Consider the following 72,089-nt stretch of genomic DNA (forward strand, 5'->3'; position numbering starts at 1 on the left):
TATGCCTTTCTATAGCTCTGATTTTTCTTATCTCACTTCACGAGAATATAACTATTAGCAATTAAAAGCAATTTATAAGAAAATGCAATTATTCTTCAGTAAAGTGTGTTGGGGGGGAAACAATTACAGGGCTTCAAAGTCATCTTGTAAGAAATGATTGTTAGTCGTGCTTTTCCTAAGTTAATTCAGCACATCTTATTTTTGTTTGACAGCAAAATGTACCAACATTTTTCTTGTATTACTGATGACGGGAATGAGACCACCCCATTCCATCTCCCAAAGGCCACTGTCTCCCTCAGCCTTGTTGTCACTCTACACACTGCATGCTGAAGGAGAAAGAACTAAAAAAGCATTCAGGAAGTGGGGCTGCCTGTATTGCTGAGTTCTCATTTGTGGTTTTCTTTTCTTTTGTATTTTGAGATCATTTTGACCACTGTTTTACCACCGAAGCTTAGAAACTATTTGGTTTTCTATAAATTAAGATTGCTTAGCTCTTCTCAAATATTCTTTGGGAGTGATCTTAAAGTCATTTCTAATTGAAATGTTCAACATGAAATTTGTTTAGTTGTCCACATGGGGACGTGTGCAAGCTGTAAGCATTCACCACACTTTGACATGGACCAAGACACAGACCTAGAGGGTGTCAGCTCTGCACACAAAGGCTGCGGTGCTCCCTCCAGGGGGACCAGGTGGCTCAGACAATGGGGCTGATCACAACTTAATCAGCTCTCCCCCTTTTTTTCTCATCATTTTTGTGACTTTCAAACTCAAGTGTGTTTGCCTGTGGACAGATCACTTCTGCTAGTTATTTTGGAATAGAAACAGCTTTAGAAATATGTTTCTACTTCTAGTTTCTAGAAATAACATTGTTAAATGTAGGTGTAGCAGGAGAAAATATGGCTGACTGAGGATCAGTTTTGCAGGTAAAGTTGTCCCTTCGCATTCCCAGGGTACTCACTGGTCCCAGTACCCCCTTTGGATACCAAAACCCAAGGATGCTCAAGTCCCTTATTTATGTAAAACAGTGAGTATTTGCATGCTATCTGCCCACATCCTCCACGTACTCTAAATCAGCTCTTGATTACTTGTAATACCATCACAACGTAAATGCTGTGTAAACAGTTGTTATTCTCTATCATTTGGGGATTAACCATGAGAAAATCAATGCCTGTACCTGTTCAGATCAGATGCAACCATTGGAGGTCTAACTACATTTTTGATTTGCGGTTGGTCACATCCACAGATGCAGAGCTGGTGCATACAGAGGGCCAGCTGTGTGAGGAGTGAAGCTACAGGTGAAGACTTATGTTGGTAATTTCTAAAGCAAGCCACCGCCCTTGAGAGTGACTTAAAGCTTTCAACAGTGGCCTACCCTACAAAGGCTGTGTGCTGGCTGATGGTTTCTTTAGTGCTGGGGTGGCTGTGTGACAGGAGGGACTTTCGGTAGAGTGAGGTTGTCACTTCCAGGACTGATGGGATCTCACTCGCCATCTCTTCAAGGGCCTGGGGTGGGCATGGGGGAGGAGCGCTGGCAGTTGGAGTTCAGATGTTTTACCCAATGACCAAGTGCTTTGATCCAGAGACAATTCAAACTCCCAAACTCCTTCTAGATAAAAATAGCCCCAGGAATCCCAAAAGGAGCTAATCGCCTCTTCTTTCACAGAACTACTGAGGGATTTGTCATTGTACAAATTAAGTTTTGAATCCTGTTTTCTACCATCCCAGTTCCTTTATTCTTCCCAGTATATGAGGTGAAATGCAGTCATCACTTGTATTTTTGTCTACTGTGATATTGGTGATAATCTCAATGTTTTGAGAAGAAATTATTAAATATAAGGTTTCTGTTTCTTCCTCTCCAAATAAGGGCTAAACTACCCTGTGCTGTAGTAACTGCTTTACAATACACACGCGTACTGATCCCCCTTATCTCAGCTTTATCTCTTAATGACTTCCTTAACCTAAACCTTTTTTCTTTGTGTACTTTAGACAGGGTCTCACTATGTAGCCCAGGCTGGTCTCATACTTGCAGTCATCCTGCCTCAGCCTCCCAGATGTTGGAATTACAGGAGTGCACCACTATGCCCAGCCTCAACCTAAAACTTTGGCAGCACAGAGCAGGTTTGCTCTGTGTTTGCTAACTTCCCTTCTTAGTGTCCCACCTGTGTCTATCCTTCCCTTTTCCAGTGCATCTGCTTCTCCATTCTCTACATTTCTAGCCTTTCTTCAAATTCTCTTTCCCTCTTGAGGTTGTTTTCATGGGCCCCAACTTCCTTTGACACACTGGTCCACCTTCCGTTTGACAACTACACATTGTCTGGGGTTACTCACCCTCATATATCAAATTGGAGCATGAAATGGACAGCATTAAATGATGTTTTACCTACAAAGGCAGTGATTGCACATGGTTCCATTGATTTTGTGCATCTTCTTACCACAACACAAATTCTGTGTTCCTAGTGTCTAAGGCAGCCTTTATTCTGTGTAGGTGTTTCCTACTAAAAAAGATAGACCCTGACTATTCTTAAGATGGCAAAATAGTAGATAAGCTTTCATTTTAATCTGAAAATGACCCTAATCCACTAATACACTCACTAGGGATGACTTGGGATGTCTGTGATTTCCTTTACAAAAAAATCCTGCTACAGCCTAAAACATAAATATAAAACTTTAAGGTTCTGGAAGTTATGGGTGATTTATAAATATTATAGATTTTTAATAGATTCTGTACTTCAAAAAGATCATTCACAGAATTATCACAACATTCTATATTCAAAAGATTATATTTCATATTTGCTTTATCATTAGCTATGTTAGAAAGAACATTACAACATTGCACTTTAATTATACTGCATGGATTTCTCTGTCTCTTCTTATTGTGGACTTAATTCTATACATGATTACATTACTAACCTTGAGATAACTGAAACCGGATAAGGAAGAATCTTGTGCGAAAATACACATATTTTTAAAGCTAAAAAATTTATAAGATATTTAATGTCAAATTCAGGGCCTTACTGCTTTCTAAAATAAAAATATTCAAAATAGCATGATGATTAGTACACAGAACTAAATATTCTAAGGACAGGATATAATTACACAGTGTAGAAACTTAGGCTAGAAAGTCTGTTGCTTTGATTCTGATTTTATTTATTTATTTTTGCAGTAGTAGGGATCAGACCCAGGGCCTTGCACACACTAGGCCAAGGCACTACCACTGAGCTCCTTTCCTCGGCTATCCAGCCTGTTACTTCGGGGGCACCCACATGGGTAGAATTGGGACTAAGCATAGAAACAAATAAGCATTTCACCATCTGCTTGCTTAGCTTTGTGAATAGGCTGGAGAGGTCTGGATTTCTCTTCCAGTGATTTCACTTCCTAGATAGAGCCACATTTTCCTCAGCTGATGAATCCCATCTTTAGGACTTCACCCCCAATGCATTTATAATATTTTAGAACAAGCCTTTCATTCGTGAAATATCAGAACATACATGACTTCATGAAGCCAGGTAAACATCTATTTGGGGGTGGGGGGGTACATGAATGAACTTTGTATTAGTAAATTCAAATTTGTCACCTGTCATTTGTGAGGCATTAAAAACAAACTCTATAACTTTAGTTTCTCTGTCTTTCTAATCTAGATTTACACTGTGCGATGCAGTAGTCTTGGTAAATACAGGAAGAAGTCCGGCAATTTCCTGATGGCAGTAAGCCTATCGCCAACCTGGAGCCCTTGCATCATCTTGAGGTAGCCTTAGAGTGTGTTTTCAAAGATGAGACCTCTCTTCAAAGATCTGCTTCCTTTATGGTCCCCCAAACACAGTCATCTTCAGCTCTCTTAATCTTGCTTTTCCTTGGTAGAAAACTAGAATACTCTTTCTGTTGGGAAGTAAATAGAGAGCTCAGGATATAAATGAAAAGATTTACATAATAACAGTAACGAAAACTTCAAGGAGGTTGAAAGAGTATTAAAAGGACAATTAAACATTGCTGTTTAAGCAATGATTATTTTAAATGGTTTTATCTGCCAGAAGCTTTATTTTGGGGTAGGTGCCCAACTGTTAGGGCAGAGGACAGTGCCCCCTATGGTTTGCTGAGATAACTGCGCCCTGAGTGTTTCTGGACCCTGGGGTGTCATCCAGGCGACACTTAACTGTCTTGTCCCTCTCCCCTTTTTTAAACCATGTAAATTTCCATTTTTAACTTTCCCCCAAATCTTTAGCATGCACTTCACAGAAATACAAACTTTTAAAAGCCATTGTGCTTATTTTAAGAGATCATGGTGACCACGAACATTCAATGAGTGTGCAGTTTGCTTTCAGGATTTATGAACTCTGCTTGTAGAGAGTGAGTGGGCTTTGTTTTGCGAAAAAAACATGGGGTGCCTTGCTGAGCATATGGGCTAAAGATACTTTCTATGAGAGATTTGTCTTGGTAGAGGCCCTGTTGCAGAGGATTACAAGAACAAACAAGTTTTACTTGCTGATAAGGAAAGACTGCTTAGATTGAGATACTGGCTCGGCTGTGCTATGGTGGGCAAGTAAATCAAGGGTGCTAATAACCCCTGAGTTGTTCTGAGGATTGAATTATACAGTCAATCCTCTATATACATGGGTTCGATATCTACGAATCCAACCAACCATGGATGGAAAATATTCTCTTAAAAATTGCATCTGTACTGAGCATGCACAGATTTTTTTTCTTGTCATTATTATACTTACATGCCTTTGCCATTGCATTGGGTATTCTATGCAATTTAGAGATAATGTAAAGTATATGGGAGGATTTGCACAGGTTATATGAAAATGTGCCATTTTACATACGGGACTTGAGCATTTGAAGATTTCAGACACTAAGGGATGTGTGGATTACTACCATGCCTGGCTCCAGGACAGGCTCTACAGGAAGGTTTGCTACACATGCTGGAATTCAGTACAGTGGTACACCAGGCCCTCCTGACACACTAGCTGCTCTCACAGCAGGATCAGGTTTACTGTTTTAGAACTGCTGCTCATGTCAGAGAACAGCAACCCCAGTGATGGTCACAGATACGCTGTGTGTCATGTTGTCTGCTCTAGGACAGCAGCTCTCAGGCTTGAACACACAGCAGACTCACCTGGAGGGCTTGCTAGATAGCTGGGCCCTCCTCCAGGGTTTCTGACCATGTGGGTATGGGTCCTAAGAATGTGAATTTCTAGTAAGTTCTCAAGTGATGCTGATGTGACTGGTCCAGGGACCACACTTTGGGAACCACTATCTGGAGATGAGGGTTCCAATCTTGGTTGTATGTTAGAAGCACGTGAGGAACTTTTAAGGGGTCCATTGCCAAGGCTCATCAGACCAACTGAATCAGATTCTCTGGGGTAGGCCCAGTACCACTGGGTTTTAGAGCTCCTCAGGTGGTCTCAGTACCACTGCTCTGAGCTGTCCCTGTGCTGCTAAAATGGATGGATTTAAATGCTGCAGTGATTACCTTCTACAGTTTGCAAATGAGGAAACTGAAGCTTGGCGCACTGTCTCTCACTGCAGTGCTTGTTACTAAGCTGATTTCTAAGGTCCCCAACCCAGATCTACTGCATCAGTCCTTGGAAGTAAAGCCCAGGAGTCTGCCTTTTTGTTTGTTTTGGCAGTATTGGGGTTTAAATTCAGGGCCTTGTGCTTGCTGGGCAGGCCCTCTACCACTTAAGCTGTAGCCACAACCCTCTTTGCTTTACTTATTTTTCAGATAGTCTAATGCTTTTGCCCAGGTCAGCCTGGGATCTCAAGCCTCCTATCTTTTCTTTCCAAATAGCTGAGAGTACAAGGTGTGCATCACCGCTCCCTGCTTTTTTTTTTTTTCTTTTGAGATTGGAGTGGGAGGGGTCTCAGTAACTTCTTTTGCTGGGGCTGCATTGGACTTCGATCCTCCTATCTCCACCTCCCGAGGAGCTGGAATTACAGTACAGGCATGTGTCACTGCGCTCAGTCTAGGAATCTGCCTTTTAAGAAACACTTTAGGTAGAGTACCTGCCTAGCAAGCGTGAGGCTCTTGAGTTCAGACCAAGTACTGAAAAATAAAAAGCCCTTTAGGAGTCTCAGATGTACATTTAGGCTTCAGGTCTGAAGACACATAGCCAGTAAGTGGCAGAGTTGCCCTCTTCTGTTTCTGATCTACCTGGCCAGAAAGACTATTATGAAAGAGAAAGGTTTGCATTTGCAGTTTTGTTTTCTGAATTCATTTACTCAAGAAAAGGACTTTATGTATTTACATATTTATGAATATGTACTTATATGTGAGGGATAATTATATATATTATGTATTATGTATTATGTATACACACACACACACACACACACACACACACACACCCCAGACCCTGTGACAGGTGCTGGATCAAATGCCACTTAGAGCTGGGCACCAGTGACTCATGCCTGCAATCCTGGTTACATGGGAGGCTGAGATCAGAAGAATTGCAGTACAGTGTCAGCCCTGGCAAACAATTCAAGAGACCCCCATCTCCAAAATAACCAGAACAAAATGCACTGGAGGTGTGGCTCAAGTGGTAGAGTGCCTGCTTTGCAAGCACAAAGCCCTGAATTCAAACTCCAGTCACCCCTTCCCCAAAAAGACAAATGCTACTTAGAAGTCATCTTTATTTCATTTACCTATGCTGGATTGGACATAGAAAGGAAGGGCTAGCAAGATAGTTAAGAGCACACTTCTGGGGTCAGATTACCTGCCTCCTCCCACCACTGGTTACTGTTCAGCCTTGGGCAAGTCACTTAACTTCTCTGAGCCTGGTTTCCTCAGTGGATTTATAGGTTGTGGGGAGGATGAATGTGTTAACTACATACGCGTGCTTAGAACAGTGCCTCGAAACAATGAGTGTATAATAAATGCTGTCTGTAATGATTTTTTTCTATTGTTGTTATCTGCATAGCAGTACTATATGCATAAAAAGCATTTTAAAACTTAAAAGTTGTCTTTATACAGAGTATACTGCAGAAAATCTGTGAGGTATACCATGCTAGATGTACTAAAATATACAAACTAGTATGAGGATTTCCAAAAACTGTGCAAGGGGAGGGTGGGGGAACAGAATAAAATCACTAAGAAATTGTGTGTCCCCCCTGGAAAGTTTTGCTGTGAAAATTTCTTTTCCCTGACTGGATGCTAACCCCCATCTGTGGAGGCCCTTCAAGGCACCTCCAGTGCATTTTGTTCAGTTAGCCCAATCTGCACAGGCCCGTCTAAGAAACAGAATTCTAGTTTATTCTTGGAAGTAGAACTACTTTGGTTAAAGGAGAGAAAGAGCAAACTTACCAAAATTATAATATATCAATCATATAATTTCAGTCACAGACCTGGCTTTGGAGCACGTGGTATATTTTCCTTTTGCCTTGTTCTGGAACTTCAACCTGCTAAATAGATTAGTAAAATGTCAGCACAGCCAGAGATGCAAGCACATAAGTAATCCATTTAACTAGCACCGTCTCCTCCACAGTAATCCTTTCAGGGTCCCAGGCTGCCAGGGCAGTGCACCTGGTGTCGTGTGCACGCCCCCTTTTCCTTCACCAGGGTCACTGTTACAGAAATCAAGTTCCTAAAAGTGAAGGGAAGCTTCATGTTGAATGCTGGTGGCTGCCTGTGGATCTCTGATTTAACACAGTTTTAAAAGGACTTTGCACAAATGAAACGCACTTTTAAATCCTGAGACAATCCACAAGCTCCAACCCATATGCCAAATCAAAGCCAAATGGGGCTTTGTGTAATCAAAAAGCACCCTGATCAAAGAAAGACTGGTGCCCCCAAGGACCTTTGACACCTGGGGGTCTGAGGATCCCTGGTTTTGGAAAAAAAAAAAAAAAACAAAAACGAAGAATTGAGCTGAAGTCCAAGGTGCTCGATTTGCCTCATGAGCATAGGGGCCTGGCACATCCAGGGAAACTGAGGGTTTTTTTTTTTTTAGCAGTACTGAGGATTGAACCCAAGGCCTTCCCCAGCCCTTGGTTTGTTAAGACTGGCTTTCATTTTGTAGCTAAGCCTGGGTTTGAACTCCGTACATAACCCAAACTGACCTTGAACTTGTGATCATTCCGGAACTATAGGTATGTACTATCACGCCTGACTCTGAGGAGTTTTAAAAGGGACTCATTGAAGTAGCTTCTGAGAGGAGAAGAAGGAGAGGGCAGGGTTACAGCGAATGACTGAAGGGATGTTGGGTTCCCAGGAGCTGCAATGAGGGAGGGAGAATTCTGCAGAGGCTGAGGGGTCGGCTATTACTGGAACCAGGGTAGCAGTAGCCTTCAGTTGTGGGGCGGGAGAGAGTGAAAGGGGGAATATGAGCCCCAGAGACTCAGCAGGGACAGAACTGGAGAAATAAGTACCCAATCTCACTGTTTCCCACCACCCAATCTCCCGGAAGCAAGGTCACAACACACAGTGATCAGTCCCCTGGGCACTAGGTATGAATGTGATGTAGCCAGGGCTGGGGGACAAAGTTCTTAAATTTTTCTTCATGGAAAAGAAAAAGACTATCCGGCAACTATGCATCATGTGCATATCTCAAATAAGACACAGTGTATAGTGCTATAGTCGCAAATGTCCCCATATAATGGCCTTTCTCCCCCAGCACGTAAGCTCCTGACCCCATCCTGGCTTTCCAGCTACCACATGACAAATACAGACATTCATAAATGATGGAATAAAAGGGACACATTAATTATGTTGCTTGTTATTTTTATTACTCGTGAGAATATAGAGTGGGACCTTTCAAAATAAGTGGGAAAAATTACAGACACTGCAAAAGAGCATTCTCTCGTAACTCTGGTTAACTTAATTTTGCTGAAAAATAAATTACTTTGGAGGTATGCATAAGACTTCCTTCAGGTTAGTAATCTAAATAGAAATGTTCATATATTGGAAGCTTCTATTCAATAATTTAAAAGTCAGTTATTAAATTTGGTAAGTGGGAAATTAATGCTCTGATGTCCCATCTGTTTTCTTCTTATTATTTTATAATATTAAATTATAGATTATAGTCTTGTGCTCTGAAGTACAGAACTTTAGGGATAGATTTTCACAATTTTTCTCTCTCCTGTTCTTCCTCTCCCCCTTCCTATGTCAAAATAAATAAAATACAACCCACCACAAATGTTAAGTGATTTCTAATACAATCAGTTTGCTTGACTTACTGCAGTAAGTCTCCAAACGCTCCAGGTACCAGTGGGAACAGAGCTGGGAGAGGAGCACCCCTGCACTTCCCCCATCCACAGTGGCTTCTGCTCATCACTCCACTGATTTCTGCATGGCTACTTCTCCTGAGCTCTCTGGACCTTTGTCCCCACACGGTGCTCAGACCTTTCTGTGGCTGCCCTAGCATGTCTGTGCTTCTCTTACTTCCAGGGCTGGACCTGCTCTCCCAGAGGTCAACGCTCCTGGCACATCAGGTAGCCCATCCTGGGGTCTCCCTCCTCACCACCTCGCAGAAACAGTTGAAAGCATCATTTGTTACTGGTGAGCACCACGCTCCTAGCACTTGGGATGTTGAGGCCAGGAGCTCCTCAGGCTCAAAAAAAGCATCTGTTGCCGTTTGAATAATCTCACCTTGCCCCCGATGAAGAAAGAACAAAGATAAAAAGATAAGAATGCATTTGGCAATGGCAGCTGGGGAGGACTGAGAGGCGGCGAAGGTTCATCAGGAATAGGAAGCCATCTTCTTTACCATCATGAAGAAAACCAGAAGTGAGACCACTCTCAAGAAAAGCGAAGGAAAAATACACAAGCCAGGTATAGATAATTATGAATAATTTCCTCAATTCGGAAAATTACTCACCAGCCTATTCCTGGCATGCCTATCATGTACTTGGATTATGGTTCAATATCCAAAATAATAATAATATACTTTCAGAAACCTTGTAGGAACATATCTATTGCGTAACTTATATGTACTTCCATGCTGGATGTTTTTAAAGTTCTTTACCTCAGGGGTTGTTGGTTGTCTGCCCTGTTATTCATTCTGTCTGCCCTCCTTAGTAACAATACCCAGTTTTATCTGGAGAGACAACATACCCTGTAAAGACTATATTTACCAGCCACCTTGCAGGTTGGTGCAGGCCTGTGATGTGTCTGATTCTTGGCCATTGAGATATAAACAGAAATTCTGTGTAAGACTGCTAAGGCTCCTCCTTAAAGATGGAAGTTATTCTTTATACCTTTCTAATACCTGCTGTGTAGAACATGGATGTAATGGCTGGTGCTCCAGCAGCCATATTGGATGTGAGGTGAAAGCTGCACACTGAAGATGGCACAGTGGAAAGGTCTCTGGTGACATTGCAGAAACCCCAGACTGCTTACCTTTGGGTTTCTTTTACAAGAGAAACACACTTCTATTTTGTGGAAGACATTTGATTTGTGTTGTTTTCTGTGGTATGTAGCTAAACCTAATTCTGATGAATGTACTTTTATTTTTAAGTAAAACAATTCTTTATAATTCTGTTCTAGTTAAAAGCAGCAAATATTAACAGAACTGATTTAGGTTTTTGGGTGGGAACATAGCTTGAAGAAAAAAAAATGATACATTTCCTTTTTCTTCTGGTGTGTGGTTCATATTGCCTTTAAGAATTCAACATGGTATTTTTTGTTGTTGCGGTTGTGTGTTTATGTTATGCTTCACTGCATTTGTTTGACTCAAATTTTAACAGTGTCTTCATAAACAGTTCAAGTCTTACCTTTGATGGCACTGCCTAAAGCTAAGAAGGCCAATTAACTTGAAGTTAGCACTGAATTTCTTCTTGCCTTTATTCCATCTTAATAGGAAAAACCAGTCCTATGTACTCTGCTTCCAGGGGCCAGCTGCTTTGTTGATGAAGCTCATTTTGTTACAATTTCTTCAAGTTCTTGCTCTTGCCTCAGAGACTTTAAGATTATCACAATCTTGGGCTCAGAGCCTGCAAAATAGACCCCTCTGTGTCCTAGGGCATATAGGATTTCTATTAAGTGACATGTGTCAATCTAGACTTTATATGTTTGCCTAGAAAATAATGGAATGTCAAAATCTTACATTCATATGGCTACTTCAAGCCACAAAATGACTTCAGTCCACTTCCCTTTGCAAGGCGATTCAGCACTCCGTGTGAGTTCAAATGGCCTGTTGTCTTTATTTTTTAGCATCCCATTCTACCTAGGCTATTTCTCCAATCTGCTCTTGAAAACCCAATTTTCAAGAGGAAGGGTCTTAACTTTGCTTTCCAAGAACTCAAATCAGTAAAGAAATAGTTTGTGGAAATAAAGGTTGTTAAATATTTGGATAAAGCCATAGGAGAGTATTGACTAACACACTGACGTTGCTAACAGTCACGGCCATAAATGGTAGACCTCAATTGGTGTGCAGATGAAGGAGGCAGTGTGGCTGTCCTCCTAGAGAACTTTAAATGGACTATTACCTTCTTGATTGTCCCGGGCTCTTCAGCTATTCATTTTACAAGTACTTCCTGCACAGTCGAGGGCACTTGTCTCTTTTAAGGAGGCCACTTCAGTTAATTATTTTTCCCTTTCTTCTTTTTTTATAACATGATAACTGAGCCTAACAGGTTCCATCCTGCCTGAGAGGTTGGATTTTATTACTCTTAAAAAGAGCCTCTGCCATTGACTACTCTGTAGTCCATTTTCAATTGTTCGATCACCAAAAGACAGTGAATTTATTTTCCCTGGAAAGATATTTTCAGTTCTAGAAGAAAGAGAAATTAAGTATAAAGCACAATTACTTTCTCAGCAAAAAGCTGTAAAGTTAAGTAAAGATCAATGTTCAACTAAGGACATCGTCTACCCTTTATAAAGCACTAAATTTAAATTGAAACACTAGGGAAAGTGTCTGAATGTTTTCTGTTATATTTTTAAAGAGCAGTATTTTAGTCTGCAAAAGAATTAAGTTTACAAAGCCAATCAAACTACACTATCTTATTTGAGACATGCTTTTATAATGATAAGGCAATAAGAAAAGTTTAAAATCTCTCTCTTTTTTTTTTTTGCTTTACAGTCTGTCCACCAACTCTTTCAGTGAGTTACTAAGCCTTCAATGAATACATGTAGACTAGAAAAATAAAGTTAATTTTACATTGAGAAAAACAATAGATCTGAGAGCGTCTTTCACTCTGTGGTTTTCTTATTTGGCACACAGGAAGATCAAGAGGCTTTGGATTCTTTCTAGAAAAACTCTAGAACTTATTTAAGATTATACCCACTGTATTAAAGATTTCCTCAGGATCCTGACTTTATGACTCACCTTTTATGATCAACTCGAAAGCCTCCATTTAGGGGAAGGCAGAAATAAAATGATACACAGTAGAGAGTTACAGAGCTCTCAGTAATCTAAAGACAACTTCCCTAATTACTCCCTCCTGCCTCACCATTCTGACTACTGTGCACCAGAGAGAGCTCATGGTAGGTATGGATTCCTCCTTGCAGGACCAGCCCTGACTTCAGGGCTGTAAGTTTGGTCTCCAAGTGTTAGTTGAGGTGGGAATTTGAAGAGGAAAATAGACACAGATGAACTGCAGTATACACTCACCATTTCTGAACTCTCAGCAGCTAGCTTTGCCATCTTCTCTGAGATCATCTTTTTCAAGCAGCTACTCAGCAAAAAAGCCTAAGAAATACAGAAAGAAAATTCTCAGCTCAAGAGATCTTTGCTCTCTTCTTTCCCTCCTCATACTACAGAGCAGATTTTGTTTAAAATCCAATAGTACCCTTTCAAGAATTTAGGTTTCTTCTTTAAATTCCATAAATCTGCATAAAATGCAAGTAGCAAGGAAACAAGTTTTTTTGATTACATGGATATATTTAAAGTAAATTTTAAAGACGGATAAAAAATGGCCAGAATCTCATTACTAATCTTTTTCCTCTTAAATTTCCCCCATGTTTTCTATGATTTTGTAACAGACTATGAGCAATAAATAATACAAACTATTTACTACTGTAGTCAGATAAAGTGATGCTGATGAATCCCACATTTAATTGTATAATTATTGAGAGACCTATTTGTTAGGTATAAGTAATAATCCATTTCTTTAAAAGAATATAATTGCACTTTATTACTTTTGCCAAATTTAAAATTTAGTTGTTTCTCTTCACATTCTTATTTTTCCAGTATCTTTAATCACCCACTTGGAAGATGGACAGTGGCTTCTCGCATTACTGGCTCCTTAGTCATCACAGTTAGTTAGATGTTCAGAGCTGCACATCTTTCTATACTGAGCAGTGGCTCCACTGTCCCGTGATCTGCACCCCATGTATGAAATTTAAGGTTTCCCATCATTTCCTCCATTTGCTTCTCTCCCCCAAATCCTTTTTCTTTTGTGTCCTGCTCTTATTTTTGGCTTGTTGTTTCCTCTTTTGGCTCTACTAGAATTTGAGACAACTGAAGCTCCAAGTTCAAGATTCAAGGACCTTGGTACAGGTGTGGGTTCAGGGATGGCCACTTTGCTGGCGGAGATGCTGGAGAGGAGGAGGGAGAGAGAGAGGGAAACTCAAGCCATGGTAGTAGCCAAACTGGAAAGCTCATAGAAGATAGTGCATAGATGGCAGAATTGGACAATGGGCAACCCACAGGTAACATCTCACCACTGGGCAGGGCTGTAGAGCTTGATAGGAGTGAAATTAAATCTGAAGGGCAAAGGAGGGAAGAGAGGAAAAGTGGTTTCCAATAAGGAAAAGAGAAACATGTATTTTGTAAAGCCCTAGCTTTGCTAAGAACTCACCCTGCATATCTGCACAGATATGTAACCTACATACAACCAGAGTATGAAACAGTTAAGCAATAAAACCCTGAGCTAATGCAGCTAGGAAGGACGTTTATAGTCCTAAGATGCGGACTTGATTCCATTTTCCTACGCCATGTACACAATCATGTGGCTTAGGACTTCTAGAGGCCAGGTCAGGCACATTAAATATACAGAACAGAGCTTCTGTTTGAAGAGCCAGCACAGATTTGGGCCTCAATTGTATGTGTTAGGCACATAAGTCATATTTCTGCCTTGGGCATACATCAATGTAACTCACACCCCAAAGGAAGTAAGACCTTACTATGAATCCTTTAAAAGAATGTTTATTGTACCTCTCTGTAGTGGCTTAAACTCATTTGCTACTGTTCAGATTAAAAGACCATTATAAAATTTAACTGCACTCAGCATTCTGAGGAGACGCGTGGGCAAGAGGGGGTGGTTTTACCATCTCTACCTATGTCTCTTTCCTAGCAAACCATCCTATCATTTCCCTAGGGATGTTTCATATTTAAGGTGAACCTAAGACAGTTTTGTGTGTGGGGGGGGGGGGTACTGGAGTGTGAACTCATACTTATGGCTTCAGCTACTATTCCAACACTTTTTGCTGTGGTTATTTTGGAAACAGGGATTTGCTTTTTTGCCTGGACCACAATCCTCTCCCTTTTTATACTTCTTGTTTTCCCATAGTTGGGATGACAGGCACCTGCCACCATGCCTAATTTTTTCTGTTAAAATGGGGTCTCACAAACTTTTTTTCATGGTCTGGTCTGGAATCAGGATCCTCCCAATCCCAGTCTGCAGCATAGTTTGAGATGACAGGTGTACAGTGCCTAGCTATTTGTTGAGATGGGGTTTCAAGAATCCTCCTGGTTTCAGCCTCCCAAGTAGCTAGGATTACAGGTATGAGCGGCTGGTGCCCAACTTAAGAACCATTTCTTTAACCTAGGATTGTTGTTTAGTACTTTGTGTTTTCAGAGGACTTTAACGTCATGATCACAATTGTATATAGAAAGAGCTGAAAGGAGCCTTTGGTTATCTGGAACCAGAATGTCCCATGGAACTTAGCAGGACTCAACTTGAACATAATGTCGGGACAAAGGTTACTTTGATATTCTGATTCCATTTTAGAATACCAGGAGTTTTGGTTCCAATTTGAAACTACTTAAGTTAGTTCAATAAAAAGTTTTTCAATTGGATTTGGTATTTAAAAACTTAGCTTTTTAATTTTTAGGATTCCTACTCCAATTTTAGTGGATATTTTGTTACAAAACAGTCATTGCTTTTTCTTTTTTCTTTTTTTAATTTTATTTTATTCATATGTGCATACATTGTTTGGGTCATTTCTCCCCCTTACCCCCACTCCCTCCCTGCTTTTTCTTCTCAACTAAGAAACCCAGATTTTGTTTGGGATGGTAAGGGCACAGTCCTAGGCAATGTTTGCTTATCCAGGCCAATCATGAATTCTGTTCCTCTTTGCCAGAAGCTTGACTTCCTTGCAGCTAGGAGTGGTCATATGGCCCAGTTCTGGCCAATGAGACAAATGGGAAGTCTACTGGGATGTCTCTGGAGTAAAGTGTTTGCTTTTCCAGATTAAGAGACAGCTTTTTAGACACCTGGAAAAGGCCAAGGGAGTGACAGGGATGCTAAACATCTAGTATCACTTTTCCTATTGAAATTATAAAAACCTATATTGTCTAAGCCAGGAGTCAGCAAACAAATCCAGCCTACTGCCTTTTTTTGTAAGAAGTTTTATTAGAACTCATCCAGGTCCATTTGTTTGTCCATTGTCTATGGTTGCTTTTGACAGAGTTCAGTAGTTGCAACAGAGACAGTATGATCTAAAATATTCAATTCCCTATCTATACCTTTTTTTTTTTTTTTTCAGTGCTGGGGACCGAACTCAGGGCCTTGCACTTGCTAGGCAAGCGCTCTTCCACTGAGTTAAATCCCCAACCCCACCCCTATCTACACCTTTAAGAAAAATTTTATCGACCCCTGGTCTAACCAGTTGGTTGAGTCTCTATTACTTGTAACTGTTATGACTTGGATCTTAAATGACCTCTGAATCTCACAGGTTGAAGGCTTGGAAGCTTTAGGAGGTGGGGGCTAGCAGGAGGAAGTAGGTCATTGGGGGTGTGCCCATAAAGGCCCCTTCATCTTGCCTTTTGTTTCCTACTCAGCATGAAGTGAGCAGCTTTACTCCACCATACACCCCCCATCATAATTTCCTGCCTCACCACAGGCCCAAACTGATGGGACCAAGAGACCATGGACTGAAACCTCCAAAACCATGAGTCAAATAAACCTTTCCTCCTTTAAGCTGATTTATCTCTGGTATTTTATCACAGTGACAGAAAGCTGACTAACACAGTAACTAAGTTCATCTCGAATTGATATGAAGACAATGATGTCCAGTAAAATAGAACAGAAGAAAACAAAAGGAAAGAAAATGTATGATGGTCTGATACCAGTCCAGTGTCCTGCTCTAGTTGGGTTAAAGTTCTGTGCTTTATCACCCCAGCCAGGGAACAGCATATCAGTACAAAGGGCTTTCACACTCTGCACTGACAACTCACCTGTTTGGTGTAAATAACAAACCACTGCCAGTGACTGTCCTCACTGTATTGAAATCTGAGCTCTAAATTCTGGTTGACAGTTTGCTGGGGCCCATCAATATCCAGCAGAGACCCCTACGGAGAAAAAGATACCATGTGATAGGAACTAAAGTGCCTATTAATATTCTGGGCATAATCTCAAAATGGGCGGGCTGGTCCTATCCCCAAGAAGCTATAGGTCTACAGAGGACCACAAAGGAAATCACCACAGTGCAATAGAATGGGAGCCTAGCCCAGGCCAGGAGAGGAAAGGAAGGAAGGAGGCTTCCTGGAGGGAGAGGTATCTGAACAGAAGTAGAAGCTCTCCAAGTTTGAGGGGTGTGTGTGTGTGTGTGTGTTTTCAGTACTGGGGTTTGAATTCAGGTCCTTGTGCTTACTAGATAGGTGCTTTTTTGCTTGAGCCACATCCCCAACCCCCTGTTGTGGTGTTTTTGCTTTTAGAGGGAAAAGTAGGAGAAATAGCAAGTACAAATGCACTGAGGCATGAAGGAGCCTAGCATGTTGGGATACAGTGTGGCTGCAGCATAGGCTGTAAGGCCTAGAAGGGGGATGGGCAAGAGAGGAGGCTTAGAGCAGCAAGTTGAACTGATCCCGAAAGCTTGTTAGGGAACACTTGTGATTTTTTGCTATACAATATCTTTCTCCTAGTAATGGAGCCTCAACTTCCCTTGGGAAAACCATTCCTCTTCCACGGTAGGCTATCTATGTAGGATGTTCATGGAATGAAAAATCAGAGTGCTGCATATGACCCAAGCTTGGACCAACTAGACAAATATTCTCTGGGCCCCTCATCTGATTCAAGTCAAGAGACCCAAGGGACAGTTCCTGGTCCCTGGAAACCCTGAGCACCCATGGTTCCTGGCCTTCTTAGTTCTCTGCTTCTGCTGTCCTCTGATCTGTAGGTCTTCCATCTTCCAATGAGTCCCTGTTTTCCCTGGAGTCATGTGCTGGTTTCTACTGCTTGCCACCAGAAAGCCTTAACCCTTACAGGATTTATGAGCTAAGTCAGGGACTCTAGACGTTGTCTTGAGGATGATGGACCTTCTTTAAGAGATCTCTTAGAAATCTAATAATTAAATTAGGTTGACATCCTAGAAATATTAGTCTGGGAGCATTGGTGTAAAAATGAATTGGGCGATAGCTATTGTCAGACATTAAGCAATAGCTAATACCAGAGAAAGGGAAAATGAAAGAGGCAAGGTCCATGATCACCCCAGTTCCCTCGCTGGAGCAGGTTCTGTGATATAGCACAGGATAGGCCTTGCTGAGCTGGGGTGAAAGAGATAAAAGTTTGAAGAAATTTAGGCTAGAATTTGTGAGCAGAGTACCATGAGTTCCTCTTAAATCTCTGGCTGAGTAGTGATGTGTAAATGTGTGGCATGAAACTCCTGAGACCAGAGAAAGAACCACTGAAAAGCAGAAGCTGAACGGTTTCTGATGCTCACGCACAAGGCTGGAGTGTGTGTTTCCGTCACCAGAGTAGAGATGATTCTGTGCAACAAGTTGGGTAGAGTCCTAAGAAAGGTAGCTAATGAGTAAAAGGCTAAATTAGCCCTAGACCAAAGATTGCCCTGGATCTATCTTACAAAAATTTAGTACAAGCTTCAAAAAAGTAAAACCAAGCATGGTGACACATGCCTATAATCCAAGAACTAGGAAGGCTGAGACCAGAGGATCATGAATTCAAGGCCAGCCAGTGAGAACTTGCTTCAAAAAAAAAAAAGTAATACCAATCCCAAGAAACTTAACTGCACGCTAGAACAAACTCTAATACAATAAAATCCAGCATTCAATAATGTGAAATTCACAATATTTAGCCAACCACCAAATAACATCTGGTGTGCAAAAGAGAAGGAAATGTGATCTGCAAACAGAAAAATCAGTCACTTGAAACACAGCTGGGGCTGGGCATGGTGATGCATGCCTGTAATCCCAGATACTCAGGAGACAGAAGCAGGATGATCATGAGTTAGAAGTCAGCCTGAATAATGTTAGTGAGACTCTATCTCAAAAACAAAATACAAATAGAAGTGGGGGGGGGGGTGTGGTTACATAGTGAGCATGAGGTTCTGGGTTCAAACCCAAGTACAGCAAAAGCAAAACAAAACACAGATCTGGAAGTGACAGAGATGATGGAATTAGTAGATAAAGATATTAAAATGGTTACAGTCACACAAGACTTAGTGATGAGAATATGCTCTCAGAAATAGTTGTTTTGTGCTTCTACAATTACATCATGGAGTGAAATGAGAGAGAAGTCAGAGATAACCTCCCTATTTCTGCTTTGGCATCAGGGGTGGTGTGGAAGTCCCATTTGCCAAGGTAGAGATCACAGAAGGAAGAAGTGCAGGAGGGCGAGAACACACAAGGTTTGAATGCGAGGGAATGGCCAGGTGAGAGCAAAGCCAGGCTCCTTTGGAAGGGCTCTGCTGGGCGGCTTTCTTTTCTTGGGAGTTCTGGGCACTAAGTAAGTGCTCAATAAACAGGAGCTGTTATTGCCATCTGCTATTATTACTCTGGTTTTCCTTCGAGCATTGGGAAACCTGCTGGTGGGGTCGGGGGAGATTGGTGTCTCTTGTTCTGGATGGGAAACCTGTATGGAATATAAACAGGTTGTACCACCAGGTGATGCTTGATGGGCTCAGATGCCTCTCCACTCAGGTGCTGCTCCAAATGGCAAACCCATCTCCCAGCACCAGTTCTGTCATCCAAGAGCAACAGGATTTTCAAATTCCAGCCAGAGACCAAATCATGAGCAAAGCAAGTGTCAGTACTCACAAGGAAAGTGACCTGCCAGCACTTCACCCTGCTCATCTGGAAAACCACTTTCTGGGTCTGGCTGTCAGGCAGGGTGATCCAGCAGCTGACCTCATGATTGCCGACAGAAAGGATGGCCCTGCAGCCTGGTTCTGGGTAGTCACAGGTACAGGGATCCAGCTGCATGCATCCGTAATGCTGGACCTCCTGGGCTAGCTCCAAAAACTGCTCCAAGATGGGGGGAGGGGTCGGAGGAAGCAAAAGACCACTTGACACAGCTTGAAAAGGTCATGGCAGGGACATTCCTGCTCCTTCACCATTGTGTCCCTGCTCCTGGTACAGAGCTCGGTGCCAAAATACTTGGTGAATGAATGAAGAAGAGTGAAGTTAAATAAAAGAAATGAGTAGCTGTGATTCTCTCAGTACATCATAACAGCAATATAAAATGTACTTTCAAAACAACATCCTTTTCTAAAAAAAAAAAAAACTAAGCCGACATCTATGTAGGAGGAAAAGTAGTTTACGTCTTCAGGATGTTTTATATGACAGTGGCCTTAATTGTCAGAGAAAGAGACTTTGGAAACGACAATGGAATGACAGTGGCATCTTTACAAAAGTAAGAAGTTAGAGCACATACGTACTTAGGGTTGGCTGTGGTATGTGCAAATTTGTAAAGACACTCAAAGTAGCAGCAATGATCTACCCATCAAAGTAGAAGCTGTACTGTCAACGTTTACAGACACACAGGGGAACCGAGCTCCAAAACTTCTATGACAAAGCTGAGGTAGAATGCCAAGGGGATAAATACAAAATCATGGTAGCATGTGTCTTTTTCTTTTCTTTCCTGTTTTCTTTTATTTTTTCAGTCCATCAATAAAAATCTCAGCGTCCGAGCTTTGAAGAATTACCTTGTATATCCACGTAAGTATAAACAAATCCTCTAAATTTTGGTTGTGTTTTGTTCAAAATCGGGGTGTAGCTGCCAACACTGGCAAAGTACACAGGATGAAAAGGACAGCATGGTGAAGCTGAGGCCGTTTCTGCTATTAAAACATCTCATCTGCCTGACCCAGGGCCCTGCCTGCCAAACTTTAAAAATGGAAGTTTAGCACCATAGCCTAAGGAATGATGGAGCACACACTTAAAGACAGAGGTCCTGGCTGCAATGCTCCTGGACCTCCACCAGAACCTGTACCAGGCACAGGGCACACAAAGTGAGAATAAATTTGACACAGTCCTGGGCCTCAGGGCTCTCTGCCAATGTGATTTGTGGCAGCAAAAGCTGGAAACAACCTGACTTCCAATAACAGAAGTTGGCAAGCTAAACGATAACACACTGAATACTCTGGAGTCATTAAAAATAACAAGGAGGACCTACATTAATTAACTTGTGATGTAATGTATGTTTTAGAATCTTTCAACAATAAGCTTTTGTTAATTCTAGAAAAATCAATAAATGTATTCTCATTTTTAAAGAGAGCTTCATTTTTAGTGCCTGGTGGGTTTATAAATTATAGAAATGGCTTACCTCTAATATGTTTCTTGAGTTCATGTCCAAGGGACATCTCTTGGTGCCACACTTGACTCACCTTTGTTTGATTGCCTTCCTGCTGGAAAGCCTCTAATTCCTCCCTCTGTGCCTGTGTGGGTTTGGCCCATTCTTGTTCAATGTCCTGCAAGGCCTTAAAGTAACATAAATTGTACAATTAGCCACCATGGAAGAAATGAGCTAATCTGACAAAAACATACTCATGTGTGAATAGACCAAACAAGTTATACAAGGATTTAGCATGTTACAAGTTTCTCTCCCCTCTTCCATCCTCCTCCCACTTCTCCCACACCTCCTTCTTCTTGTTTTGTTTTAAGATTGGATCTTAGTATGTACCCCAGACTGGACCCTAACTTGCAATTCTCTGGCTTTAGCCTCCTGAGTGATGGGATCACAGGTGTGTCCCACCATGCTGGATAGAAATTACTTTTTAAATTAGTGAGTAGGACCCAGGCACTGGTTGCTCACACCTGTAATCCCAACTCCTTAGGAGGCTGACATCAAGAGGATCAAGGTTTGAGGCCAGCCCAGGCAAACAGTTTGTGAGACTCCATCACCAAAATAACCACAACAAAATGGACTAGAGGTGTGGTTCAAGTGGTAGGGTGTCTGATTTGCAAGTGCGAAGCCCTGAGTACAAATGCCAGCCTTTCCCCATAAATAAATAAATTAAATAATCAAACAAAATGAACTGGAGGTGTGGCTCAAGCTGTAGAGCTCTTATTTTGCAAATGAGAAGTACAGAATTCAAACCCCAGTCCAACACCCATCCCCCAAAAAATTAGTGCGTAGGAAAAGATTAGTTGCCATTTGGGGATTTTGGCACCACTTGGCAAAGAAAATAAATTAGCTCTTTCCTTACATGACCTAGTCAAATAACTTCCAGAGAGATTAAAGATTTAACATAAAAACCCAGAAAGCACTAGAAAAATTAAAGATGAGTATGCTTATCTGATCTTGAGGTAGAGACTTTTTTAAAGTATAATAACATCATGAAGGAATAATCATCCATAATTACACAAAAATGCAAGTTTCTGTATATGAAAGCTACGAATAAAATTAAGATGGTGAACTAGGGACAATGACTACATCATCTGTGGCAAAGGGAGAAGATTCTGATTCAGCAATAAGGAAAATGCAGTCATCCTCAGCAGGAAAACAGATGAAAGATATGTATTGGCAACTGCCCAAAAGGAATTCCAAATGACAGATATTCAGCATTCTTAATAATCATATAATTTTTTGTCTCTTAACTTGGCAAAGACTAGCGTACACACAGTCGACAAAGGCGAAGAAACGATGATCCATTTAGGAGTGATGGATTTAACCGGCACAACTTTCTAGAATTTGGCAACACAACTCTAAAAACACCTATCAGAATAATAGGTGTGAGAAAAGTAGATTGATAAAGCTATTACTAGTAATATTTGCAATACTAAACAAATTTCAACTTATAGTGAAAACCACAAAATGTGCCTCTTTTTGTGGGGTATTCCACACCATAGATTAAAGCAACAGTGAATGAAAAACATTCAGGAAAAAACTGCATCTGTAATAAGCACGTACACTTTGTTTCTCATCATTATCCCCTAAACAGTACGTTTTAACAGCCGCCATTTTCTCTTTTTTTTAATTGTTATTGTTTTATTATTCATATGTGCATACAAGGCTTGGGTCATTTCTCCCCTCTGACCCCACCCCCTCCCTTACCACCCACTCCGCCCCCTCCCTCTACCTCCCACCCCCTCGATACCCGGCAGAAACTATTTTGCCCTTATCTCTAATTTTGTTGAAGAGAGAGTATAAGCAATAATAGGAAGGAACAAGGATTTTTGCTGGTTGAGCTATACAGGGAGTTGACTCACATTAATTTCCTGTGCATGGGTGTTACCTTCTAGGTTAATTCTTTTTGATCTCACCTTTTCTCTAGTTCCTGGTCCCCTTTTCCTATTGGCCTCAGTTGCTTTTAAGGTATCTGCTTTAGTTTCTCTGCTTTGAGGGCAACAAATGCTAGCTAATTTTTTAGGTGTCTTACCTATCCTCACCCCTCCCTTGTGTGCTCTCGCTTTTATCATGTGCTCAAAGTCCAATCCCATTGTTGTGTTTGCCCTTGATCTAATGTCCACATATGAGGGAGAACATACGATTTTTGGTCTTTTGGGCCAGGCTAACTTCACTCAGAATGATATTATCCAATTCCATCCACTTACCAGCGAATGATAACATTTCGTTCTTCTTCATGGCTGCATAAAATTCCATTGTGTATGGATAACCACATTTTCTTGATCTATTCATCAGTGGTGGGGCATCTTGGCTGTTTCCATAACTTAACAGCCACCATTTTCAACACATTAGTATCATAAGTAATCTAGAGATCACTTTAAATATACAGGAGGATGTGTGTAAGGCCTTAGCATCCTGGGTTATTGACAGATGTGGTAGGGGGGGGTCCTGGAACAAATCCATGGATACTGAGGGATAACTCTATACTGACTACTGTGTGTCAGGCAGTGGTCTAATTGCTTTAAATTCAATCCTTACAACTACCCTGTGAGGTAGATGCTGTTACAAAATGCTTCAAAATAGGTAACTGAGTTTGTATGTAACCACATACTATGTTACGCTATCATTTAAAATTATATAGACCATTTAACAAGGGGAAATCGGTAAGGTATTTATACATGAAAAGAAAATCAACTTACACACTAAGAATATAGTAACAGACCTCAATTTGTATAAAACAGCAAAAATAAATATAGAACAAAATAGGAGTGGTGGTACATGCCTGTAATCCCAGCTACTCAGGAGGTGGAGACAGAAGACTCACTATGGGGCAAAATCAGTGCAAAACCCTATCTGAAAAACAAACTAAAAAAGCAAAAGGAAGGGCTGGAGGTGTGGTCAAGCAGGTAGAGCACCTGCCTAGCAAGCATGAAGTTCTGAGTTTAAACCCTAGTTCTGCCAAAAATAAAAAGGTCTGAGGGCGTGGCTTAAATTGTAGAGCACTTTCTTAGCTACTGCTGAGCCTTGCATTCAATTCTTCCTCATAAATTAATAAATAACCATATAAAGGAAATGGATATGCAAATAAATGGAATATATATGAAATACACACACCAAGAGAATTAAACAGATTTAGTGTCTGGGATAAAATTTATTTTTTTGTTTTTGGTTCTTTGACAATTGTAAATTTTTTATAAGATGAAAACACATTTTATGGTTTTTTTAAATAGGGACCAAGCATAGTGGCTCCTGGTAATCTTGGCAGAGATTAAGCATGGTAACCTGCAGAGATTAAGCAGGTTGAGGCTCAAGATCAGCCTGGGCAAAATGTTACTGAGACCCCGTCTCAACCAATGAACTGTGCATATCATTCACACCCATTAATCCCAGCTATGAGGGAGGCTATAGCTAGAAGGACTGCAGTCCAAGGCTGGCCCTGGGGGAAAAATGCAAGATCTTACCTGAAAAGTAGTGAGAACAAATCAGGGCTGGAGGCTCAAGTAGCAAAGGGCCTGCCTAGCAAGTGTGGAGCTCTGAGTTCAAACCCCAGTACCACAAAAAAAAAAAAAAAAAAAACCAGAAACTAAAATTGAATAATATATTCTTTGGCCTTCTGTGCTCAGTTTTGAGTAACTGTTCATGAGCAGTTTCCAAACTCCAAATCCCTAATGGGTTCCCCTGCTGTTTACTAATCCCAGCGCAGGTTTCAGCAGCAAAACACAATACAGCCCCCCAGGACACTCATCAGGACAGTTCTGAAGCTAGGATGGCTGCAGCCTACCCTCCCTGCTCCTACACCTGTGTCTGTGCAAGTCCCCTTTCTGTCACCAGCTTCCTCCCCGTGAACCACTCTGGCCCTGCTGAGGCTGCGGTGTGAACTGCGTACCTCTGCAGTGTTTCTTATGACTGAAAAGTGTCTGCTGTGTTCCTCAGTTTGACTGCCAGCCCCTCAAGGGAAGACCTGCTCTATACCTCAGTGTCCCACACACAGTAGGTGCTCAATTCTGGGCCAGTTACCAGGTGCTAATCCACACTTTGGTCTCAAGTAGGACGATGGTGCGTCCTTCAGTGATGCTGAGAGGGCATTCCTTATATCCAAAAGGAGAAAACAAAGCTGAACGCATATATATATATATACATATATATATATATTTTTTTTTTTTGGCAGTACTGGGGGTTTGAACTCAGGACCTCAAATTTGCTCTAACACTTGAGCTGCTCCGCCAGCCCATAAGAGTAGAATTAAAAATTTTTAAAGTTAAATACATTTTTGATATTGCCATTTAGTTTTGGGGGAAGGGATATAGATTTAGAGAGGAGAAAATTTTGTTGAGAACTTCCTTTAGATAGGTTTTCTCATCTGTTTTGGGGGTGGGGAAAAGGGAACAATTATCATTATTTTACAGATGGGCAAATGAAAGTCCAGAGAGGTTGTGATGTCCAAGATGACCAAGCAAGTAAGTGGCAGGAATTAGATTAAGCCCAAGTCTGACCCCTACACCTAACCCTCCTACTCATGCCCAAGCCACTGAGTTCTTACCAGGTAGGTATTTTCCTACCCCAGGCTTTCTCCTGTCACCAACTGTTCTCCAAAGTGAACCTGCACACCATACCAGATCAGAGTCAGCATGAGCACAAAGAACCAAATGCCACCATCTTTCCTGAATTCTACTTGGGGTTAGAGCCCAGTAAGGACAGTTGACACAGGGCAATGATGTCAAGGAGAAGGAGGCAGGGCAATCATGGCAGTCAGTACTGCCCCAAGGTGATGAGTCACCATCGGGGAACCCAGGATGCTCAGCCACTGAGAATTAAATGTCTCACAGCAGAAGTAACTGGTTCTGTTTGGCTTCCATTGAAAAGAGTTGACCCTGAATACAGGTTCACAAGTCAGCACTCCAGTGCATTATATACACAGCACTTCCCTCCAAATTAGCCAGCTAAGGATGGAATCAAGGACAGATTCAGGCTCTAATTAGTGTTATGGTGCCCTGAAGCCTGCCTGATGCAGACTCATGTAAACCTAACTTCAAAACCAAGTCAAGTCACACAAGCCTTGGTATTCATGAGCTTCAATGACACATGCTCCAGTGCCCTGTGCAGCAGGCAGCTTTCTGAGAACTGGGAACATGTGTCTGTCCAAGGAGGGCACTGGCCACTTGGCTCTGGCTGGCTGAAACAGGCATAGGAAGGCCAGGAACATATGTGCAGCACAGCGACTGGGCCATGGGGTATTAGGAGGCTAAAATGATCGGCCCACACTCTCCTCACCAAGGCATAGGCTTGACCTGGCTAGGATGCCTGGAGGAAGGGCACATTTATCTAATTTGCAGAAAATTACTATACAGGCCAGCAGTGGCCCTGCTGAAATGTAGGTCCAGAATTGACCAAATCTGTAATTCTTTTGAGAAAACTCATATAAAATTGTTTTATATGAATCTCTCATTTTGTTAATGTTACTCAAGTTAAAGGAGGAGAAGGACGAAAACAGGCTGTGGGAAGGAAAATAGTTGGCTCCTTTGTTGTCAGCTGGCACATCTGTTTTAGAAAAGTCAAGCAGGTAGCTCTTAATAGTTAATTGCAACAATTCCATTATTTATTAGAACTCTAATTAAGAACTTCTTGTATTAACTTTTTAAAGAGGATTACTACTCACTCATTATGCTAGGTATGCCAGACACAGGAAGAATGGCTTATAGTCTCTGCCCTTGACCTTGAGTCTGGTTTAGGACAAATGTTGGTCAACCTATGTATTAACAGTACTGGGTGAGAGGGATCATAATATAGGATGCAAGCAAAATATGTGGGAGTAGAAAGAGGGGAGGTGTTTTCTATTGGTAGGAGCCAGAGAAGGTTTCCAAAGGAGGCAACAGATTGTGGTCTTGCCTCTTCTGCTGACCTTCATCCCCTCTTTACCTTCTTAGCATTTCCACATGGATTCAGGGAATAATGACAATGACAATGGTTAAGATGATGACATCAACTACAGTTTTTGGAAGACTTTGCCAGGCTCTCACGACTCACACAAGCTCTTATCCTACTGACCTAACTGGGGGTGACTGGAGATGCAGAAAGGACAACAGATAGAAGACAGACATGGAGGAAGTTGGGGCCAGGTGTGCCGGGAACTCAGATGGAGACACACAATAGCCTCATTACTTCCTTTCTCCTTCTCTTCTCTTCTTTTACTTTGCTTCTTTTCTCTATTCTTTAAAACTTTACTTCTTGTTCTATTCTTTAAAGCCTTCTTTTCTGTTCTTTAAAGTCTCAGTCCTTAGACTCGCAGACACACGACAGCAGCCACCAGCAGCATCATCAGCGGCAGCTAAACTTGCAAACAGTCAACCAACAATATCCTCCTTCAGCAAGTCTTTTATACACAGTGGCAAAAAAGGAGGTGGAACCACAGTTCTCAGGGAGGGGCATGACATTGTAACAGGAGAAACCTGCGATCACTATTCTCTGAACATAAACATCTTAGGAAAAGCAGCCGTGCTGCATTTAGCCCTTGCTCTCTTCTGCAGCTGGGGCTGTGCCAAACTCAGCCTGCAGATTATTTGACACAGCTGTGCTAATGTTAAATTCTCATGGACTTCTCATAATCTGCTCCCCACACCAGGAGATGAGCTAAGGCTTGAATAACAGTCTATTAAAGCCCGGAGAAAGCTTAGAGGCTATTAGTTCAACTTCATTGCTTAACAGGGCAGATGGATGGAGTGGTTGGCCCAAGACCACACAGAGGGAGTTCCTGTCGTAGACAAAGCAAAAGACAGAATTCATTTTTGAAACTGTGGCTCAGTGTGCTTTCCATGAAGCCACCTTTCCCCAGCTACTAGCAAAGGAAATCTCAACATCCATTTTTCTCTGGTTTACAACTCCTAATGAAGACAGATAAAAAATCATGTCATGATGCCAGCTGTTCTACTCTCTCATCACGATGAGAACTGAAAACCATACCACAAAGACTATGTTTCCCACAGCAACAACATTGGAATTAGGGGATGCATTTTTCAACCATGGATGTGAGTCAAATAAACCAGACACAACTAACAATGTGCATAGTAGCAAGGATACAAGGGCATTGGACCCCTCAATAAACATTTAAGATGGTAAATTCTACTCCAAGTCATGTAACATGCATGTAAGTACACCAAACAGGATGATGCACAGGTCACAATAAGAAAGGAACTCAAGCTATACATGGCCCATAAAAATGCGACAGTGAACATTTGATATGTGATGCTTTGATTTGTCGCCATAGATTTCGAAGCACTCTGCTTTGTGGAGGTGACTTATTAGTGGTCTCCTAAAACGTCACCTAAAAACGTATGTACTCAGGTTCTTTCCTCGCTCCATTGACCTGAAGCATCACAGTCTACCCACTGACTTGTTTGCTCTCCCCATTGTCCCACAGCGGGCATAATTGTTTCCTTGTCCACTTGAAGAGCTCATTAAACGTAATGACTAACCAGCGTATCTCCTCTCTTCCATTCTACCTCCTGAGTTTATGAAAAGCTGTGAGTGTAGTAACTTAAAATTGTACTAAATAAAAGCCACCCGAAAATATTGTTAAATACCTCTAGTCCACCTTTTAGTCACCCAAGCCTACTTTGTCAGTCCTTTGTCATCATACTCACTGTCTCATCTTTCTGACAATGGGGATGGTACCAACTTTCCTACAGAGTTATTAGTAAGCTTCAATGAAACAACGTACTTAAGATCTCTAAAACAATACCCAACCACCATGCAGCTTGGTGCCCACCCTGTGCTCGGAACAGTTCTAGCTTCTGGGGATACAGCAGTGAGCAAATAAATACTTACTTTCATGGAGAAATCCTAGCAGGGAGAGAAACTGTAAACACAGATGTGCACAGACATTGTCCGCTGGTGGAAATGCTAGGGAGGAAATGAATCAGAACACCGTGATTTGGCCTTGGGTGAGTGAGTTGGAAAGCCTTGGCTGTGTGTGACCAGGGCAAGGATCTGACCTGCCCAGCTACCCACTGCTTGAGAGGAGACCACGGGATGTTCTAGGAACTCCTTGAAAGAAGTTTCCCAGCTTCACTCCTAGCATCGCATGCCAGGCCTGGAAGGATCAGGTCTCTAAAGACATTGACTTTGTGCCAGAAACACTTGGGGCAGCTGGTGAAGCAGGTAGGTGACAGAGATGGGGACTTGGGGTATACCAGAGGCCACAAGGTGGCAACAGCAGAGCATTAAATACACTCAGGAGCACAGGCCTTCTGAGCATCAGGCCCAATGCAGCTGCCCAAGCCATGTGCTGGGGAAGCCAGCCCCAGAGCAGGAAAGCTGCCCGCTGGCTCAGGGAGAAGCCAGTTATGCTAGAGTGAGTTAGGTTCCATGTGTGGCCTTATGATATCAGTGATATACTTTCTAGGCTCCTCAAATTAGCCTAGAACATAAGAGTGTCACCTACAAATTCACAGAGGGAGTATTCAAACAGAAGTAGAATTCTTTGTCTCTCTAAAATCCTCTTTGTTTTTAGTTTAATTTTTAAAATCGTGATAAAATATATGCAATATAACATTTGTCATTTAAATATCCCTAAGTGACAATTTGGTGCTACTATATATATATTAATATGACTATAAGCATTATCCATACTAAAACTTTTTCATTATCTCCCAACAAAAACTCTGTACCTATTAAATAACTTTCCCTTCTCCTTTGTTCTGTCCCTGGGTAACCTCTATAAATCTCTAAATCTTGATAAATCTGCCTTTTCTAACTATGGAGGTAGAATTCTTGTTCTGGCTTCTTTGGGAGGGAGTGGTGCTAGGGTTTGAACTCGGGGCCTCATGCTTGCCAGGAAAGTGCTCTACCACTTGAGTCACACCCTCAGCTAGAATTCTTAACTAATATTTATGTGTCTGTGTTTATATGTGTGTGTGTGTATGTATGTTTTTTGTTTTTTGCAGTACTAGGGATTGAACTCAGGGCCTGTGCTTACAAGTGCTCTGCCACTTGAACCATGCCTTCAGCCCTTTTTTGCTTTCGTTATTTTTCAGATGGTTATTTTTCTTGCACTTCTTACCTGGGGCTGGACTTGGACTATGATCCTCCCACCTATACTTCCTGAGTGGCTGGGATTACAGGTGTGAGCCACTGGCCCCCAGCCTTAACTACTATAAATTTTTGTTAACAATTCAAAGCCCAATAACCTATAATAATGGCATTCTCACCTGCATATATAGCAAGTCCCTGGCCGCTCTGCAGTCTATCAGCATGGAATCAAGGGCGGGATCCATGTACCTGCACAATCAGGAGCATTACAAGAGTTCATATGACATGGCTAGTGGCACACCTGGGAGCTAGTGAGTTTGAAAGTAGTGGACCTCTATGCTCTCAGAGCTGGGGGACTGGACATTTCTCCTGCTCAGTTCCCACACTCTTCATTTTCATTCCATTTCTTACCATCCCCACACCTAAGTCTGCATTTTAATCGTGCTCTTTTTTTCCTCTCCTCTGTCTGGAAGACCTCTGCTTTACCACCTTCCCTCTCTGACATCCCTTTGTTACTCAGTGCTCTTCCTCTGGTCCCTGCTCCCCAATGCTGTGTTACTAACCAACCCTCCATGCTTCTTCTGCACCCTGAGTTTGTGCTGATCACTGCTCTGATCAAGGTTGGGTCACACCAGATGTGAAAACTCCAATTCCTTTTCAGACAAGCACCCCTCTGGGTCTCAGCACACTGGCTTGCAAAGCAGGAGTTCCAGGTCTCTCTATCAGATCCAGAATCACCAGGATGAACTGAAATTCATTCCTGTATAAGCACAGCAGATGCTGGGGATGGACAGGAAGGGTCATGAAGGGTGTAATTTGTAACCACAGGATAACTAGACTAATGGGGTTGGCTTAGAGCTACAAAAGGATGAAAATGGGCCTTGAAGGTCAACTTCATTCTGGGGGTGAGAAAAAGACACTAAGCATTCTCACTGACTTTCCACTTGGCTACTTGCCTACACACCTGAGAAGCCCCCATGGTTGCACCAGAGAGCTGGAGAACCCAAGACCCATGCCACATTGGGACTGTGAGAGGGGCTGGGGCTGGTACCCTCTGGTCTGGAAGGAACCATATTGTCATTAGAGAGATGTAGCCAGAGAAGCCATGGATAGAAAAGAATCCTTCAAACTCCCTCTAGGCCTTGCTGAGAGGCCTCATCTACTGGGATCACGCAGCTCTAGGAGCCAGCCTCCCTGCTCCCACCTGGTAAGACCTCTTCTGGAAAGAGGGGGACCTGACCCCTCTTCCAACAGCAGAAGTGAGCCTCCCTTCTTACTGTCCCCTCAGGCAAAGGCAATCTGCCTAGACTAAGAGACTAGCTTGTAGGGGCAAATGTTTTATCTTGCATTTACCATCTAGGATTTACCTATTTTATGAAGACATAGGCAAAGTCTAATTTCTAATTCAAGTGTAAGTCTAATTTCTAATTCAAGTGTAAGGTGAGGAACAGAATCCAGAATCCTTATCTCTCCTTTGAGCTTAACTTCTCAGGAAAGTGCATGAGCAAAGAGTCTAAGTTCTGGGGACCTTTTTTTTTTTTTTGTTACTGTAATTATTATCATCAATGCAACAATAACAACTGTGCCTGAGACTTATTGAGTACATGAGATTACATTAACCCTCACAATAATTCTAGAAGGTAGATTCTTCCCTTTTTACAGATAAAGGAACTAGGCCTAAGGAGCTTGAAACAACTTGGCTAAGGTTATGCGGCTAAAACCTGAGAGAACTGGGACTTAGTTTCCTGTACTCTGATCCCAGGAACAATCATGTTCGGCTATGGTCCTTGTAAGCAGCTTCCAGAACAATTACTTGCTAAACTCATAAGTGGAGCCAAGTCCTTTCCCCCTTCTCGGGTTCCATGCCATAAGACTTTCACCATTTCTCAGAATACTTTTGAATAACAGTACTATGAACATCTAGCCTTGCTGAGAATATCCTTTCAAAATTCAAAGCCACAGAGCGCTTGCAAGGCATCACAAAGCTAATTACCCTTCTTCTCTTTTCTTTTCGCCTTCCTTCCTTCCTTCCTTCCTCCCTCCCTCCCTCCTTCACCTTCCTCACCTCCCTCTCCCTCCTCTCTTTTTTTCCCTTCCCTTCCTTTCTTTTCCTCTTTCTTTTGAGACAGGGTCTCACTTTGTAGCCCAGACTAGACTTGAACTCTCCATCCCCCTGCCTGTGCCTTGTGAGTGCTAGGATTAAAGGTATGTACCATCACACCTAGCTCAAAATGTCCTTAATTCTTCTGTGCTCAGTTAACAGAATAACTGAACTAGGATAGAGAAAATCTAAGTAGCAATCCAGTCCATCCATGGTGATAAATGATGGAAAGTACAGATGATAGGATTGAGGCTGGGCAAGTGTCCTGCTTCTCACTGTAATTTTCTGTTTGTTTTCCATAAAACATGATATCATTTTCTGCAAAGAGACACTTCTATCCTTTTAGTCTAGGAATGCAGGCTGGTACATGTGGCCCTGGAACATAGCCTTTAGGAATGTAAGCCTGAAAGTCAACAGCTTAATTCACTGCAAATTAACCACCCACTTGTTGCCTTCAGGGAATGCCACAGTGCTACAAACGAATCAGATCTGCTTGTAACTATTAACAAAGTTTTCAATTAATACAGTCAGTAATTCATCCCAGTGCATACCCAGGGCCAGAAACTTCTCACTGGCCCACGCCATCACCCATCGTTCTTTCAAGCCACAGCTTCTTGTTTACTTCTCAGTAGAGAAGAATGGAAAGCTAGCATCCTCATTCTAACACTCCCTGGGGATTTACTTGAGACCAGAGAATGTCATTGTTATCACCCTGTACATTTGGGCTAACATTCTGGTTCACTCTGCAATCTCTCTTCCTCATTTCCTTCCTCTTAACCTTGCCCACATTCTTGGTATCTCTCCAGCTGTCAGTCTGTGGGCAGGGTGTGGCGAGGCTGACAAGTTCTGACCAGCAATGGTTTCTGTGGCTATAAATACTCACCACTTTCTGAGTCCAACCATGCAGTCTTCTACTTGCAAACTTTGCAGACTAATGTAAGGGATTTCAAAGTCCGCCAACTTTTTCACCACTAGAGAAGGAGGAAAGGCAGTGTTTGTAGTAGAAACAGCACATGCAGTTTATGTACAGAAGCTATCAAATGAGAAAATGAGCCATTAACATTTGAAAAGTAACCTCTGGCATGCGTGTGTGAATTTTAACTTTCTGAAGTTCATCAAAAGATCAGTGTGACTGGCCCAAACAATGTATACATGTGTGAGTAAATGTAAAAACCATAAAATGAGAAAAAAGATCAATATGATTTGCTTCTCATCAAATCCCAGCCCTTTGAGTAGGAAGTTGCACCCTGTGATAACAGATGAAGAAATAAGTCAGTGCAGAAATGCCCAGCACCACGGCCAGTGTACCCTAGCTCCCAAGGCCCAGTCTACACCCAAACCCTTTGGTTTCCACCTCAAAACCACCTGAAGACACAAGCTATTTTAATATAACTGACACCATTTCACAGCTAAAAATCAGACAGTATCTACAGTGCAATGGAGAGAAAAGCAAGGGCCAGGGGATTCAGAGTGTCACCTTATACTATCTCATTAGACCTTTTAAAAAACAATCTAAAAGCTTTTATTCCATCCACATTTTATTGCAAATATTCCCTAACAAAGAGACACGTTGTGGTGCTTGGATGTCCTGGTACCTGGAATCTGGCACTCCATCCACCAGAAGGATGTGTGGCATGGCCCATGGTCAGTGACCAGGCCAGGCCAGGGGTAAAGGTGAGAGGACACCAGGATCTGGACCAGGGTAGGCATAAGAGGAAGCACAGTCCTAGACTGACCTGAGGTCTTGCTCTTGATCTTGCTACCTCTGCAGCTGCTTGTCCCAGCTCACTCTGAGAAGGACACAACATCCCATTCACAACCCTTGATCCAGAACTAAGAATAGTAGTAGGGACCAAAACCCTGGAGGTGCCCAGCCCCATAGCAGTGCATCTCCTCACCCCCAACATCTTCTGGGCCAAGCCCTGCTTACACCTGCCTTCCCCATTTCTTGGCTACCTTCTTTTCTTCTTACCAGAGAGCTTGCCCTTCTTGCAGAGCCGAATGAGAAAGAGGCCAAAGTAGCTCAAGAGCTCCTGACACAGTCCAAGTGTGTGTGACACCACCTTTAATCAGAAACAAGAAGAGGGAATGTTAGGATGACAACCTTGCTTCCCAACTGTGACGTGAACTAGAAATGACCTGTACATATCAGTAAATAGCAAGTGCTTTCACAAGCTAGAAGGCAGTCAAAGAAATCTTTTTGGAATCTAAAAATAGAACATACTCATTCTAGAAACCTTAGAAATATACAAAATCATAAAAGCCAAGGACAGAGACTGGCCTCCACTGAGGCTACCTGTTCATCTCAGATGTGGACACATGTCCTGGATCATTTCGGTACCTATGGTCTCCTGAAGGGCAGCAAACATCTGTCCTTCTGTGGCATCTGTCCCTAGGGCTTGCAAGCTAGCTTCCTTTCCTGGGTGCTGGATTATCAGAAATGATCCTCAGAAAAGGACCATTGTCCACCACTCAGTGGGCGTATAACAGTGCACGTGTTACCATTTGCCTTTGACACCAGGCTGACTTTTCTTTGATGCTTCTTGTGATGGTCAAGTATAATTTACTTTTACATTTGTTTGGTGAAAACTTCCAGTTCCAGGCCCAGGCTGCCTTCATTTCCTGTTCCACTTTGACATCAATGGGCTTTCATTTCAACATCAATGGTTTCATCTTTACCACAGGGTCCCAGGCTGTGACTCAGAATTCTGTATCTCCATCCACCTTTGTTAGCAGTGACTTCCACAATACTGCAGGCCATTTCCCTTCACCCCTTTAACACTGAACTCTGGAGTGATTTCTCTACACTCCTGGTCATTTTCTTTTAATTGACACCTAAACATGATCCATATTTATGGGGCATCAAGTGACGCCTCCATTATACACTTCCATTGTACACTGGGTAATGTTCAGGGTAACTACCTCTATTTTCTCAAACTCTTTTGTGGTGAAAACACTTAACATCCTTTCTTCCAGCTTTTTTGAAATATACAGAACATACATTCTCATTACCTATAGCCAGCTCACTGTGCAATGGAGCAGAATTTATTTCCTCCTGTCACTGTAACTGGCACCCATGTGCACACAGTCTTCACCTCCTGGATGCCCTCCACAGCACTGGAGGGTTCACTCCACAGGTGTGCACTCATGCTTTAACCAGGACAAATACCAGCGTTACCTAACAGAGATCTATAAATGACCTTATGGGACAATCTGGTTAGGCAGTTAGTATGAGTGTTCTCAGCATTCCTTTGAAAATAAACAATAGCCTCAGAACAACTAGCTTCACATTGACTCACTATGCATTCCTTTCCCCTTTTTTCTCTCTCTTTTTTTCCCCATGCCACTGTGATACATCCAAAACCAAAATGCAGGGCTCTTTCATGTGTAGAGCGAGTTGTACTAAGAAATAGCATTGCTATCTTTTCCTAGAGTAAATGTGATCCATGTCCACTCAGATTAGAGTTCTCTCTTTTCTGGCACATGTAAGTGAGAAAAACCACAAGTTTCCATGCTAAGGTAGATGGAGGAATGGAGACAAAAGGAGATCGAAGAAGCCATTTTTAATTGCTATAGTTTGGATCTGGAATGTTCTCCCCAAATCCCATGTTAGAGGCGTGGTTCCCAGCTCAGCACCTTTGGCAGATGGTGGAATCTTTAAGAGGTAGGGTCTAGTGGGAGGTCTTCAGGTCACTGGAGGTGTGCCCTTGAAGAAGATTCTGAATCTCTCTCTCTCTCTCTCTCTCTTTCTCTCTCTCTCTCTCCCTTTTTACCTCTCTCTTTCTGGATTAGAAATAAAAGCCTCCAAAGGAAAAATGTCTGAGAGGTGAGCCTCAGGAGCACACATCAGGATGAGGAGACAGCATGCCCTCTGCAGCCCAGCTGAGCAGAGCTGGTGATAGCCACATTTGAAGAAGGGAGAATGCTTTCTGGGGATCATCCTTATCATCCTCAAAATGACTCAAATTCAGATCTGGTTCTCTGTGCCTAGAATTAGACATAATAGGGCATTGATTTCAGCTATTTCCCATGTAAGGGAAGAGAAGCTGTCAAGAAATCCCCCAACACCTTCTCCCAGGATCTGTCACCACCCACCTGGGTATGGCCTGTTCTAGACTCAGCCAGTCACCACCCTCATTCCTGCTCCCAACTATGGAGCATCTGTAACAAAGTGTTCTAGATATTTCCAGGCCACATCCTGGCAAAGTTCTAGGGAGGTGACAGCAGGCTTTGGAAGACCCTCAGTAGTCTCAGTAAAACTGATGCCATAGGGAAGGTAGGATCAAAGAGGCCTGAATTATGGGCTATAGCTCAGGTTCCTTGGTCTCCCAGGAAATTGTGGCACCTCCTGCAGATAAGTCACCCTCAGAGTGAAGCAATAAGCAGGAAACTTTCAAAAGGTCACTATCTCCCAGTCTCTGCTCTTCAAGCAGATTTTTTCTAAATTCAGCTCTGGAGCTGGAGCTCAAGCAAAATTTACCTCTAGAACTCTTTCAGCAGTATCCGATGTGAGGATTTCCACTTTCATGCTCCTTCCATCAGGCAGAAGTACATCCAGAGATGCTTTCTTGGCCATGATGTTAAATGTGTCCTGAAAGCAAAGGAAAGCAGAGTGCCTGTGTCCACAACCCAGTGGGGGAGCGACCAGTAGCTCCTTTCCCTGGTGCTCAGGCGGGCAGAGGGCACCTGAAGTGCATAAGAGCCCAGCACAGAGATTTTTTTTTTTTTTAGGGGGTGGTCTTCGGGAAGGGAGAGTGGGGGTGAAAATTCATGTGGGGGTCCAAGGCAGAGCAGTGACACAAAGCATGAACAATTCCCAAACCTCAGAGCATCCATTTTGGAGGAAAAGTCTTTTGATAAAGGCATCTACATGCTTGGTAGTCTCAGAATTAACTCAGTCTAGTAGCAACCAATTCTCCAATCCTTGGCCACCAGAAGGTGGTCCAACAATTTAATTCAGTTCTAATATGATTTTCCTGGTTGCTAGCATCAGATCACACAAGTTAAAGTGTTCAGTTCCATGAACCTGCCCCACTTCAGACTCCAGCTATAAATGGGGTACCCAGTCTACCCACATTTCTTTCCAGTTGACTGCAAATTCAGGGGGTCCTAGGACTCCCTCTCAGGCTCTGGAATTTGCTAGAATGACTCAAAGAACTCAGGAAAACTGTTTTGTATTATTCACTTATTATAAAGGATACAACTTGGCAACAGCCAAATGGAAGAGACGCACAGGGCCACGGTGGGGATGTGTTCAAGCCCTCTCTAAGTGAACCGCCCTCCAGCCCCTCCCGTCTTCACCTCCCTGGGAGCCTTCCACACCTCCTGGATTCAGGAGTTTTGTGGAGGTTTGTGCAAACCTGGACAGGTAACTACCCCTCTCTATATACCTCATTCCTTCAGCCCTAAAATGGTAACAGTGCCCATTTCAGAGGTTGTACTGAGGATTCAGGAGGTGACACATGAGGAATGTAGGGCAGAACTCACCATCAGGTGGCAGGAGGAAGGAGGAGGCTGCTGCACAGTTTCACTTTGACTCAGTCACAACGGGACGAGATAAAGGAGCCAAGAAAGCTTCAGGAAGGTGTTTTCAACACTCATCTGCAATCGGGGTCTGAGTCCTGCATATTCCACATCTAAGCTATCTCCTGGGTCCATCTACTTCCCTCCAGCTCCTTAGACCCACCTAGTACCTCCCCAGCCCTGGACTCCTGCAGTGGCCTCCTATCAGGTCTCCTCTTTCATCTGCCCCTCACAAAGCATTCTATACCAGCAGCCAGAGAAATATTTTAAATGCAAACCTAAAAATGTCTCTCTGGATTAAAACCCTCCATTGTCCTCACATTGCTCACGGGACACCCAACTCTTGGTCATTGGTCAGGATGAGGCAGGTGGATTGGAACTGCCCCTCACTCTTTCCTCCTCTCTAGCACTTCCTACAGATGGCCAGTCAAGAGTAGCAGGGAGGGCAAGTACACTCCTGCAGCTGGGTCACCAATCCTGAAGCAGGTGGCCTTTCTTACCACGGTATGGACAGAGGCTCTTGGAGACTGACATCAACACACAGAAAAGCAGCAGGTAGGGAAAAAGAGGGAGCCAGCCAAACCTCCAACACTTTTCAGTTAAATAAATACATTTCCTTTTTATGACTGAAAAAGGCCTGAGGCTTGGGGGGCGGGGTAGCCAAGTTTTAGAGCATGTGTTTAGCCTGTACTAAGCCTCAGGTTCAATTCCAACAGCAGTAGCAACAAAATAGGAGAGTAATGGAGGTAGCTGAACTCTACCTTACCCACTATGCTAAATGCTCTTGGATTTTTTTTTTTTTTTGGTGGTGCTAGGGTTTGAACTCAGGACCTTGTGATTGCTCTATCACTTGAGTCACACCTCCATCTCTTTTTGCTTTAGTTTGTTTTTCAGGTAGAGTCTCATGCTTTTGCCTGGTATGTCCTCAGATGGTGATCCCCCTACCTCTGCCTTCTGCATAGCTGAGAGTACAGATATGAACCACCATGCCCAGCTTGTTTGTTGAGATGGGATCTCACTAACTTTTTGGCCCAGGCTGGTCTTGAACTGAGATCCTCCCATCTCTGCCTTCTAATTATCTGGGATTATAGGCATGAGTCATCACATCCAGTTCCTCCTGGCTTTTTTTTTATATATTTAATTTGTTTAAAACTCAGATTACTGATTAGAATGTAAACGCCTTCAGATGAGGATTATGTGGTGAGCTTATTTTGAACAGTGCCCTGTATAAATAGACATCTGAATAATTTTGGTGCTATCTTTTTCAAATAATCCAAGTGAGAGAATAGCAAGAACTAGAATAGTAATGGAGCTTGGAAATGGACTGTTTATGAACAAAATGCCTCTCTAGCCCCATCCTGCATGTGCTTATTCTACAGATGTGTTTGAGGAGATCCTGAAGGTTAAAGCCCCAATGTCTGTCGTGACATTGCTACACTGAGTTGGTCTGATGTCACCTCCCCTCAGTGGAGAATCTCCATGTCAAGACAGCTCTTCACTATTTGTCAGAGGAGCGGCTTGGTTGGCACCTGCACCCCTTACTTTCTTTCCTCCTTCTCTCAAGCACATTTTCAGGTTTCCTCACCAAAAGGAATTCTGACTCACGTTATTTCAACTTTTGACACTGTACTCCATCCTCACCCACTTCCTTCCTCATCCTTTCCAGGTAACCTCACCACCACTTGTGGTCCAACCTTTGGGTTACACTTGTAGCCTACCACTCTTTGTCTTTGTCTTACATTAAATTTAAGAGGCATTCTTCTGCCTCTTGATTCCAGACAGCGTTCCATCCTCCTTCCTCAAGGACTTGGAACAACTGATTCTCTAGGCCTTCCTGCTGACTCCCCTCTCCCACTCTCTTTCCCATTGCCAAGAAAACTTTCTTAACAATAGAAAAACAGAGGCTCTGGGTAGATCATCCCCAAGAAAAAGGATCTGATCTGTTTGACCACGGGGAAATTCTGTATTTAGTACTCTTGTATGCATGGAAAGAGTTAGTTGTAGGCATAAGAACAATCAAACATATTTTTCACTTTTAAATGATGCAGTTTTGAGCTGGTGGCTCATGCCTATAATCCTAGCTACTCAGGAGGCAGAGATCAGGAGGATCATGGTTCGAAGACAGCCTGGGCAAATAGTTTGCAAGCCCCTATCTCAAAAATACCCAACACACAAAAGGGCTAGTGGAGTGGCTCAAGGTGAAGGCCCTGAGTTCAAACCCCAGTATACCAGGAAAAGAAACGTCTTGATGTGATGAAAGAAAACACAGGTTTGAAATGATGGTTGAAAAGGAATTTGGCTTTATTTGTGACATGTAAATTCTACTTGAATGCTTTTGTATATGGTTTATAGAATTAATAAAATATAAAAGCTATACAAAAACACAAGTAGAAGAGAAAATTCAACCTGGCAGAGTTGGATTGTATAAAAAATAAAATGTGAAGTAAGCAGCTGTCTTGATCTAGAGTAGATCAGGAGTAAAAAGTGCAATTGATGCTAGCAAATTGAGAAGAATGCATTTATTTTTAAGAAACCTCAAAATCCTCCAGACCTATGGGCCACTTTGACACGTTATAAAACATATGCTAACTCCTCTCAAATCAACTTTAACAGCCTGAGAAATCTTCGAATTCCTCCAGGAGCTCAGCTGGCTTTGCTGATGTTCTGCTCTGAAGCAAGGAGTAGATGACTGCCACCAGCTTAATCCTGAAGTGTCTTGCCTGAGGAAAGCCATAAGTGGACTCAACAAGCTCCAAATTTTACCATACTTAATGGTACACCCTTCTCATTTCTCCTTAAGGGAAATGAGGAACATTCTTAAGAGCAAATGGGGAAACCAAACACTGGTGACTCATGCCTGTAATCCTAGCTACTTGGAGGCTGAGATTGGAAGGATCAAAGGTACAGGCCAGCCCAGGCAAACAGTTCTGGAGACGCCATCCCCAAACCAACCAGAGTGAAATGGACTGGAGGTGTGGCTCAACATGTAGAGTGCCTGCTTTGCAAGCATGAAGTCCTAAGTTCAAACCCCAGTCCCATCAAAAAATAAATAGATAAACAAAGAGAAAATAGTTACTTCCCAGAGCTCCCAAACATAGACACGAAGGGAAAAACTTCTGAAATGAATAAGTTGCCCCTAACTCCCCAGGGGCCCAGAAGCCACTCCAAATGGCTTCCCAGTCTCCTTGTTCTCAAACATTTAGCTCCACACTCCAGTTTCTGAAGCAGGAACATAAAAAAGTCTTCAGTAGACTACTTTTGCCTTTTAAAAGTTCCTTTACCTTTCCAGTGAATACAAGGCAGAATCTGGAGCATAGTAAGTTGGGGAGGGGAATTTAGATACCTAAAATAAAGGGGACACACAGGGGCCAGGGTGGATGGCCCTCCCCTCTTGCAATACTTCATGACATGTGTGCTGCAGAGGCTTTGGCTCCAGCCTTTGTGGATCTGGACCTCAGAACTTGTGCTTATTAGAAGCGTGTCCTGAACTTGTTTAACCTGAAACAATAATACCTCCCTCAACAATTCAGGAGAAATGCCAAGAAGCACTGGGCCTAAGACAGATGAAATATCCCTTTAGAGGGCAAAATCCCTTTCACTTGTGCAGCTGGGCTTTGGCCATCCTTGGTGGAGGTTTTCCTGGAAGATCGCGTGATGATTATGTTTTTAATATAGTGTGTCCTTGCCCTGAGGCGGGAAGATGCTCTTCTGAGCCCCTGAGGGGGATGGTCTGGACCGTGTGATTATTTAGCACTGGAAAGCTGTAGCCACTTCACTTATCAGATGCAGTGAAAACTTCCAGGTGGGAAAATGGCCTAACCCCTGCTTCTTGGGCTTCATTATGGTCTGGCAGACCCACAATCACTGCTCATTCTGGTCCTCTACCTCCTGCCGGCTCTGCAGGAGCAATCTTACTTACAGGCCAGTGACCACTTCTCTCCTGCATCAACTGCCATTCCATCCCTCTGCTCTGGTGGAGGTTGGGGTCTTCAGGCAGTGGGAGAGGAGAGGAAACCCACCCTCCACAGTACATAGCAACCGCTTCCCTTTCACAACATTGGTCCTGAGTCTCCCACACCTCCAGATACCATGGTTGCTGCTTTATTCCTCTCTCGATGTACAAATAGCTACAGTTGATATCATCTTCCTTCCTGCCCATCCCAGAAACTTCAGAGACCAGCTTAGGCATCACCTCCTTTAAAACGTCATTTTCTCACCATGTCTCGCAGGCACACATGCACCCTGTGCCCACCCTCGTCTCACCAGGTCACACATAGAAAATAACAATATTTGTACTGTACCCTAAGATAAGTGAGCACAAGCCTGCAGGAGGGGGCAGGCCCATAAATGCTGTGCCAGGGCTGATGGAAATCTTGACACACATCTAACCCTGTCCTGGAGTATGGTCTTGTGACAGCATGCTCCATAGTTCATAGTTCATCCTACAGCACAGAGCTCACCACTTTACTGTGTGCCCAGTGACTTTCTATCACCCCAAGGCAGCAAACTCCATGAACTGGCCTGGGCATCATTTATAGTGTCTCTCCGTCTCTAGATTAGTGTTGGCTCAGAGTAACCATTTAGTACATATTTGTTGAATGCAGAATAAAATTTATGACAGGATATAAAGCAGGGTGGGGGAACAACTACCATAGCACAACCTTCCTGATTTAAAATTAATTTCCTTTTCAGAATTGTAATGCAAATCTCCTTTCTAGACACCTCCAGGAGTAAAGCCACCTCTGTCCAGCTCTCCTTTGGGAGGCAAAGAGAACACTGGGAAAGGAAACCATCCTTGAAGAAACTTGAAAATAGTCCTGATCTTGAACCCTTGGGTACTTAAGAGGGGCAGCCAAATACAGCCAAACCAGACCTGGCCAGGGAGGGGATGCAGAGGAATATAGCAATAATATGTATCCTGTCTTGTGTGTGTGTGGTACTAGGGATCGAACTCAGGACTTTGTGCTTGCTAGGCAGGCATTTTAACACTTGAACCATGCCCCCAGCTCTTTTTATTTTTTAGTTTGTTTTTCAGACAAGGTCTCACACTTTTGCCTGGGCTGGATTCAAACTGCAATTCCCCCTACTTCTGCCTCCTGAGTAGCTGAGATTGCAGATGTGTGTGATGATGCCTAGTCTGATAAACTGACTTACAGCCGTCAATCACACAGGGCTCAGCAGGCTGGGAGCACATTTGATACCACCAGGTTCAGGGGAGGCTGAAGAGATGTTCAGGCATTCCATCTTTGCTGAAGGTCATCTCTCAGCAGGGTTGGGAAGAGGTAAAGGGACCGGCAGTAGCCGTGACAGTGACTAGTTCCTAAAATGTTACCATTGTGTCAGATGACATTTAAGTGTTGGAAGGGACTTAGTTCATTTTGTCCTCAAATCAAAGACAGGAGCTCTTCTCCCCATTTTATAGCTGGGGAAACTGGGATACAAAGAGGTTAAATAAACTGTCCTATGCCATGTAACTCCAAAGTAGGATGGTCAAAATTTGGACCTGGGCCTTCTCACTCCTGAGCCTCAACTCCTAACCACTAAGCTAATTCTGGGACTGCAGATCTGAGTGAACAGAAACATCGAAAATGCTAGATCATGACACTAGGAGCTGTAGTTTATGCTTCACTGCTAAACAGCCTGTGTGAGCTCAGAAATAAGAGGTAAGATCCAGAAACACAAGACTCAGACTCAAGCGATTCAACTCAAGCCCCTCCCCACCAGTATGTGTTAGCAAACTGCTAGCTCAGAAAAAACAGCCCCTTCCAAGGGTGAGTGATGACCTGAAAAGAACTGGCAAGGGATCTGTGTCAAAGTCCTGCAAGAGAGCAGGGAAGGAACACGACCAACTAGAGGCAAAAAATATACATCTGCAAAATGATACCACTAAGCAGATATGTATTCATAAAAATCACAGTGTTTCTGAACAAAGATCTCAAAGAACAGAAAAAGACCTTGGTGCAGAAGAAAACTAAAGGATATAAAAGTGACCTGGCCAGATTCATGGAAAAATGGAAGAGAAAAATAAAGCCATTGCAAAAGTGAAAATTGCATCAGAAGCAAAAGAGACATGCAGAACACAACTGGAGGCATAAGACCTTGGTATAAAGTTAAAAAGGCAAAATATTAAGAGAACTAAAGTCAGGCAAAACCCCGAAAGAAGATACACAAAACAAAGCCTATAACATTGATACCCCATGAATGGTTTCTATAAAGCTTTGAAAGCAAAATCCATCATGTATCCCCCAAAGAACTAAAGTCAAACTAATCTCAATATGTCTCGATATAGAATTATCAGTGAGATTCAAGTTTTAAAAAGCACGGTTCAAGAGCTGTATCTAAAACCAGGCACAGTATTGCAAACCTGTAATCCCAGCTACCTGGGAGGCAGAGATCAGGAAGATCACAGTTTCAGGTTAGCCAGACAAAAAGGTTTGCTTGCAAGACCCCATCTCAACCAATGCCTGGGTATGGTGACACAGGTCATCATCCTGCCTACACAGGAAGCACAAAGATTGCAGTCCAGACCAGCCTGGGCAAAAAGTGAGACTCTATCTCAAAAACTAACCAATGTAAAAAGGGCTGGCCGAGTGGCTCAAGTGATAAAGCAACTGCCTAGCAAACATGAGGCTCTGAGTTCAATCCCCAATACTGACAAAAAAAAATTTGTCTAATATGTGCTTATTTGTAAAATAAAACGGGTATGCATACACATGTGTGCATGTAAGTATATGCTTGAATATGCACAGAAATGTGTAGAAAAAACATACATTGAAACTGTAAAGAACATTGTCTCCAGGAAGAAGACTGTGGGGAGGCTGCTTTCCATTGTGTACGCTCCAGTGCTGTTTGAAGTTTACAATCAACACCACCACCACTACTTGGAAGAAAGGAAGGAAGGAAGGAAGGAAGAAAATTGTCTATTTAAACAATCAAGAGTATATAAAAATAAAACCACTACACAATGGAAGGTTCTAGGGCCATTTCTGTGGTTGAGTGGGACGCACTTGAACCCTCCTTAAATGAAACCTGCTCTAGTCTATAGATCTGATCAAGATCATCTCCTCCTTAGGGGTCTAGTTCGGTAGTACATCCTTGTTCAACTTCAATCTTTTCAAAGCTTCTCCATCCAGTCAAACTTGTGCATAAAAGTGTTTCTGCTTCACAGTTAGAATGGGTACAAGTATACATAGCAAAGTTTCAGCCTAAACAAGTGGCCCGTGGTTCTTTACACCCTCCAAGGAAAGAGAAATGCCATATGTCACTATGTTCAGGGTGAATTTCTCCATTTACAATGAAGTTAGGAGTGGAGAACACACAGTGACAGTTGGTAAGGCCACTGTCCTCCTCTCTGCACTATGGCACTCTGGAAAACCCCAGTGAGTACACTCAGGTCACGGCCATGGGATGGGATCCCTGAGTGATTAAGCCGCAGTTCTCTCTCTGTGGCTCTCCTGGGCTAGTCTGGAGATGAGTGATACTTAAGCTACAGAAAAGGGTGTCTGATTTTTAAAAATGAGCCAAAGGTCAACTGGCATATTTCATTTTCCATCTAGAATAGGAACGATCCTCCAATTTACTCATGATAAATACATTTTACCCAAGTCCAGGACCTGTAGGGCTGATGACTGACACACACATAAGTGTACACACCCCATAGGTAACAAAGAGACACGTTCTGCAGAGAAATAACGACTTCAGAGGAAAACGGTAAGCTTACCAGCTGTACCAGTTTCAAAAACTCAGTGAAGACATCACTTCTCAACACATGTGGGTCCGCGGTTACTGAAAAACATGGACAGCAAGCCAGGTTAGCACAAACTTATCTATTAATTGCTTTGTCCTCCAGAGGCCCTCTGAGTCTCACCAGCACCCTGTGGCCTTCCTGAAGGTGAGGAAGGTTTCTCAATAGTGGGAAAATCCACAAAGCTTACAGCTTTCACAGCCTTGACTACGTGACCCAATCCAGGGCGACAGTGTTCGCAGGAACCTCATGTCATCCATGCACACCCATATTGCTCAATATCCAACCTTTTGGTGGTGGTAGTTGTGGTGGTGGTGGAGGGTAGTCTTGGGAACATGAAAAACTTTTTGTAAAAGTCATTCCCAGTCAGGTGTGGTGATGCACGCCTGAGATGGTCCCAGCACAGAGGAGGCTGAGGCAAGAGGATCTCTTTTCTTTTTTTTCCTTTCCTTTTCTTTTCTTTTTCCTTCTTTCCTTCCTTTCTTTGGTGGAACTGGGGTTTGAACTCAGGGCCTTGTACTTGCAAGGCAGGCACTCTACAACTTAATCCATGCTGCCTCCAGTACTTATGATTGGTGTCCTTTTTTCTTTCTTTTTTTTTTTTTTTTTCAGTTCTGGGGTTTGAACCCAGGTCGGGATAGGCAAGCAATCTACCACTAAGCTACAGCCCCAGCCCAAGGATCTTGAGTTTCAGGCCAGCCTGAGTAATATTGAGACCCTGTCTCAAACAAACAAACAAAACAATGAAACGAAACAACAAGAGGGTAGTTTTGAGTATTGGGGGGTGTGGGGGAAGGGGTCCTTGCCTAATTTTCTGGAATAGATGTGGTATAAAGGCAAACTAAATTTATATTCCTTAGCATGGATTCTTAGAGATGGGGAAAACTGTTGAAACAAGGACTCAGTGTACAATGCTACTTAGGGTAGGACTACTGAGTACCAGGCACTGAAATAAGCACTTTGTGTATTTTAGCTCATTTAATCTTCATGACAAACCCTGAAGCAACTATTATCTACATTTTACAGATAAAAGACACTGAGAGTCACAGGAGGTAATGCCCAAAGTCACACAGCCAGTGAGGAGCAAAGGTGGGATTTGACCATGGATCTGGAGTCCAAGCTCTTAGTCATGACACCATGCTGCACTGTGTCCTCACTTGACCTTGTCAAAGAGGAAATCCAAGACATCTGATATGTGGATAAAGATACGGATAAAGAACAGGCCAGGAACAATGATCCCTTAAGCCCTGTGGTCATCTGTAGAAAGGCAGGTATTAAAGGTGTGTCTTGCTAAGACATGAGAAAATAAACCAAGGAAGAATGAAAATGCAAACGTTACATCTTGAACTTGAAAGGGCTTATTCGACAGGTCTAACAAGATATATAGGTTCTATTACAAAAAAATGAATGGGAAGTAGGTGACTTCTGGGATGTTTACTATAGGCAGTCATGAAAAACAAGATAAATTTATAATTGGCAATGCAGAACAATCTCTAAGATACATATTTTTAAAGGAAAAAGTCAACATACAGAAAAAAACTTTTCTTTAGCTAAGGACATTAATAGAATAATTGGTTTAAGTAAATTTAAATAAGGTCTCTAGATAATGTAAGAATGTTGATTTCCTGATTTTGATAACTATACTGTGGTTATATAAAAGTGACCTGGATCTTAAGAAAGACATAGGAAATATTTAAGGATAAAGTGACTTACTTACGTGTGTGCAACACTTAAGCATTTCAAAAAAATATATATATATATACATACTGTCATAATATACACATATACGCATGGAAGGAGGACGATAAGCCAAATATAAAATGTTGACAACTGGGAAATCTTAGTGAAGAATATACAGAAATTCTTTGCATTATTTTTTGTACTTTTTCTGTAAATCAGAATTTCAGAATAAAAATTTTTAAAAAACAGGTACAGAAAAGTGTATATAGTAAACCTCAATTTGTGTTGCAAACAAAAGGATATACATACACTGTAAACTACACAGAGATCACTTTTAGGGAACAGGCAAGCCACTGGCTACTGTGCTTACTTCTAGAGATAGGAGGGTGGGAGTCAAGGTGAGAAGAAGCCTTACCTTTCATTATATACTCTTTTGCGTGGTTTATTTTTCAAGAATGTTGCATGTGTAGACTGATTTTGAATTTTTAAAACTTGAACTACTTCAATACCAGTTTGGCTCTTTCCCCTCACCCCCTCTTCTGTCAACCAGTCTTGCTGTGTGGAACATCCTCAGGACATGGGGGACAGTTGAGACTGTGGCCAGGGCCACCTCAGAGCATCCTCGGTGCCTCCCCACAGACTCTGGTAATGACCCAGGTGGAGGTGCCATCTCCAGCATGGTTAAACCCCAACCCTTTGTTCTGTCCTAATGCAGATAACATTGCTTTCACTCCTACAACCAAAGCCAAATACAATACCCAGGGGTGAATCTTAACAAACTCTATGCAAAAAACATGTATTCTTTCGTGCCACACATATGAAATGTCCAGAACAAGCAAATCTATTGGTAGAAAGTGGAAAAGTGGTTGCCAGGGTCTGGTGGAGCAGGGACTGACTGCATGAGCACAGGGTTCCCTTCTGGAGTGATGAGAACATTCTAAAATTAGAATATGGTGATGGTTGCACAATTACATAAACATGTCAAAAACTATTGAACTGTGTACTTTAAATGGGTGAATTTTGGGATGCGAAACTTGCATCTCAATAAATCTGTTTTTTAAAAAATTGCAGTACATACCATTTTGCAAGTATTGTTCCAACTGGTCCCTCCTCTTGTCAGCCATAGACGTGGTCATTGCCAGATAGTACTTTGGTGGAAAGGGTGGCAGGCAGTTTCCAAAGACCCGCCTCAGCTGAAAGATCCAGAACACACAGAGTTAGGCGACTGGGCCTCCAATTCAAAAGCTGACGAGATGCTAAAGCCTCCTCTTTAGCAAATCCCAGTATTTTACTATAAATTAACATTCCTTCACAGGAAAAAGGAGGAAAAGAAGATAGTTTGATTTCTTAAGGAAGAACATATTTAAGCATATGTCCTAAAGATGCTATTAGATATGTCACACACTGATAACTTCAGCCTAACTTTGATAGAGTTATGATATATTTTGATTTTTCATTTGTTTGCAAGACCACTCACCACTCACGTTATACAACATTTCCTTAATTCACTCCATACTAATATCTGATACCAATGATTATAGTTAAGAATATAAGTCTTCAGCCCCCCCCTCCACCAATTCTGAACTCAACAAATGTTTACAATCGCACTGCCTAATATTATAGCTACTTGCCACTTGTCACTTGAAATGTGACAAGTCTGAATTTGTGTGTGCTATAATGTCAAAATACACTCCAGATTTCAAAGACTTAGCTCAAAGAAAAAAGAATGCAGGCTGGACGCAGTGGCTCAAGCCTCTTGGAGGCAGAGATCAGGAGGATTGTGGTTTAAGGACTGCATAGGCAAAAAGTTGAGGAACCTTATCTCAACCAATAATACGTCAGGCATGGGAGTGTACGTCTGTCATCTCAGCTATGCATAAATGGGAGGGTCTCGGTCCAGGCTAGTGTGAGCATAAAGTGCAATACTATCTCAAAAATAACCAGTGCAAAATGAAAGGTTGGCAGCATGGCTTAAGCAGTAGAGCACCTGCCGAGCAAGCGTGAGGCCCTGAGTTCAAACCCCAGTACTGCTAAAAACAAAGAGAATACAAACTATTTCACCGACAATTTTTATATTAACTGCATATTGAAACAATAACTTTCTTGATAAATTAAATACATTGCTAAAGACTTAATTCCACCTGGTTCTTTTTATTTATTTATTTTTAGTAATGGAGATTGAATTTATGGCTTCGTGTTTGTTAGACAAGCGCTCCGCCACTGTGTAATACCCCAAGTCCTTTTGCTTTTAGTCTTTTTTTTTTCTTCAGGTAGTCTCTTGGTTTTGCCTGGGCAGGCCTTAGACCTTGATCTTCCTACCTCTGCCTCCCAGTAGGTGGGATTACAGGCATGAACTACCATGCCCAGCTTTTTTTTGAGACAAGGTCTCATGCTACCTTTGCCCAGGCTGGCCTCAAACCATAATTCTCCTATCTCTGCCTCCCGAGTAAGCTGAGTGTTTTTATCTTTTTAATGTGAATACTAGAAAATTTAAATTATATTCATGGCTCATTTTCTATTTCTATTAGACAGGGATAGGTAGAGAATTCCTTTTCAGCTGACACATAATCTTAAATAAAAACCCGGTCAGGGGCTGGCAGAGTGGCTCAAGTGATAAGGCATCTGCCTAGCAAGTGTGATCCTTTGAGTTCAAACCCCAGTGCTGCTATAAAGCAAAAACAAAAACAGAAAATCCCATCAGGCCTTTCTCTTCTATCCATCCATGTATGATCCAAGACCAGAATGGTAATTATGTTTAGGGAAGTTGCATAAAATATAATTTTAAAATTAAGAAAAAAAGTGTATTTTCTCTTTCCCAGTCCTATACTTTCCTGGCAGCTTGAAGGGAAGTCTGCATCAATCTCCTTAAAACAAGACAAATGAACCTATCAGAATCCCAGTAAGGTTTTAACATGGCACGTTGGAGCAGAAGGACTGAAACCTTACTATTACTATAATCTCTGGCTTAAAGAAAACGAAACCAGATCTGAAAGAAACAAAGCTGTAAACAGACGTAATTTAGATTCAATTTTAATTTCCTTTGTCACAATTATAGTATGTACCGGACAGATTGTTTACTTTGCATAGTTCCTAACTTCAAAATACACAGAGGAATGTGACTGCTTCTCTCCACCCTATTCATTATGCTGGTCCAAGCACTGGGATCTGCTTTCTAGATTACTGAAGTAGTTTCTGCCCTTGGCCTCCCTCAGTCTATTCCTACCATAGCATCTAAGGTGATCCTTTAAAAATATAAGTTAGATCACTGTACTGTCCTATACAAAATCCTTTGTGGCTCCCCATTTCACTCAAGTAAAAGCCAAAAGCATTCCAATGGTCTAGAATGCTGCCATTCAATATGGTGGCCATGAGCCACTTGTGATTAAATTGCTTAAAATGAGATAAGATTTTAAAACTCAGGTCCTCAGTTACCCTAGCCACATTTCAAGTGCTCAGTAGCCATCAAAACGCAGCAAGCTACTGTTGAATCGGACAAAGCAGATCCAGAATATTTCCATCAGCACGGAAATTTCTATTGGACGAGAATTGGTCTAACACCTACAAAGGTTATTAACTCTTTGTCTGTAGGCAAAATACAGCTCCTGATGCATATTGTTTAGTTGTTGTTCAGTTTTTAGAGAGAATTTTGATGCCAACATTTATTTTTGTGATTATTTAAAAATGTGTATCCTGGAGAGAATATAACATATTATAGCCACTTTGGAAGACAGTTTGGCAGTTTCTTACAAAGCTAAACATAAAAAACTAAAAAGCAAAACAAAACAAAACAAAAAAACAAAGCTAAACGTAAGTCATATCATCTAATCTAGCAATCAACCTTCTAAGTATTTACCAGGCTGATTTGAAAACCATGTCCACACAAAAACCTCCATGTACCTGTTTAGAGCAACTTTAGCCATAATCCCCCCCAAACTGAAAGCAACAAAGATGTCCTTTCATACATGCATGGTAATGTTATACATCCACACAAGAGAATATTATTCATTAATGAAAAGATATGAGCTGTCAAACCACAAAAAGACCTGAGTGAACCTTACATATATTGCTAAGTGAAAGAAACTAGTCTGAAAAAGCTACATAGTGTATGGTTTCAATTATATGGCATTCTGGAAAAGGCAAAAATATAGAGACAGTAAAAAGCTCAATAGTCACAAGAGGCTTAGGATTGGGGGAAGTTGAATACAGGAAACACATGGAATTTTTAGGATAATAAAGTTATTTTCCATGATACTATAATCGTGGACACATGACTCTACGCATTTGTCAAAACTCATTGAACAGTAAATACACACAAATATTTTAATAATCAGTGAGAACATTGGTAGAATTCCAGGACGGAATGCAGAGTGTGACCTAGCAATTTAACTATATTACAAATGTATGAAATAACCTCACAGAAAGTGATGAGGGAAGAAGGTGGCTGACTGAAGTGACTTTGGAAATGAGTGGCATCTGTAAGACCAGCACACAGCAACTGTACATAAGTACTGCACTAAAGTGGATAAGGCCTTTTCGCATGGAAGGAGGGTTAGCAATCCTAATACTACTACATGTGTATACAGAATCAGACAATTAAGTAAATGAATGGCAATAATGGAAGCTTACAGAGAAAAGGAGGAGGCTCGGTGGTAACACATTAGAGTTGGATACATTCGTGTAAACTTGTGTTTGGCTTAATATAAACACTGATGGATACATAGGGAAATACTTCAGATAAGCCCATGCTACCATCCATCCATCCATCCATTTCCTCGCTCTGCAGGTAGGAGGCCTAGGAGTGGTAGCAAGGAACACACCTAGCACCCAGACCTTGATTTCTAATGCCATTCCCCAATAAAAGAAACCAAGGATCCATGAGGAGATGGCCCATTCTAGGTCTGAGACAGGAAATACACAAGATGAGCCTGAGATCTTTAGCACCAAAAAGTAAGGAAGTGCTCAAAACCAAATCAACAATGAGGGTATGTCAAAGAGACATTTTGTCTTTCTAGTTGAAATAATCATAACCTTTTATTTCAGCTATGTAGTTGTGTCCTTCAGTTGGTAGGAATTTATCAAGTACCCACCAATCTATAGAACCTCTACCAAGGCACTTCTCTGCTTTAAAAAGTAGAATCAGGACTAGGGATGCAGCCCAGTGGTAGAGCACTTGCTTGGCATACACAGGCCCTGGGTTCAACTGTCAGCACCACAACAAAAACAAAAACAAAACAAATAAAAATCAAGCAGACACAGGAGCCAAATGAAAAAGTTCCCAAGGCCAAAACTGAGACAATTTGGTCAAAAAAACAAAGTGGTATTGACATATAACCCAAATTACAAATCTCTGATATTCCATAAGGATATAAATACATTATTGAATAAATGAATAGGCGAGAACAGATAAGACTCCTGTGCAGAATTCTGGATAGTTTATGTAGAAACTCATTCATCTCGGAGGAGGACCATAAATCCCTGCTATTTAAGTGTGGGCAGTTACAGTGACTTCCTTCCAAAGAGCACACTAGGGAAAGGGAGGGAAAGGGTAACTTTACCGTGGAGAACCTGACAAGTGCTACCTCAGCAGAGTGACGGGTAGCACCAAGAGTGATAAGTAGGGTCCACAGTAAGAACCCTTGACAAGATGTGATGACAATGGTGCTTTTCCTCTGTGGTCTTCATGCCTCAAACCCACAACCCCACTTTCATATGAAAAGCATAAGATGCCAATAGACGGAGATCCCACAAAGTACCTGACCAGCATGCCTCAAAGCGGTCCGGTCATTAAAAACAAAGCCAGCCTGGGAAACTGTCATAGTCAAAGGAGCTTACAGCGGAGACATCGGAGACATGACAACTGACTGCAATGTGGGTTCTGGGACATAAACAGGACAGCAGGGAAAAATGAGTGACACCTGGGGAAATTATGGAGTGTAGTTAAGGATAATAAATCACTACTGATTCAGTAACTGTAACAAATGTACCACACTAAACGAAATGTTAATAGAGAAAACAGGATGCCTGGTATATGAGAACTCTCTGTATTTTTTTTTTTGTAAACCAAAACTGGTTTAAAAAAATGTTTATTTTTAAAAACCTGATGTTCTGATTTCTCCTGAAGATCTGAAATGGATGGGTTCACATTCTCAGGCACCCATCTGTTAAGAGGGGACATGCAGTTCCCATCACGCCCCGTTGCCTCTCACCTGATCCTCATCTCACTCACACTGCTCACCTGACCCCTGTAGACACAACACTTCATCTAAGCCTTGTATTATTCATTAGATGAACAATTGTTTCTTTTAAACTCAAGGAAATGTTCCTGCCTTGCCAAAGACTGTTAGGCAAGGATAAACAACCCCATCTCTGCTAATTCCATTAAACAGAAGCAGAAATATGTCATCTTCACATGTAATTATTTCTTGATTAACTGATTAAGTGATCTTTAAAAGGCAATCGTCTTCCTTGGCACGTGCTCATGAATGTCGGAGATGCTCTCAAATTAATTCTGGTGGTAGCAGCCTGAGACAACAGGGCTGCTGAGTTATCATCTGCAGAAGTACCTTAGCTCCTACCCTGAGCTAGAGAAAAGTCAACCACAAAGATTAAGGTTCTAATACCCATCACAGAGCAAAAAAGCCTCCCAGCACGTTTTACCACCTGGACTGACTTCCCAAGGAATCTTTTGCCTCCTTCTCAGTTGTGGTCTACCAGGGAAGAGAACACACAGTAAACTGAGTTATCTGCCAAAGCCTTTTCCCTGGGTCTCAGCACATTGTTAGCTCCTGAAACCACCAGCATACTGAGAAGCACCTGCTTCTAGACGTCAGCTCAATCTCTTAGTCAAAAAAACCACTTAGAGTGATCAAAAGAAAAATACAGGTCTCCTGCTCTTTTATGAGGTGTTTTGTTTGCCTGTGATGTTCTTTTCTGGAAGACTACACTCAGATACTTTCTGCTGCTATCCTCCTACGCCGTACAGACTCCTACACTGACATCCGACATGCAGCTTTGCCTTTTAACATGGACGGAACTATACTGCTCAGTTAAAAATGTCACCCCCTAAGGCTGGGGGCATGGCTCAAGTGGTAAAGCACCTGTTAGCAAGCTCAGGCCGTGAGTTCAACTCCCAGTGCCGTTAAAAAAAGAAAGAAAATGTCACCTCCTTACTATGCCTACAGCCTGAGACAATGGAATTACAAATGGTGTCCTTTCTGCTGCCTCGATCTCTAATGCTGACTCATTACCCCACCTGTCTTGTCCTCTTGTAACCAACACCCTGACTCACCACATAAAGGGCCACAGCTCATAGCATCCTGGGATTCTGAAGATCAAATCCTGGCTCCAACACTAACAGAGTATGGCTTCAGGCAAACTGTGCCTCAGTTTCTTCACTTATTGATGGGGCTAACTATAATCCTAGCACACAGGACTTGCAAAAATTACATGTAAAGCAACTTACATTTAAAGAACTTAGCACCAATCTTGGCACACAGAAACTGCTTAATTGTTAGTTAAGGTTTTAAACTAATAAATATCCATATGTACCTAAGACCTAATTTTTTAAAATTAAGTTATTCTTATAGTGATAACCACAAATGAAAGGAAGTTGAAAACTGGACAAAGAAATCTCCACCCTTGGGTTTTGAAAATTCTGACAAATACTTTGTACTTGACAATATCTACTGTATCTCCACCAGGGACAGGGACAGGGACCTGCAGCAGTTCAGGATTTTAGGGCCCGCTGCAGTGGCTAACAGTTTTTGTTCGTTCTTTCCAACAGAAGATGATAAGAAAAAAAGTTCACTCGCTTTACAAAAGTTCACCTGTTTTACATTCTGGACTTGCTAGGATTTGACATGTCCTAGTTTTCCTGCAAATCAACATTTTTCCCAAGTCTGTTGGCTAAGGAAGATCAGATTCAGGAATTCTTGAAGCTCTGTCAGCAAATGTTTGCTGGACATGTGTTTTGTACCAGGTTCTGAGAGAACCTGGCACAAGCACCCTGGGACATAAACACCAGAACATGAACGTCTATTGCTTATTATTTCCGGTGAGAAAGTTGAAGGTCAGAGGAGAGGTGCGTAGCCAGTCAGTCCTACTGCTGCCTCCTGCTTGGCACCTGGTGGGTGTTTCCTCATCCCCACCTCACACTACAGGAAGATGGGGAGGGCAGAAGATGACACCCTGACTCCCACTTCCAAATGCCTAAAGCACCAATCCTTCCTTTTCCTTCAAGATCCCCATCTCTCTGTCTATGCATTCCTCACAATGTGTTTTGGTCAAAAGCAGCTTGTCATCTTTCAGAAATTTGAACCCAAGCCTGTCTTCATTCAGTCATTTAACAATCATTCCTGAGGCTCTGCTGAGTTGCAGGCACTAGTAATACAAAAATGATCACTCAAATTAACTAGTAATCCACATTATGACTTAACTCCAAAGACCCTTACCCTGAAAACGGACTTTGTTAATGCACTATGACATATGAGCAAGAAGCTTGCTGCTGTGATATTTTCAACAGAAGAAAAATCAAACTGAGCTGTCCACCAACAGAAGATGGTTAAGTGAAAACCTGGTGGGCCTTCTCACTAGAAATGGGAGATTGTCTGAAAGGCTCCCCTATCCCTTAAAAAAAAATGTTGTCTCTGGGCAAGTTTTTTCTGTCTTCTCTTTTTCTTTTTAACTTTAGGTATATGCTCTTTAAAATCTAAAAATCTTTTTTAAAAAATTTTTAAAAATTCATGGAGGAGGGCAAAAGGAGAATGAACACTTATCGCCAAATTTATCTATTTTCTGGGTCACCAACTTGTCAGGACTTGAAACGTATGAACGTGGCCATTTGAAAATGAAACTAGACACACATTTTAAAAAGAGAACGAGCTTTAAAACTCTGGAGAGAAAGGAGATTAGGTATCCAGGTAGAAGATTCCTAAGACTACACCTCGGTCTACACTTGATTTGCTCATTTTTAACACATCCCTGGGGGAACATCTGAACTGAAAAGAAGCCCAGAATACATCCAGTACCCTGCCAGGTGGGATTGACGGGGATCCTAGGGCTGGAAAAGGGGGTTGAGAGAATCACTTGTACCTTTTCCCTCATCTCAAACCTGTATTAGGACCGGCAACATGTAATTCATCTGCCTGTATGTCAAGCAATTCATAATTAATCCTTCCCATAACCCTGTTTCACAGGTCAGGGGCCTAAGTCCTCCAGAATCTGATGTCTTGCGAAAGCCACACAACCAGAGATCTTTGGGCGCACTTTCCCCCACCTGTCTCAGGTGGACGGGCTGGTGCTTGCCTCCACCTGGTCTCACCTGCTCGTTCCAATGATGCAGCTGGCTGTAGCGTACCCTACAGAACAGGAATCCGTCCAGGTATACGGAGTACAGCTGCAAGCACACAGACATCCCGTCCCGGGTTAGTGGGGACAACGGGTGAGCATAACCACCTGCCCCCTCCCTCCCAGGCCCAACGCAGTCCCCGAGCGCACCACGTAGCGGCCCCCCCGTGCGTCAGGCCGCTGCTGGGACACCGGAATACAGAAGTGCATCTTCATGGCTGGAGCGGGGACCTCCGAGCGGCGCTGGGAACCCGACCTGGGGACCCCGCACGGTCCGCAGTTCTGAGCCTGACCCGGGTGGTTGCTGCCCTGGAGCCTCTCTGCGGGGCGGGGCCCTGCGCCCCCACGCGCGGATTCTGGCTGTCCGCGAGTGGGCGGGGCCCGGCCGCGCCCCCTTCCCGGCCCCGCCCCCCCCACCCCGCCCATCCACCGCCCGCTGCTCACCTGCACCGGAGGCCAGGTGCCTGGCTGCGCGCAGGACAAAACTGAGAGGGAGACCCTGGGGAGCGCCAGAGCTTTTATTAGGCCAGGGGTTCGCCCTGGAATCTGGACTTTTAGAGGTCCTTGAGGGGGAAATTGCGTGTGTGTGTGTTTGTGTGTGTTTCCATCTAGGGAATTCTTTTGAGGAGAACGTGCAGGGGTTTTCATCAGATTTTCAGAGGGTGCACTGAACCCACAAAAGTTAACCCCAGTAGCATGCATGTCCTACATAGGTGCCAATCACTTGTCATCCCGCCCCTGCCCCAATGTCTCAGGGTGGGCTGCTTGCTCCCTGCGACCACAGCCCAGGAAAGCTAGCCTTCTCCCAGGGTCCATGACCAGTCTGGTCTCTGTGCCTTGCAGATGTCCAGGAGCAAATGGGATCACACCTCACCTCACACTTGAACTGCTGACGTTTTTTTCTATGGGGTATCCTGACAGTTTCTGTTCCATTGCCCACCAACACTTGGTGCCATGCACTATGGATTAAGTTTTTTTTTTTTTTTTAATAAAAAACAACCAAATTACAAAAAAAAGAACCAAAAAACCCATTGTTCTGGTAAGTACTCTGTCTAGCGGAATTATATTAGGTTCAGTCTTTTGTATTCACCATGCTAAATGTAACACAGTATATCACAATATATATAATCTTGCTTTAGTGTTTTTTTAACTTCTTTTTCCCATTAATGTATTAGAATCTTCAAAAGTAAATGTGGCGTAGACATCTCTTGATCCTGGTGGGGTTTTTTGGGGGTTTTTTTTGGGGGGACGGGGGTGGTGGTTGTTTGTTTTGAGTGCTGAGATTATAGCTGTTTACCACCTGGCCAGGAATCCTGGTGTTAAATGGATACCACCCCCTGTTAGCCAGGCCAGGTAAACACTTTGCCCTTGGACTACCTACCCCAAGTTGTTTCAACAGCCTCTCATTTTTAGCTGCTAAGGGAAGGAACCCTCCTAATTCTCTTAAGTCAGAATGGAATTCCACCCACCTTGCTGTGATCACAGTGGCGGCTGTCACATGTGTGGGCCCATTACACACAGACAGAGTGGACTCCATTTTTCCTCCTCTCCTTAATGCATCCATAACTCTTCCAGGTAAATTTTATAGCAATGGCCTACTAATGACAAAACAGGCCCAGGAAACAGAGTGACTTTTCCAAAGTCACTAAGTGTTTTTCCCATAGCTCTGAGCGGTTTACTGCAGGAGTTAGGCAGAATAGTTGAGAGTCTTTTAAGGATGACTCCTGGGGGTGGGGGCAGGGGGGAGAAATGAACCAAGCCTTGTATGCACATATGAATAATAAAAGAAAAATGAAAAAAAAAAAAGGATGACTCCTGTCATTCTTGGGGTAAGGGCTGGTTGCTGAAATGGGAATCCGAGATATGCTGATGGTGAACCAGGCCCTGATACACATTTTGCTATTTAATTTTCTGTGAGCTAGGAGCCATGGGCTATTCCAGCTTTACAGAAAAGGGAACTGAGGGACAGGGTCACTAGTCTGGGAGGCAGAGTGTGCAGGGGTGGAGGATGGCAACAAGAATTTACAACTCCGCTTAAAGGCTTGAGGGGCTACCAAGTTGAGGAGCCTGTGAAGCAGTGTTAATAACTGTTCTTGCTCAAGGGAGTTCCAGAGTAGGGTAGATGAGCCTGAGGGTTTGTCTCCTGCCTGTGAGTCATCTCTCATGAGCAGGCACCAAGGCCAGGGGTGTCCCTGAGTGCCTCCTGGGGTGAAGGCTGATCAGGGAAGACCTAGGATCAGGGCAGCAAAGCATCCTGGTCAGGCCTAGAAGTGGCCCCAGTCTTCCCAGTTTTGAATTCTTAATAGAGGTCTAAATAACTAAATTGTTATGGAGCTCAATTTATGAATCAACTCTATATCGTTTCCAAGGAGTACTTTAATTTGCTCTGTGCTTGGCACACGGTCAGCATTCAGTAAAAGCTCAGCATTCTTGTGTACAGGGAAGACTCATGGAGTACATCTTTGGAGCTGGATGCTACAGTGACACTGATGGACACGACAGCCTCAGTCTCCTAATCTTACAAAGCCTACAGCCTAGTGTGCAGATGAGAAAAGAAAGGGACTTGAATAAATGTAGAAAAGCCTCCTGGTTGGTGGGAAGCTGTTTTGAGCACACTCACAAAGGAAGGGGGCTAGAACGAGGCATCTTGTTCATCTTTCTTCATCTGCCAGGGTCCTCTTCATGCTCTTGAGGTTCAGACAAGTAAGTCAGAACAGTGAAGCTGGAGAGCTTGGGCTGAGTGTGTCTGCTTGGTTTCACCTGTATTGGGCTGTGTTGAGTGCTGTAGGTTTCTTTGGAATTTGAGGGAATATAAAAAATTACAGGACAGGTTCAAAATTGTACTGTGGCAGGAAGGCAGGGAGGGGGAAGGGAGATAATGAGTGCTACAGTGAAAGAAAGAAAAACTGGAGTTGGGGAATATTACCTGGGGCAAGACCAAAAAAGAGTCACCTTGTCCCAGAGGTTAGAGCGGCCAATGAAATAACACGTGACTATGTAAGGGACAAGCTGTACCCCTCATTTCTGTAACCTGCTCTAAATGGTATATAAGGAAAGCCCCCTTTGTTCTCGGGGCTCAGGCTTTGGACTCGAGTCCACTGAGTTGCTGCTGACCCGCTTAATAGACTTGCTTCCCAAAAGCTTTGGTGTCCTCTCTGTCTCGATCTGAGCCATCCTGCAACAGTACCAGTAACGGGCAGCTCTGAAATGTCCTTGGTTCCTGGATAATTTTCTGGTCTGGACACTAACTGTATTTGGTTGAATAGTGTTCTCCAAAAATTCAGGTCCACTTGGAACCCCAGGATATATTCAATGTGTGTTTGTTTATGGACATATTTATTTGGAAATAGAGGTTTTGCAGATAAAATTAAGGCTAAAGTGAGATCCTATTGGATTTGGGTGTCTCTAAACCCAATGAGAGTGTTCTTATAAAAGCAGAAAAGGACACACAGATACAGAGGAGAAGGCCACATAAAGATCAAGGTGAAGACTGGAGTGATGCTGCCTCAGGCCACCAGAAGCTGAAAGGGGCAAGAAAGGACTTTCCCCTAGAGCACTCAGAAGGAGTGCAATGCTGCTGTCAACCTGATGTCAGACATCAGAATTACGGGAGAATTCATCTCTATACTTGTAAGTCATGTTGTTGGTCCTATGGCCAGAATCGGTCTCATGCCAGAGTAAAGAGGGCTGACCAACCCCCCCCAACCAGCACCATATGGGTGTCTATGGGAAGACTCAAACAGAGTGAGCAGCCCAGAGGAAAGGAGATCTGTTGTTTGAGGGACAGTGCTCTGAAAACAGAGAAATGACTGGTTAACACCATGTGGCACTCACTGTGTATTAACATGTACAAGTTCATTTCATCCCCACAATAACTACACAGATGCAAAGCAATTGTTATTCCTGTTTTATAAGAGACTAAATGAGCCAGGCATGGTGGTGTATGCCTATAATCCCAGCACTGAGGCAGAAGGATAGTGATTTTGAGGTCAGTGTGGGTTACATAGTAAAACCCTGTCTTGAACAACAACAAAAAAACCCCAAAAAAAAACAAAACCCAATACAAAACAAAGATGAAATGAATTAGAGGGAAATAAATAACTGGCCCAAAGTCACACAGCTTGTAGTACACAGCTTGTAGTCACACAGCTGGGATTCAGATTCAGGCACACTGGCTCCAAAGTCCTTACTCCTAATTGCTTTTCGAAACAAAAGAAACTGTTCAGTCCATACTTGCTAAGGGGTAAGAACTATAAAAAAAAAAAAAGAAAAAGAAAAAAAAGAAAAGGCAAAGGTCCCAGATGTGGGGATGATATCAGGAAGAGGTCACTCTATGGAAATGAGAATGCTGGAATGGAGCCATTGTAGAAGTGACCCTTGAGGAGACCTGCAAACGTGCTCTGAGCAGCTCAGCACTGCATCAGTATGGGATGAAGATGAAGATGGAGAATGAAATTAACTTCAACACCTCCTGCCTGGTGGGGAGCAGACACCTGCACAGACAGCTAGATACCAGCCATGGCACAGTGACATCCAGCATGCCAGGACAGCACCCAGGAGGGATAAGGAGGGACACAGACCCAGCCAGGACAGGGAAGAGGAAGGCAGGAAGGGCATTCTGGAGAGGGTGATGTTTGTCAGGGATCTTTCTGGATGAGTAGAACTGATAAAATCATTCTAGGAAGGCAGAACTGAAAAAGCCTGGAATGATGACACAAAACCAACCAAACAAACGAACAAAACCACCAAAGACCCAAGGAATTTGTTCTCACAGGTGAATAGAGGTGAGGCCTAAAGAGGTGTGACAAGGCTGGAAGTGGAGGCAGCCTGATGGTTTGAAGGCTGAAGGTGCTGGGCAAAGAAGCTTGGAGTTTGTCCTGGAGATATAAAGTTTACAGGAGGAAGAGGACAGGGTGTATTCTACATGGAGCACTCTGAGAGTACACAGAGAATGGAAGGTGCCATATGTAACTAGTGGCGCTCAGTCAGCAAAGACATTTGTCACCAAGGCAGATTGTAGAGCAGGAGTCCTATAAGGCGCTTCTCAAAAAACAGGGTGCCCGGGTATAGAAAGTCTGGGCGACTTGATCTGTGATAATTCCCACCAGGACATTCACAGGGTGCTTTAGTGTTATCAAGAGCTGAGAACCAGCTTTGGCAAAGAAACTGGAAACTCTGTTTTAGGTCACACTGTGCAGGGCTAGGGTTCCAGGAAAGGATGTCATTGTACAAGAGGAGACAAAGTCCTGGGCTTGGGCAGTGTAGAAAGGGATGTTAAGACATGCTTAGGAGCACAGCACAAACTATGGAACTTGTTGGAAATGGCTTCTGGCCTGAAGAAGCCAAGGGGATTATCATTTAAAGTTTTGATCACTTTTGTGTGGCCTAAGCTGCTTTGTAATCCTTTCACAACCTCCCTCAAAGTTTGGCTACTTACCCTTCATTTGTATCCTATAGGTTATCATTTCCTCTCTCTTGGATTCTCTCTTCATTTGTCACCTTTGTGATCGTCGTGGATGTGATCCTGCTCTGTCCCAGGCTGACAGCTAGGTGTGTGGAAAACTGAACAGATGCAAGAGTGAACACTCAGCAGTTACCTTCTGCACTACCGAGGTTCACATGGAGCACAGGATGGCCAGCTGCTATACAGCACACGAAACATAGATAGGTAATCTGTTCATGGTTAGGCAGTGTTTATACACATGCAGATATATGGGAAAGCGCTGTAGGACTCAAGTTGATCAGGTGTTGGGAATAAAGAAAAGAATAGGAAAGGGAGACCCAAAGGTACCTTGGGAGGGAGAGGCTCGATGGACAATGGGCCACCATCTGGGAAGGCAGTTGGTCTGGAGTGGGGGTGTTCAAATGGAATCTGGACACAATGACTTGGATGTGCTGGAGGAGACCCAGTGGGAGGCCTGGAATGGAGGGACAGCACTGTGATGGGGAGTCACAGGAATAAAGGTGAAGGTCAATGCCATAGAGAGGTTGTGGTCACCTGCCAAAGGAGAGAAGTGGAGTTGTGGTACGGCGTGTTGGTAGAAAACCTGCCAGGTGTGGTCCAGGGGGATGAGGTGAAACAAGATCCACAACAAGGTCAATTTTACCCTGTGGTGAGCATGTGCACAGGGCCATGGGATCCTAAAAGCACAAGGTAGTGGAGTGCCTAAGAAAGGGCTGTCAACAAACCAAGTGCCTTCCTGCTCCTTGCCCAAGTTCTGTCCAAGGGAAAAACAGATGTGTCTCACAGCCTGTAAATTCTAACTGCCAGCCTCGTTGGTCAGGGAAAGTTCCTTAGGTTTCTGAACAGCCCAAGGAAGATCACCCAAGACCATCCAGTATCCTCTTCTTTGACTTGATGATCGACAAACTACCTTCTGATTAGTATTTGGGGTTCTGTGTGTGTGTGGGGGGGGTGTCTATGGGGCAGTGCTCTGGTTAATCCAGATGAGAATATTCCCTCATGAAGAAATGCCTTTCCTCTGGTCATTCAAGCCAGAGCCTGCCTGGTTCATCTGTTTACTGTATGCATGGCTCCTATGTCCTTTCTGCTAGGTACCCTAGCAGGCCCATGGTGACACCTGCTGTGACACCACATGAGGCCCCAGGGGAGCAGGCAGCAAATACTCACCTTGGCAACTGACCCTAAGGGCTGCACAGGTTTTTGTGGAAAGATAGATGGTTTCAGTAAGAAGGATCCAGAACCAATGACCTTTCTTCAAGAAATGGGATAAAAGTAGTAGCACGCTATTAAATTGTTGTAGCCATATATCTATGTGACTATCGTGATTGTAACATACACACAGATCTTGGCTGTCAGAGTCCTAAGGAACTCCCTGGAGCGGTACTCAAAAGCGCGAGCAGAAAAGAGTTTTCTGCCTCTCAAAGGTGATGAGAATGTTATTGAAGAAAATGTCACCCAAGTTTCAGGAGCATCTGAATTACCACTGTTTCTTCATCATAATACTGATGATGGTGATAAGCACAGGTGATCCTTTCAGGGTTTTCTCAGGGTCAAGCACTATCCATTGTACATGTCCTCTACCTACACAGTTCATCTTCGCGGTGACCTTGAGGTAGGTATTATTGTACCCATTTTACATTTGAAAAAACAGAAGCATGGTCAAGTTAAGGAGCTTTTCCAGGAACACAGCTGATGTCCTCCCTAGGGCCTCCTCTGGGAGGCCCCCAGCATCTCAGCACCTCTCCAATCTCCCTTCTCCATGCTGCCTGGGTTGGTTTCCCATGTCTCCTGCAGCACCTGCTAGAGCCCTGGTTGTTTGCCTTTAAGCACCAGCTTTTCTTAAGGAAACCCAGAAAGACTTGGGCAAGTCCGCTTCAGGGATTCGAGGCTCTGATTTGCCATCTAAGCCTGCCTTCCTTTTGGACTCTTGTGAGGGTCCTATTAAGAGAAGGTTCCCATAAAACTGTAAAATACTAGACCACCAGCAGGACTACTTGGGGATTCCCTAGTGCCTTTCACGAAAGCAAAAGAATGCCACACAGCTTTGACCTCCTGAGGGCCCCTCCACTTAAGTAACATCTGCTTATGTTTTCCAGTTTTAACTTGAGCTAGCACCTGTGATCCACAAATCCATGTATTTTGTGTGGGCCTCAGCAATGCTGCTCAGCTTTGACTCTATGTTGCAATCACCCAGGGAGCTTTAAAAACTTACCAATGTGCCGTGTGAGGTAGTACATACCTGTAATACCAGCACTTGGGAGTTTGAGGCCAGACTGGACTACATAGTTGAGATCATGTCTCAAAAGACAAAACAAAACAAAACAAGAAGGCATTCACATGAAAACCCAAAGTCAAAATAATATTTAGAAAATGGCTGCTTTGGGAGGTATTCAAGCAGCCTCCACTGTCCACTTGAATTCATTGACACGATAGTCTAGAGTACTTTGGAGGAACATTTTCACATTTGACCTTCATAACAATCCAGAAAGGCAGGCGAGTATTATAATTCCATATTACTGATGAAAAACGCTGGTTTCCCAGAGAGGTTCCCAGGACTAGAAGTTTTAAAATCACAAACTTCCCTTAGTGGGAGAGAATGAGAAAGTCCATCTAAACCAGGCATGACCAATAACAGTGGGACATGGAGGACTGAGTGATCTGTCACCACCTGGGCACCATGTTAAGAAGGACAGGGTTCTTGGGAAGTAGGAACAGCTAATATTTCTTTTTTCTCTTACAGTTCTGGAGGTACAATTGACACAATAAACTGCACACATTTTAAGTGTGCAGTTTGGTCAGTTTTGACACATGTACACCTGTGAAACCATTCTCACAGTCAGGATAATGAACATGTCCATCACCCCAAAAGTTACTTCCCAACCCCTGTAATCCTCTCTCCCACCGCTCCTGTCCCCACCCCCAAGAAACTCCTGATCTTTCTGCCACTAGGGTTTAGTTGGCCTTTCCAGATACAAATGGAATCATGCAGTATAAGCATTCTTGCCTGGCTCCTTCTGCTCAACAGAGTTATTTTGAGACTCGTCCAGGTTGTTATTGCATAGTTTTCATCCCTTTTATTGTTGAGTAGTATTCCATTCAGTAATTCCTACCCCCTTTTTGTTGCTGAGTAGTATTCCATCGCGTCTATACCATAATGTGTTTATCTGTTCATTCGTTGGTAGGCATGCTTAGGTTGCATCTGATTTTCGGCTTAAGAGTTTAATATTTTGTGGAGTACCTCTGATAACATGGCTGGCTGGGCTGAGGATGTAGCTCAGTGGCAGAGTGTTTGCCTAGCATGTGCAAGGCCCTGGGTTCAATCCCCAGCACTGCAAAAATAAATAAATAGATAAATAAATAAATAAATAGTGAGGATTGGGGACCATGTATTATTAGCTGGCGAAAAGACCCAAATTAAAAAAAAAAGGAAATGCAGTATGGTTTCAACTGTATGCCTATCAGGCTTACATCACTGTAAAGTTGAAAAATCTTTAAGTTAAGTAGGAGACTGTCTACACATGAGATAATTTAATCACTCGATCAACCCCATGTCACAAGTCAGGCTGCTTTTCTGCCTCCTCTTTATTGATGAGCTGAGCGAGGCACTGTGCAGTTATGAATTTATTCTCTGCTCCAACAACAGACTAGCATATCACTGTTGGCTTAATTTTTTAAAAATATATTTGGTTTTGGCTTTCGAAAATACGTCAATAAAAATCAGTATCACTGGGTAATATTTGAGAATTAAATGATAGAATTTTTTTTAATCGACAGAGCTATTGGAAATGACCTAACCAACCCCCTTCTTAGTGCACAGGGCTTTCACAGAACGCCTGTTTGGGAAAAGACATTTGTTTCTGCTTTTCATTGTTTTTGGCTCCTTTTCCTCAGTTGCGAGGATACTGTGTGAATTGCAGCCATGCCCCGCAGCATGGGGCCCGCCTGGCCTCTGGAAACCCCATTGGGTAAGGATTCATATGAAAGGAGAGCCAGGGCTCCATGGCTGGGGGACAAAGGAAGGGCATTTGCAGCCTTGCCAGAGTGCATTTTGAATAATACACTTGGGTACGACCTGCCTGCCGAGCCTGTCTTACCATTCAGCTATCAAACTTTGATTTGGGTTAAATAAACATGAACTTGAGGCCAACAAGCTTTTCTGCATCTCTGGTCAGGGAGTTGTAGGAGCAGGTTGAGCTGGTGGTTTGGCAGTGAGCAGGCCAGACAAGGTGAGCTGGCCTTCAGCCAGAAGGGGAGAGATGGCATACTTAGTGGACACCTCACTGTGTGTTTGGCACTGGGCCTGGCTGTGGGGGCTGCAATGGACATGCCAGAAATTGTCCCTATGCTCATACAGTCTTACAGGGAAGCCAGAGGAACCGACTGAAAGTGTGAGCTGTTCTGCTAGGGGCAGGTACAAAGAAGGAGGTGGGAATGTTTCTGAAACTCTGTTTCTCTTTTCTTCTTTCGTTATCTCAGCAAATCCACTTTCTCTATTTCCAGCAGAATATAGTCACATTACAGTACTTTCCTCCTTCTCCTTGGTTTTCCTGTTGCTTCTAACAGTCTCGGCCTTGGACAGTGATGCAGTCCACTGGGGCCCTCTTTTGAAGTTTCTGGGGGAGAGAATTTGATCCATCCTGGTCCAATTGGCTGTGCTCAGAGAATGTGGTCACACTAAATGAATATGTATACTAATCTGACCTACTAGACCATAACACCTGGGAGTTCAATTCCCTTTTCTATTCCTACTTTAAAGAATTAAAAAATAAGTCAATGGTAATAATACTTAAATGAAATTATAGAAAGGCACTGGTTTGGACTGAATCCCTGCACTAGGCCCAAATGGTCAACCAAAATGGAGTCATTCATGCTGGAATTCCATATCACTACACCGAGACTGAGTTGACTGACCTTCAAAGAATGAGAGAAGAGAATACCTTTACATGGAAAGTAACATTGAAACAACCAAACCTCTTTCTTCTCTGTTTCTGCTCTCCTCAGTCTTCCCTGTCTTTAAACCAACCTCTGTTCGGCTCATTGGGATACTCCTTCTATTACATGAAACAAGGTTTTGCTTGATTCTGGGATGGCAAGCAAAAGACAATTAAGAGTTTAAATAAATTTGTTGTAATTTTGTCTTTTGACACAATAAAGTTTCACTAAACAAGCAAGAATATAGTTAAATTATATGTACAACTGCCTTTTCAACATAGTTATATGTATAATTAACTGCCTTTCCAACTATGCATTAGTGTGAATTTGTTATTACATATGTCTGAAACTAAATTCAGTGTAACTCAAGTAAAAAGGAAATTTACTGTTCACGAAATACAGATAGATGTTATCTGACTTTAGGCATTCCAGGAGCTGCCTCTCTTGCTATCTCTTAGTTCTACTTTTTTCTTCATGTTGGCCTTGTTTGCTTCATTTGCAGATGGCTATCTTCATCAAGCTGGGTAAGATGACTGCTTGTAACTATATCCCACAGGTGGTTATAGCACGCATTCCCAGATCATCAATTCAATGCAACTAATGGAGGGGTGAGTAGTGCCCACCGCCAGATAGCATCTTGGAAATTGTGGGGATGGTTTGGTTGTCAGGATGATGGTGAGGAGCTCCTGCTGAATTTAATAGACATGCTACAAAGCTTCAGTCAGTCCTATACAAAGAATGTCTTATATCCCAAATAAATTGCTAATGTCTTATTGGTCTCTTGTGGATAGGAAGCCTTTTTATAATGAACTGAGCCTGCCAGGCACCAGTGGTTCACACCTGTAATCCTAGCTACTCAGGAGGCAGAGTTCAGGAGGACTTTGGTTCTATTTGCCCAAGGCAAATAGTTTGAGAGACCCTATCTCGAAAAAAACCTAACATAAAACAGGGTTGGCAGAGTGGCTTAAGAAGTAGATCACCTGCCTAGCAAGCATGAGGCCTTGAGTTCAAACTCCAGTACTGGCAAAAAAATGAATAATAATAATTAACAGAACCCAGAGTTAATCCCACCTTGCATATAAAATATTTCATGTACAGTTTTAATATACACTAATTGTCCACGTGTAGAGTGAGGGGAACTCTTGTTCTTTTCTTTTGTTTGTAAATTTACAGGGTTGTTTGTTATTCTGTTATTTCAGAAATCATAGCACTGATGACAATGTCACTCGTGGTACTAAAGGTACACAGCACACCTACACATACCATTTGTCACTGTCACACTCATGGTGATTCTAAATGTTTGGAGCAAGCATCTGACTCCTTTATTGTGTCTTCTAGTCTGGGGACGCATTTACATATTCATGCCTCATTAGTTTATTGTATAGTATTTGTATAAAGAATTTTATTTGCTATAGGATATTTTTATTTCTTTTGTATTATAACTGTGTGTGTGTGTGTGTGTTACTGGGGATAGAACCCAGGGCCTTGTTCATACTAATAGTCCTGTATGATGGAGCTACATCCTCAGTTCCACCATGTTGAGTTTTTAGACGATATGTACATTATCTATGAATTTCCTTTCAGTATATTAAATGGATAATAACAAAGAAAGTGTAGGATTGAGAGCCACTGAGAGATAGAGAGCAGCCCACATTCTCCCAAGGAGCCTCAATTTGCCAGCTCGTAAGTGAGGTCCAGTGTGGCTTGTACACTCTCTCTGAATGCAGGGGTCTCTGTGATAGCAAGTGCCAGCCTTTGGGTCAGGGGTAAGGAGGGAGACAGAGGAGGTAAAACCCCTGGATAGATCACCCCACAGAGGCCACATGAAGTTGAGGAAGAGATACCCAAGGGGAAATGGAGTGCTGTCACTACATAAAAGTAGAAGGGAAGGTGGACAGGCCAAAGCAACAATGACCCACAAAACTCTCTCTCTCTGTCTCTCTCTCTCTGTCTCTGTCTGTCTGTCTGTCTCACTCTCTCTCTCTCTCTCTCTCTCTCTCTCTCTCTAACACACACACACACACACACACACACACACACGACTTAAGGACCTAAGTAATAAGAAAGTGTTGATGAAACACTCCCTACTGCAGCCTGCAGTGCTTACAAAACAAACCCAGGACAAACCATGAACAGAAACAGAAAGCTAACATTCCAAAGACTGCAAGGGAAAACCAGGATCTCCTGTGAACAACACTGATGATGCAGCAATCACAAAGCTTCCTGCTGAAAATTGGCAGGAATTCCAGCTACGGCAGGCACACGCACAGCGGGAGATGAAAACAGCAGTGAGTGGGTTTGGCAGCCAGGCTACTGGGTGGAATCTGTCCCTAGGAAACACTAGCAAAGCACTAATTTTGGTAACTCCTGACTGCATATAAGCAGTTGTACATAATAATAGCACTCTAGGGAATTGTATCTACTCACTTGGGAAAACCCAGCGAAGGACTCACATTGTTCTTAGCAATTGGTGGTCCATCTGGACAGTGCTCCTTGTGGGCTGCAGACTCTCTCTATTTTTTTTTTTTAATAAAAACAAAGCTTTAGGAGAGTTCTATAAATACCATTTCTCTCAGTTGGGTTTTGCATAAAACTAAAGAATGAACAATTGAGTCCTGAATATTGATATTCTAGTTTGCTGATGGAGGGGGTTAGTAATTAGTTTTCCTCTTTTCAGCAAATATTTATAGAGCATATTCATGACCTGGCACAGTACCTAGTGATACAAACCTTGAGACTCATAATCTAGTGAGAGATCAGAGGGTACAAACAGATCAAGGGACACAATGGGCTCTTCCCCTCCCCTCCACGGCCCCCTGCCACCAACCCCTGCCCTCACCTCCACCCAGTGCCCCTCTGCCCTCTTCTTCCTGGATCTACCAAGCAGACCCCTGCCTCAGGTTCTTATTTTGCTGTGCTCTTTTCCCTTGGCATTTGGAGGATACATCTCTTTCTTCATTCAGGTCCCTCCAGCCTCTTCTCTCACTCCCATATCTTTCATCCCTTAACGCAGGCTGATTTTTATTCAAAACACGTGATTAATAAAGCTGGGGAAAACATTGCTCCGTATCTGATGTTAAAATAATGAGCACTTCTTAGTGTGTTCTATTTACCTGAAATTGCTTCAAGTGTTTTACGTGCATTAGCAAGAGCTAATATGTATATATATATATATAATATATATATATATATAGCAAGTATAGTACTGTACTTGTTCTTTATCATCCTCTTTTTAAAAAAAATGAAAAGAGCTTTTATTTTTAGAGCAGTGTTAGGTTCACAGGAAAATGAGTGTGAAGTACAGAGTTCCCATCTCCATGTCCTCTTGACCCACGCAGGCACATCCCACACCACAGGTACTTTTTTATAATCACTGAACCAACATTTTTAACATGTCACTGTCACCAAAAATCCACAGTTTATATTTGAGTTCACTTTGGCATGGTCCTACTCCTTTCACAGATAAAGAAACTGAGGCAAGAATGGTTAAGTAACTTGCCCAAGGTCACATAGAACCAGGCTTGGGTCTTTAGCTGGCTGTGTACCCACCAGACTCCACAGTTCTCTCCACATTGTCACTAACCTACGTGCTTCTCTATTTGGCTGCCTACTGTGTCCCCCACACCCCCCTGTAAGCTCCAATAGATATCTGTCTGATCCGCTGCTGTACCTTAGTGCCCAGGGGGACAACTGGCACCAAGTCAGTTCTCAACCAGCACTGGAGTTGTGAATGGGACTGGTAGCCACTCCAGGTACTCCACGAGCTTCCTGGGTGTGTTTAGAAGGACTTGGAAAGCTGTGTCAATAGCCACGCTCTCAGCAATGGATCTCAACCCTGGCTACATCCTGGAATCACCTGGAAGCTGGAAATGCCAAAACCTCTATATCAGAAAAGGAAAAATGCCCTCCTTCATCATAAAAAAAGTGGACTTAGCACCATTGTCTTGAGCCGTGCTCGGGGCCCTGCATTTAACTTCAGAAATAGGCAAATGAATATCCATGTCATATTTCTAAAACCTTCAGGAAGGGCATGAGGCTTGATAGATAAGAACATTTGTTGAATTTACTTGAACTTGGAGCTCAGCTGGGAGACTTTGGGTAGCATGCTTACTTTCTCTGAACCTCTGCTTTTTCATATATAGTGGAGATAATTATAGTAGTTCTCCCTTATCTGCAGGGAATGTGTTCCAAAATCTCCAGTACACACACACACACACGCACACACACACACACACACACACACACACACATATATACATATACTATATATTTTTATATATACATACCTATGACGGTTTAATTTATAAACTAGGCACAAAAAGAGATTAAAATAGTAACTAATAATAAAATAGGATAATTATAGTAATAATAGTAAAATTTATGTAGCTTCTCTTTCTCACAATATTTCTTTTCTTGTACTTCAACCCCTCATTTAAAGGAAGCACTTTAGGGCTTCTCTTTGGTATATGTGAATCACTATTTTTGGTCTTTGGGATTACTATTAAGTGACTGGAAAACAAGCCCCATAATACTGTGACAATCCGATCACTGAGATGTCTACCAAGTGACTGAAAAGCAAACTCAGTGCCCCAGTCTCACCTCACAGCAACTGAACCAGGTCTCCAGGTGGGATGCAGGTCTTGATGCTCACAGAGCTTGTAGTAAAGTGCAGCTGAGTTTGGGAATCACATCCATAGTTGAGTCCAATTAAGCAGTGAAGCAAATGATAAAAGACACCTCCCCCAATCTGGGGATAACATCAATGGAAATGACAAAAGTTGAGCAATGAGTAATTTGAATTTGGGGGGGGTTACTAGACCCCAAACTCACCCTAACCTGCTAGGGGAGCAAGAAGTCCTTCTCTGTAGGCTCAACTTGTTCCTCCTCTTTGTTCAAAACACAAATAAAATGAAAACACTGAAAACTCTCCCTGGATCTCTGCATCATCAGAACTTGTGTCCTGACCCAAACTATCTGATTGGTCAACAATTTCAGCCCAGGTAACAGAGGTACCCTTGGCTCACCTGGGACTATTACACTGTTTATGGTATGTGGCTTTTTGGGAAAGTGTCATACTTAATCTTAGAGACACTAGAGTTAAATCCATTCTATGAATATTTGTGTGACAAATTTACTAGTCTATGAAATGTGTGTGGTGTGTAAGAGGGCTTGGCACGGTAAGTAATACAGCGTAACAGCCCTGTGGTCCCAGCATAAAACGTGTAAAGAGTAATCAATTTTAGACTTTAATCTGAAAAGTAAAATAGAATGTATCTGAATTTATTAATGTTTAGGTAACTGGCAAATCAGTATTCTAACTCATAGAATTCATTAGACTTTTTTAGTAGTTTAAGTATTTGAGAAAGTATTTGTTAGTCTAGTATTTGAGATGACTAAAACTGAATATATTAAATGTATAAACGTAGTTTAAGGGATTGGCAGGACTTGAACTAAGTTGTGAAAGAGGCTGGTTGTTGTTTACTTTGGAGGTAGCCTGGGCTTCCCTGTCTCTCTCTCACCCTGTATCTGATCCATCAACAAAGCCTGTTGGCTCTCCTTTTAAAATATATTCAGAATCCAGCCCTTTCTTACCT

The 72,089-nt window shown here is 42.7% G+C and overlaps 1 protein-coding gene across 3 annotated transcripts; it reads right to left on the bottom strand.

Moving 5' to 3' along the window:
* Positions 1–2,798: 2,798 nt before the first annotated feature.
* Snx31 (sorting nexin 31) lies at positions 2,799–56,431 on the bottom strand. Of its 3 annotated transcripts, none has more exons than XM_074066945.1 (14): positions 56,250–56,431; positions 56,074–56,148; positions 47,833–47,947; positions 45,051–45,115; positions 36,288–36,398; positions 33,780–33,870; positions 32,691–32,778; positions 29,886–29,955; positions 20,720–20,812; positions 19,152–19,355; positions 16,335–16,448; positions 12,546–12,623; positions 7,342–7,398; positions 2,799–3,876 (listed from the first exon to the last, which is right to left on the bottom strand). In XM_074066945.1, exons 1-14 carry the CDS (start codon positions 56,313–56,315, stop codon positions 3,784–3,786), a joined length of 1,320 nt encoding a protein of 439 aa, XP_073923046.1. In that variant the 5' UTR covers positions 56,316–56,431; the 3' UTR covers positions 2,799–3,783. The 3 variants fall into 3 exon arrangements, with proteins under 3 accessions (XP_073923046.1, XP_073923047.1, XP_073923048.1); XM_074066946.1 differs by having other exon boundaries at positions 7,301–7,398; XM_074066947.1 differs by lacking the exon at positions 19,152–19,355.
* Between the last annotated feature and the right edge of the window lie 15,658 nt (positions 56,432–72,089).

Source organism: Castor canadensis, chromosome 3, assembly GCF_047511655.1.
Source record: "Castor canadensis chromosome 3, mCasCan1.hap1v2, whole genome shotgun sequence".
Lineage (NCBI taxonomy): Eukaryota > Metazoa > Chordata > Mammalia > Rodentia > Castoridae > Castor > Castor canadensis.

Excerpts from the sequence above, each read along its gene's own strand:
- Snx31 (XM_074066945.1), bottom strand. The coding sequence starts at position 56,315 with ATGAAGATGCACTTCTGTATTCCGGTGTCCCAGCAGCGGCCTGACGCA. Across the intron at positions 19,356-20,719 it reads AGGAAGGCAATCAAACAAAG|TTTTTGGAGCTAGCCCAGGA; the intron begins GTGAGTCAAGTG and ends ATCTTGGAGCAG. Across the intron at positions 3,877-7,341 it reads ACCACGTGCTCCAAAGCCAG|AAAGAGTATTCTAGTTTTCT; the intron begins GTCTGTGACTGA and ends ACTTCCCAACAG.